At 51.5% G+C, this 56179-nt stretch overlaps 2 protein-coding genes and 3 long non-coding RNA genes across 5 annotated transcripts; 4 read left to right on the top strand and 1 right to left on the bottom strand.

Annotated features, from left to right (window-relative positions):
* Positions 1 to 567: 567 nt before the first annotated feature.
* CLEC2L (C-type lectin domain family 2 member L) lies at positions 568 to 13567 on the bottom strand. The gene is made up of 5 exons (XM_045495851.1): positions 13082 to 13567; positions 4599 to 4673; positions 4210 to 4376; positions 3165 to 3265; positions 568 to 1216 (listed from the first exon to the last, which is right to left on the bottom strand). Exons 1-5 carry the CDS (start codon positions 13269 to 13271, stop codon positions 1105 to 1107), a joined length of 645 nt encoding a protein of 214 aa, XP_045351807.1. The 5' UTR covers positions 13272 to 13567; the 3' UTR covers positions 568 to 1104.
* Positions 2938 to 4297, top strand: LOC123606948. Its single transcript, XR_006716578.1, has 2 exons — positions 2938 to 3050; positions 3781 to 4297. It is a non-coding gene; the product is annotated as an uncharacterized LOC123606948 (long non-coding RNA).
* Positions 7827 to 17948, top strand: LOC123606947. Its single transcript, XR_006716577.1, has 2 exons — positions 7827 to 7910; positions 17235 to 17948. It is a non-coding gene; the product is annotated as an uncharacterized LOC123606947 (long non-coding RNA).
* Positions 17949 to 21061: 3113 nt separating this feature from the next.
* On the top strand, positions 21062 to 30175 carry LOC123607690. The gene is made up of 3 exons (XR_006716853.1): positions 21062 to 21286; positions 23311 to 23379; positions 29666 to 30175. It is a non-coding gene; the product is annotated as an uncharacterized LOC123607690 (long non-coding RNA).
* Positions 30176 to 34589: 4414 nt separating this feature from the next.
* Positions 34590 to 46931, top strand: KLRG2 (killer cell lectin like receptor G2). The gene is made up of 5 exons (XM_045495849.1): positions 34590 to 35667; positions 41252 to 41353; positions 41790 to 41935; positions 45889 to 45992; positions 46488 to 46931. The coding sequence occupies exons 1-5, from the start codon at positions 34920 to 34922 to the stop codon at positions 46606 to 46608; spliced, it is 1221 nt and encodes a 406-aa protein (XP_045351805.1). The 5' UTR covers positions 34590 to 34919; the 3' UTR covers positions 46609 to 46931.
* Positions 46932 to 56179: the final 9248 nt, after the last annotated feature.

Here is a 56179-nt window from a genome sequence, read left to right as displayed (position 1 = left end):
ACTGCCAGGCCCCTGCTGCCTCCCCAGGCAGACCAAGGGGGACAGGAAGGGGCCTCGGGGCCTTCCCAAACTCTTACCCGCCCAACATGAACGTCATCTTTTCTGCACGGCTAATCCTCCCGCTCATGTCACCCCCCTCCTCCCCTAAGGCAGGATAAGCCATCCCTCAACTGTGTTCCAGAACGTTCTGGTGCTTCCCAAGCTGTTGCCTCTGCTCTCTGCGTGCTCCTTGGGGGATAAAGCTGTTGCTCCCCATGCCCGGCGTGGTGTCCGGCACGCAGTAGGTGTGATGTGAATAGAAGTTTGTCACACTGAGTGGAACAGTAATGAGGGAGCCAGATGGATACCCCCCTCCGACAGCTAAGAATAACTCGGTAGCTTAGCAAAATTAAAGGGTGCCCTGAGGCCACAGAATGTGCTTTTCGTCCTCAGTTCCCACACGCTGCCACCTGCCACACCAGATCAAGTGCATCTTGGTGGTGCCTTCCCGCAGACAGGAACCCAGAAACGTGTCCCTCTGCTCCTCCCCCAAGCCGTGACCCTGGAACAAACAGCGGCAGATTTCTCTGGACGCCAGTCATCTCTTTATTCCATCAGTGACCAACACCACAGCACCACAGACGCAGCAGGGGCCTGCCTGAGAGCCCCGGGCGAGGCAAACAGGGCGGATGGAGGGGGCCCGGTAAGGGGAAGGCCTCCCTCCCGGCCTCCCCAGCACCCCGGAGAAATGACTGTAATGCACTCTGTGACGGTGCCGGAGGAAGTATTCCAGGTCTGGGCCAGGGAGGGATTTGTTGGGGTGGCTAAGGGTGGACTCTGAACTTGAGAAGGGACCGTGTGCAGACGTGTGCGTGCATGCGTGCGTGTGCATGTGTGTGTGTGTGTGTGTGTGTGTTTGGGGGACGCCTACACTACTGAGCACGTGGGATTGGACGGCTGAACCACAGGACCTGCCTGGGGCCAAGGAAGCCAGGAACCAGGGCTGTGGGACCTGAATGGGGGCCAGAGCGCAGGCCACCCTCCTCACTGCTTCGCCTTGGAGAGCAGCCTGGGGCGGGCAGGTCTCGGCTCCTGGCTGGAGAGCTGCCTCTGGCCTGACCCACCTCATGTGTAGGCCATCTTGCTGCACACCCAGGGCCGGGTCATAAGACACTCCGTCGACACCAGCCTGGTGGGCTCCACGAAGACGCACTCTCCCAGGCCCGAGATCGGGAATCTGGGGCCAGAAGACAAGAGAGCAGGCAGTTAGAACCTGGCACGCACAGCCTGTCACTGCATGGCCCCGGAGGCCCTGTGACCTGTCCCTTCCCTCCGGAGCCACCTTCTAGTGCTTTGGGCCCCAAAAGAACTTTCTCGTGCAGCCTCTCATTGTTTCCCTACTGTGTCCACCACGGCTCCAGGCACGCTGGGGATGTCCGCAGACATCTGAACACAACTGCACTTTCCTGTCCTTCCAGAGTTAGCTCGCTCATCCGTCCCGTGAGCCAGTATCCGGTTCAGGACCACCCTCTGCCCCTGCTCCCCAAAGCACCTGCCTACACCATGGGCACCGCCTGTCACAGCTCGTGGGGCCTGTGTCTGTCCCCGCCAGCCCCCCAGGCAGTCAGCTCCTGAACAGCGGGCTCCATGCCTCCCTCATCTCGGCTCCCCTGCAGCACACGGTGTCCAGCACAGGAAGAGCTGAGCAGAGATGAGCTGAATTAAACTAGCTCACAGGGGTGGACCTGATTAACCCCAGCGTTTGATACCCAGGCTGTGTTGCCCACAAATTCACTGACATCATCGGTGGACGTGGGGGTTGGGGGTCCTTTCTACCTCAAATCATTCCTGTGAATTTCAGTATTGTTTCTTAACCTCATTGGTCACCCTGATCCGAGTTCCCTGCCAAGGCTGGAGCCAGGGTCTCACAAGAGAGGACACCAGAATGACCTCAAGAGAGAGTGCCAGGCAGGACCACCTCAGTGCCAGAGAAACGTGGCCTAACGGCCCTTTGGTTGACAGGTGGTCGGCACACTGGGAACCCCAGCCTCCGGGGCTCTCCCAGCTTCTGAGAACAGGAAGCTCCCAGATGAGGGGAGAAAGGGGCAGAAAATGCAAGACTTCTCAGCAGCTCTAAGGATAGGCCTGGGGTGAAGGCAGAAGACCTTCAGAAGAGAGAAATCTTCAGAAAGAGAGAAAAAGGAAGAGACAATGAGGACAAAAAGGGGTGCAGAATGAAGGGCAAGGGAGCCCCAGGGAACGGAGGGAAGGAGCTGATGAGCTGCTCGCCCCCTAGAGGCTACCAGCGACTGATGCAGCCCCCAGCCAGTTTCGAATGGGAAGGCCATGGTGGAGCGCTGGGGGTCAGTCCTCCCGCCTCTCCTGCCTTGGGGTCCCTCCTGCATCATCATCACCATCATCAGGTGAGCAGCCTGGTCTCTCGGGTCTGGGCTAGAAGCTGAGGTTCTTATTCCCCTGTACGCACTCCCCTGTGTTTCCCCAAGCCTGGACTGCCCCCCACCACTATCATCACCCCCCCACTGCCACAGACATACACCCCCCCACCGCCCACGACCACTGCCACCGGCACCCCACAAACCAGTCCCTGAGACGGCACACCTGCCACCCCATCACACACTCCCATCCACACCACTTGGGTCGCACAAGGGACACCACCACTGCACACGCCCCCAGTACCCTCACGAGATGTTTTCTCTAAGACCATGCGCACAGCGCCCAGGGCTCGGAGCCCCCCCTCTTCCATGATAACAATGTTTAAGCAGCACACAGCTGCCCGGAACGGAGGCCCCATCTCCGGCAGCTGTGGTCACGTGGCTAAGTTCTGGCCAATGCAGAGGAACATCCGGGGCCTGTCTTCCCCTTCCTCGGAGCCACCCTGAGCCACGCAGACCGGCCGCTACACGGACGGGGAGCCCCAAGATGGAAAAAGCCTGGCGGCGAAAAGCTACGATGGCTACATTACAGCAGAGCCGCCAAAGCAGGCTGCACAGGAGAGGACAGGGAAGTAAAGCCGTTATCGTTTTCTCTGTCACACGCCGCTGAACCTGGAGGTTAGTAGCTCTAGCCGGCCCAGACCCAGGGGTCTCTCTCTGGGGGGTTGTGTCCAGGGAGCTAGGCCTTCCCCAGTCCAAGCTCAGGGGCCAGAAGATGAAGCCTCAGCTCACGTGTCCGGGTCAAACGGGTCCCCGTTGACCCAGTGGAATTCGTCCCCCACTCTGCGCAGGCCAATCCAGGGCTCCCTCCGCGTGAACTTGAACATAAACTCCTGTACCAAGGAAAGAGGGAAACCTGAGTCATATGAGGTCTCCTGGCTGTTCAGACATGCCAAGACTAATCTCGGCTGAGAAGGCCGGCTCCCAGGACGCACAGACACTGAAAGGGGGTCCCTCACTGCATCCCGAAAGTAAGGAGCTGGGGTCACAGAGTGCCCTGCGCTCCCACTGACCTCCGTCCCAGCACTGGCCCGCACTAGCCTTGGGGCCCGGAGCGTGCCTGCTGAACCGGGAAGCCTGGAACAAAGTTCATCTGAGCTCAGATTCTTCGGGGCACCTGGGTGGCTCGGTTGGTTAAGTGTCAACTTTAGCTCAGGTCATAATTTCGCAGTTTGTGAGTTCGAGCCCTGCTTCAGGCTCTGTGCTGACAGCTCAGAGCCTGGAGGCTGCTTCAGATTCTGTCTCTCTCTCTCTCTCTCTGTCTCTGCCCCTCCCCTGCCTGTGCTCCCTCTCTCCCTTTCTCTGTCTCTCAAAAATAAACATTAAAAAATATATATTTATAAAAAAGAAGTGATTTTTAGATTATCCGCTATTTTGGATTGCCACACCACTGTTACCCTCAAAATGCAAAACGGACCACAGACTCACTAATTGCATTTCTGTCACATTTATACCGATAAAACTGTTGTGGGCGTTAAGTGAGAGCTCATGCCCTGATGTGGACTCGTAGATGCCAGCGTGTTCTTCATCCACAAGTGCCCTGGTAACTTGTAATTCTCACGCTTGGCAAAACTGAGTTGAGCTCGGCAAACCGGCCTTGGATTGAAACCATCGGCCTTCGCGACAGCCCCAGAAACGGGAGCCACTCGGGCTCCCGCCCCGTGGGGCCCACCAGCACACCCCAGGCTGGGTGCCTTCTGGAAACACGCCACGGGGGACGCCACATCCCAGGAGTGTGGTCCTCCCCGAAGGTCCCCCCCCCCGGCCCAGGGCTCACCAGCTCCTTCTGGCTCTGAATCACAGCCAGCACAGCATCGTGAGTATGGCAGTGCTGCCTGCCCGTGTTCCAGTCTCTCGGCTCCTCAGAAAAGAAGTAGCATTTCCTTCCGTAGAGCAGCCAGTCCTCTGGGCAGGGCGCTTCGCACTTGATACAGCCCTTGGAAGCTGCCGGAAGACCGAGAGGACTCAGTGTCCGCCAGCACGCCTGGCCCCTGCCTGGGCCTAAAGGATCCCCAAATCCCTCCCCCCCACCCCCCCCCGCCTGACTTGGGTGCCCTCCAGTGATGACTCAGGTGGCTCCCCACCTGACAAGGGGTGTATATAGATATATATAGATATAGGCATCTCTGTATACACTTGCATAAATGCTCTGACATGCATGCTCACCCAAGATGCTCATCACCACCAGGATAGCGAACAGAAGGACTGCGATGGCCCCCAGCAGGAGACGTGTGGTGGTGTCTGAGAAGAAAAGAAAGTGGTTCAATACCCAGCCGCCCACCCCACCGCCAATCCCCATCACCAGCCCCAAGTCCTCATAGTGAGAAAATCTGGCCTGAGCCCGGCAATCTGTGTTTTTTGTGTTTTTTTGTTTTTGAGAGAGAGAGAGAGAGAGAGCATGAGAGAGGGAGGGGCAGAGGGAGAGGGAGAGAGAGAATCCAAAGCAGGCTCGGCATGGAGCCCAATGCAGGGTTCGAACTCATGAACCAATGAGATCATGACCTGAGCTGAAATCAAGAGGCTGATGCTTGACTGACTGAGCCACCCAGGCACCCCCCCTCCGTGTGATTCAGATGCATGCTGAAGTCTGAGAGCCTGTGTTCTGGAACACAGTTCTGAATCTGTGACACTGCCCTCTCCCGGCTTAAAAGCCCTCCTTCCAAGGCTCTGCACTTGACCGTCTTCTGTGATTGTTAGGCTTTCCAGTCCTCACCTCCTGCTGCTTCTCTGCCTGGTCCCCGGTTTTGGCCACATGGACTCCTTGAAACAACCCAACCCGTCCTCACAGCCCTGGGGCTGGGTCTCTGCCCTCAGAGCTCTCCTCCTCCACTGCTACCTCTGGAAATCCTGCCCATGTCTATACCTGCCATCCTCTTCACAACACCTCTGCCTTCTCCCCTTTTAATTATTTTTTCTATCACTGAAAATTTTTATTTTATCTTTAAGGGAAGAACCCTTTGAGACTTTAGACAGCCTATTAAAGTTCTTCTTACTGTCAGAACATAGACATCACATAAAAGTTGCCATTTTAACCACTAAGTGTACAATGAATGGCGTTAATTACATCCATGATGTTGGGCAACAATCCCCACTGTCTTTTTAGTTTTACAAATAAACTTTCTCGTCACCCAAACAGAAACTCCATTCTGATTAAGCATCCATTCCCTGCTCCCACCTCCCCCTGCCAGCCCCTGATAATCTCGAAATCTACTTTCTGTCTCCACAAATTTGCCTAGTCTAGATACTTCATATAAGTGGAATCATACAATATTTGTCTTTTTGTGTCTGACTTATTTCACTTCAAGGTCCATCCACATTGCAGCATGTGCCAGAACGCCATTCCTTTTTATGGCTGCGTAATATCCCGTTGTGCAAATACATATATATGTTATATGTGTATATATGGTTGTTGTTATTTACCCATTCATCTGTTGATCGACACTTGGTGGGGGGGGGGGGGGACACGAACACCCAACCCATAACAATGTTCTTGAAGAAGCATCCCCCAAACCCTTCTGAGCTTCTCTAATCTAATTTTGCCTTCTAAGCCCCCCTGCCACCCTGGAATCTCCCTTTACCAGCAGCCTGAGGATCTCTCTGCCTCCCTCAGGTACTGGCTCTCCTGCACTTTCTGTCCCACACCTTCTTTTTTCTTGGTTTACTCCCTTGTTTGGGTGGAGCACATCTTCCAATAGAGAAAGGACAGAGCAGGACCACCACACCACACAACCACCAGCGGTAAACCATCACACCGTGTCCTATGGTGAATGCTCCCCCCTGGAGCTGTGAAGTCAGAGGCCTGAGTACTGCAGGTTGGACAGAATTCTCCTGCAGAATGTCGAAGGCATCAATTAACTGTCTTCTAGCTCCAGTGTTGCTCTCGAAGAGTCTAGAGCCATTCTCACCCATGATCCTCTTCATATCAGTTGCTTTCCAAGGGTGCTGCCTGGCTCAGTTGGAAGAGCCTGCCCCTCTTGATCTTGGGCTCGTGAGCTGGAGCCCTACGTTGGGTGTCGAGATCACTTCAATAAATAAATAAACTTAAAAAAAGAATAATATCAATTGTTATCCGCCCCCTGCCGGAAGCTTTTAGGATCTTTTCTTTATCCCTCGGTCTTCTAAAATTTCATCATGCATGCCATGCCCTAGTTTGGGTCCATTTGCGTCCACTAAAGTAGGCAATCAATGGGCCCTCTCCGTCTGGAAGCTCATGTCCTTTGGTTTCAGGAAATTTTCTTTAATTATATCATCAATGGTTTCCTCTTGTCCATTTTCTCTGTCCTCTTTCTGGAAGTCATATTCTGCAGATGTTGGACCACCTGAACTGGTCCTCTGAGTTTCTTTTTCTTTTTTCCCCCCTTATCAACTATCTTTTTGCCTTTTTTGCTCTATTTCCCAGGAGATTTTTCTCAACGTTATCTTCCTGCTCTCCTGACTTTTCCATTTCTGCAAGTATTTTTAATTTTCAGGGTGGTTTTTTTGTTTTGCTATGGTCTGCTCCTGTTCTCTGAAGACCCATTCTCAAAGCATCCTGTTTTTAATGGTGCCATATTTGCTCTGATCTCTTTGAGGATATTGCTAATAGTTTTTTGGAGGGGGAGAAAAAGAGGAGAGGTGGACAGAAAGCTTAGTTCTCCTTGGATTGTCTGGGTTTCTTCCAAATTGCTTTTTTTTTTTCCTGTTCATTTGTTTTGGTCTCTAGTTTCCAAGTCAGAGAGTTTCCTCGGATGTCTGGAATTCCTTGGTTATTTGTTCCTGATTAATGCAGGAGGAAAGAGTCCATTGGGGCCTCTGAAGCTGGGAAAAGGCTTATTAACTGTGGGGTCCCAGCGGAGTGACCAGGTGGGGCTCTCTGAATGCCCCAGGTTTTTCCTCTTGGGTGGGCCAGAATTCCCGGAGAAGTCTCTTCTGTTTCCCTCCCAGGCAGAGAGGCTGGGAGACCATGCTAAGTATTCAGTATGTAAATGTCCGCTTACCTGCTTGCTCCCAAATGTACTGCTGTCTCAAGACCCTCCCTAAGACAGCCTCAGACTCCTGCCAGCGCTGGGAAGATGCTGGACAGCTGGCAAAGAGGCTCTGGGGAACTAAATCATTTCTAAAATGTTCGACCGGCTCTCCCGTTTCAGCTCCATCTTCCCTCGCTGCCGTGATGACCGGTGTCCCCATCTCCATACTCTGGGGTTCCTGCATGTGACTCAGGCCATTCCTCTGTCCAGCCGGTGGAATCAGCTGGCATTCATCATTGACCCTTAGCTCCCAGTTGTGTTGCTATTGTCTTCTCTCCTTCTCTCATTGTCCTTCTGGCCTTTTAAAAATCCCTTTACCAATGTGTTAGTGGGCTTCTGGAAGGAAAGAGGATAACTGTGTGCATTGAGTTTGCCATCTTTACCTACGGGTGCAGCTGGCATTCTGGAATCCTCCCTATGAGCAAGTTCTCTGCTGGCAAGTGGCCAGGAGCCTAGGGGCAAGCGGCTGCAGGTGCGAGCAGAGACTCACGTGTGCCCTCCGGGGCTGGGCTCTTTCTGCACCTTCTCTGTTGTCCTCAACAGCAGCTTGTCATAGGGCTGATCCCCCCTGAGCTGCCTGGTAACTGCCTGTGGCAAGTGCCCTGTATGTATCCTTCCTCTCCCTTCTCTACTCGCCCGTCTAGGCCGATACACGCTGGCACCATAACGCTTTGTGCCCTGAAGATAAGAGCATAGCATCTTAAACCACTTTGGTAGGTTCAAATCCCAGCTCTGCCGCTTTCTAGATGATTTAGTAACTTCGCGGCAAAGTTACTTAGCTTCTATTTTTACTTCATTTTCTCCACCTTTAAAATGAGGTCATAGTAGTATCTGCCTCCTAAAATTTTGTGAGAAATCATTATTCAGTGCTTAGCAGGTGTCTGGCTTAGAAAGCTCTACTTCAATGTTAGCAATCACCATGGTGATGACGATGACGATGATGATGAGCCCACAGGCTCCTTTAGGGAAAAGCCCGTGCTTTACTCACCTTTGCATTCCCTACATAGGGTACAGAGCACCCGCCAGTACTCAAAAACCTGGGGGGGACTTAGCTACACTGAGTGACAATGTCCTTAGTCAGCCTTAAACTCTGCTGAGTTTGTAGGAAAGGCCACATGGATGTACAGCTGCTCTCTGGGGGTGGGGATGTGCACGTGCATCTCTGATGTCGCAGAACCAGGGAGCCTCTTGGGACTTTCACAGGGATAACTGCTCTGGACGTTGCACTGTGGACAGAAAAGACCCTCTAGGGAGTCCCGACTCCTTGCTCACTACTGCTGTCACAGAGGACGGCTGTGGGGCTGGACAATCCAAAACAACGCTGTATTCGTTTCCTAGGGTTGGGGTGACAAAACACCACAAACCACATGGCTTAAAACTCCGCAAATTTATTTGTCTCGCTTCTGCGGACGTGAAGTCCACGATCAAGGTGCCAGCAGGGACACACTTGCTCCGAAAGCTAGGGGAGTCCTTGCTCTCTTCGTCCTGGCTTCTGAGGGTTTGCTGGTGACCTTCCTCACCCCGGGTTTGCAGCCCTTCATTCCAGGCTCTGCCTTCTTCATCACATGAACTTTCTCCCTGTGTGTCTCTTGTCTTCCTGTGACCGTGGTCTTATAAGAACACCAGTCATATTGGATTAGAAACCCACCCACTCCAGAACGGGCAGCCTGGGGGGCTTAGTCAGTTGGGCGTCGAACTTCAGCTCAGGTCATGATCTCACATTTGTGGGTTCAAGCCCCGCATCGGGCTCTGTGCTGACAGCTCGGAGCCTGGAGCCTGCTTCGGATTCTGCGTCTCCCTCTCTCTCTGCCCCTCCCCTGCTTGTGCTCTCTCTCTGCCCCTCCTCTGCTCACACTGTCTCTCAAAAATAAATAGACGTTGAAAAAAATCTTTAAAAAATACAGTAAAAAAAAAAAACAACAATTCAAGCCATAACAAATGTCTAACTCAATCATTCCTTCTATGCAATACTCCACAACAGATGGAGTTTGAGGGTGCCGTTTATTTGTGTTTATAAATATATATGAATTAGCCTCATGTTAGAAGGAACCGCTGAAAATATGGCTCCAACCCAGAAGATGCCCCATCACCCTCACACCCACAGCCCAAGAGACTCACCGCTGACCTCTCTCTAAGTTGTCAGGGCCACAGTCTGGCAAGCATAGTCTTGACTGTTCAAAACTATCAAATGCAGAGTTTGGTAATTTTTAAAATTTTAAAAGGCTTGGCTAAATGCATGTGTGTGGTTTTGACCAAGAAGTTGTGGGTTTATGTCTAATCAAGAAACTTTCAACATTAAAAATTCAGAATCGGTGAGCTCTGAAAAATCTATAGCCTGTGATGTGCAGAATCGCCCGTCCCCTCCCGTACCCCCAGGCTACTCGCTCTTCCCCAATCCCACCCCCACGGCCAGAAATATCCCCATCTCCTGTCACCCCCAGTCTTTCTAGAACCCAGGCCTCGGCAGCACGCTGGGTCACCTTTCCTGGCTGCTCCCCGTGGCCAGGGCATGGACAGAAAGGTTAACAGCCACAGGGAGAGAAGGCTTGCTCAGGACAACTTCTGTCTGGCTTTCTATTTATAAAGCTAATTGTTCATCTAAGGAAAGTCGAGAAGTCGTGAGCTCTAATTCTGGTTTAAATTTAAGAAGTCCTCAATTTCACTTAACCTGTGAGGAGGAAAAAAAGGTCCGTGCGGGAGGTAGCAGCGTTGTCTGGAGAGTCTGGGCCAGAGAGCTACACGCATCACAAACACAACTCAGTTCTTCCCGATTAGCCTCATGAAGCCCGAGAACTCTCAGGTCCGAGGCCCTCCTGGCAAACACACGTTAGCAAACAATTAGCAAACAACTTGTGTTCTTGGGCAAGACGCTTAGCCTGTCCCAGTGGGCTTGCTCATCTGCAAAATAGGTAACAATACTCAGCAGCCCCTGAAGGGTGTGTGTGTGGGGGGGGGGGGGGGTATTAAATGGGACAGTGTCATGAAAGCCTCTGGCCCGGGGTGGGGCACACAGTAGGTGCTTGAGAAATGCCTGGCACTTGGTACCAAAGGAGCACAGCCCCGCCCCGACCGTTCGGCTTGGTCAAGTCAAAAAGTCTCTCACTTGTCTCAAGACAGGTACTGGGTGGGCAGACCCCTCATCCCATCACAGGCGTTTTCTCAGTGTCAGCTGACGGCTCATTCCATGGACTTCAGCGGGGGGCAGGGAGCAGACTCAAGGTAGGCAATTGCGCTCCCCCATCATGGGCGCAGGTTTGAAAGTTTGAAAACGGCCAGCCCATGGTGGTGGAAGGATCTGGCTTGGGTTTACCTGACTTTGAGTTCTTTGTACCTCACCAAGCTGCCTCAGCCCCCGTCCTGTGATTTCTGCCCGCACAGCAATACCCTGGAGAGACCAGGCCTGGTCCCTGAGTTCCCCTCTTCTGACAGGAGATGGGGGTGCCAAGGGAGCACCCAGCAGGCTCTCAGAGCACCGGGGGGCCCTGGACTCAGACCCCAGATACTACAATTCCTGCAGAAGAAGTCCATAGGCCACAGATGCTGGGCCTCCAAGGACATCACGGGTGGGGCTGCTTCTGGGGGGACCAGGGGGAGAACCAGAGGTGGCATGAGATGAGACTCAGAGCCAGGCAAGGACCGGCAAGACAAGGCTGGACTGCAAGAGACACTAAGTACAGATCAGCGAGCTTCTTCTCGGGTAGAAGAGTCCGTGTCCCAAGAGAGCAACCGGGCCTGGGCCTTATTCAGCCTAACCGCAGATGGTCAGCCCAGCCCCGGTTGGGAGCAGAAAGCAGGATGGTCAAAGTCAGGGCCGGGGGTAAAATAGGAACCAGCAAGCCAGAGGCATTGAATGCGGCCACATCACCCCTGAAGCGGCCCTGACCATCAGGGGGCTGGAGTTGGGCTAGGGCAGACCCTGCAGGAATGCCTATGAATGAATGAATGAAGACTCACAGGCAAAAGGAGTGAGCAACTTCCAGACATAACTTGGGCGGGAGGGATGCGGGGATCACAGGCAAATCTGACAATGCCCGACAGAGAAAGCGGTTTGCCCACCTTTTTTCAACTCTACTCTTCCCCGCCTGCGATGGCTCTTCTATTCTGTGACCCAACTTCTTTGCTTCCTTTGTCCCAAATCACCACCCAGGCATCTGACCGTCCCTCCCTCCAGAGTTTGCATAGCCCCTCCCCCACACAGGCAGCCCAGACCCCCAGCCCACCGGCCTCTGGGCCAAGAGCTGATACCGCAGCCCCCACCTCTCCCGCCTCGTCAAGGTACCTGCCCTGGCAAGCGCTGGCCAGGTCTCGCCCCCGACCACCACCCCACCTTCCTCACTGACCTGGTCTTGGCCTGACCCCTCTTGATCGCCACCACGTTTCCAAGGGCAAATCCACTGTCTCATTCTACGCTTAACTCTCCACAGTTTCTTCAGAACAAAGTCCAATGCCTGGGTGACCATTCACAGTCTGGACCCTCCAGATCCATCTCTTCCCATCCCTTCCCCTCCATTCTGTTACTCTGGAGTTCAGTTTGCCACAGGGACAAGCTGGTTCTGGCCACCTGGCCCCTGAACTGTCACTCCTCGAGCCTGGAGCACCCTGCCTTCTCTCCACTCCAAGAAGGCTTCCTTTTCTTTTTTTTCTTTTCATTTTTATGCTTATTTATTAATTTTTGAGAGGGAGAAAGAGAGAGAGGGAGAAGGGTAGACGGAGAGAGAGAGAGAGAGAGAGAGAGAGAGAGAGAGAGAATCCCAAGCAGGCTCCGCGCTGTCACTGCAGAGCTTGATGCTGGGCTCGAACCCACCAACTGTGAGATCATGATCTGAGTCCCTGACAAGAGCCCCCCAGGTGCCCCACAAGTCTTCCTTTAATATTCTGCCCCCAAGGGTTAGGTGACCCAGGTTCTGGGCTTCCCTAGTTAATGCTGCCCAGATTCTCAGCCTTTGGACTGGGGGCGTCAGGAATATCCAGAAGTCCAGAGGGCCAGCCCTCTCCCTTGACAAGTCTAGCATCTCCCACACCACACACCCCCTGGGGCCACAAAGTTTCCCCAATGAGCTCATGAACTTGAATTCTATTTTCCACTTGGTTACTGCCCCTTGGCTGACCAGGGTCACTCCCTGAGCCCATTTGACTGGAAGAGGAAGGTGGCACGCATGACCTTGCCAGGAAGAGCCTGAGGCGTATTCTCCACCTCTCTCCTTCCTATGTGGCCCCGTCACCGCCAGCGCCCCCTCCCTTTCCCACAGCGCAGGGGCACCTTCCCCGGCGTCTACAGCTTTTGTCACTTTGCCCAAAACATTTCCACCACTACAGATCGAAGCCACCCTCTCAACGTGCACATCAGGTGAGGGCCGGTCAGGAACCGTCCCCCTTCATTCTGGAGGAAATTGGGGCTCAGAGCATGAAACCCGCTCCCAAGGTCAAAGAGTGGGTCAGCTGCCTAGGTAGGGTCAACGCTGTAACTGTAGGTGGTCCTTAGCTACGGTCCTCCCCAACTCCGCCATGTGGCATCTGACTGCCCTGAAATCAATCCTCCCGGCGCTCCCGCCCTCCCTCCGGGAGCTCGGCCAAGGTGACTCTGATCCGCCTCCCGGGTCCCGGGTCCCGGGCCGGGGGGACGGAGGGCCGCTCGGCGCTTACCCTCCAAGGCCGCCTTCCAGCTGGTGCTGCCCTCATAGCCCGACCCCGATCGCCGCAGCAGCCCCTCGGGTCCGCGGCCCTCCGCCTCCGCCGGCGAGCGCGGCCTGGGCGCTGCGGGGGCGGGCGCGGGGCGGGCGGCGGGGGGCGGCGGCGGCCGGGTCCGCGCGGGGGGCTCCCGGGCCGGCTCCATGCCCGGCGCTCCGCCGCGCCGCGCCCGCGCTCCTGCGCCGGGGTGCGGGGCCCAGCCCGACGCGCACTCGGCGCTCCGCGCGCCTTGCGGGCCCCCCAGGCCGGCCTCGGGTGGACGAGGGCCGCGGTTGGCGCAGGCCGGGGCTCAGCCCGGCTCCCCGCGCCGGACCCCCGTGCCCGATCGCCGCCGCCTCCGCCAGCCGTGCGCGCCGCGCCTGCCCTGGCCGAGCCGCAGCCTCCGCGCACAGCCGGGGCACGGGGAGGAGCGGGTGGAGGCAGGCGGTAGCGGGGCTGGCGGGGTGGCGCCTGGGGGGTGGGGGTGGGGACGGGGAGGGGACGGGGAGGGAGGAGGCGCCGAGGAGCAGGGACAGCCCCACAGCCCCGGGCCCCGCCGGCCACCCGCTCCCGTGGCAGGATGCCAGATGCTGCAGAGAGAGGAGCGCGGATCCTGGAGCCGGGAGACCTGTCCTCTAATCCGGGGCATGCACCTCCCAGCCTCCCGCCTGTCCTCTGTGAAATGGGAATAAAGTTTACAGGGATGACGAGGTGAGATTCCAGGAAGATGAGGGGCTTTCCTCTGGGCTGTCGTGGAGTCAGGGCAGAGGGGTGAGGCCGCCACTTGGCCCAGACTCTTGACACTGGAGAGAGAGACGGGAGGACCAAGGTCTGAGGGGACAAGTGGAGGAACATTTCAGATTCAGGTCACACTGGTGAACCTCCACGAAGTGCTGGGGACTCTTACATATGTGCGCTGACAACATCCTCGGCTTCGGTTGCAAATCGCAAGTCAACAGCATTTCTGAAGGCTGCACCCTGCGAGCGCGGGCTGGGTGGGTTCTCTGACTCCCAGGCCGGGCCTTCCTCCATGGCCTTCACTCAGCCTGTACCCCCTACCTGGCTGCCCCAGGGTCACCTGAGCCTCTAGCTCTGAACCTCCCTCTCCAATCCCAGTCCCGCATCTGTTTCCTATCTCATTAATGGTCCCTCACTCTCATTTCCTCCTGTATTTCCATGGGGATGAGGGCTTACCCTACATATAAATTTGTAGGTTTCTCGGCTTATTCTTTTGGATTGGACTTCAGAAATCAGATTGCCTTCCCACCACACTACACCCAGAAGTCAACCAAATCACCTAAGATCTGCAATCAGAATGCACGTTACCATGAGACACCAGGGAGGTCTTCCCTCTCGGCAGAAAGAAGGCTAGGAACACATCACTTACAATCATTTCACTTTACACAAGTGAATAAAGTGAAAAATTGTAAAACCACCCAAAAAGAAGAAAAACTAAGTATTGGTAGCAGAACATATTTTATTTCGTGGTTGCATTTTGGCAGAATCCCCTTCACAGAGTCTATTCTTGGCTGTCAACAATCAAATTCTCATTGCCAAGTGCATGTGAGTGTTGCTGTATGATTCACAACTCCGATTGCAGCCAAGGGTCTGCAAGGTCCTTCTTCCTTGGGTTCAGGAAAGCGAGAGGGATGGGGGCGGGGCCAGGCATCTTTCTGTTAAAGAAATGCTTCTCGGGGCGCCTGGGTGGCGCAGTTGGGTAAGCGTCCGACTTCAGCCAGGTCACGATCTCGCGGTCCGGGAGTTCGAGCCCCGCGTCAGGCTCTGGGCTGATGGCTCAGAGCCTGGAGCCTGTTTCCGATTCTGTGTCTCCCTCTCTCTCTGCCCCTCCCCCGTTCATGCTCTGTCTCTCTCTGTCCCAAAAATAAATAAACGTTGAAAAAAAAATTAAAAAAAAAAAAAAGAAATGCTTCTCTGCTGGGGCAGAGCCTCCCCTCCATCAGGTGTTTCTCTCTGGACCATGGCTCATCTTGCTGGAACAAGTCTTCCCAGGAGGAAAGGACCACTCCTTCGTCCTGCCCTTTTTTTACCAACAGGTTCCCAGTGATGTGTGTGATTCATCTTCTATCAGCCCCTTCTCAGGCCAGGTGACAACCCGGAAACTTTTCCATCCTCAGCCTAGCCCGAATATGCAGCCCATGTTTGCACACCCAACTAGAGCACACAAATAGAACATTCGGAGTGGAAATAGGGGGGATCATCAAACGTCTTTGGCCAAGAGATGTTCCAGCCCCAGAGCCAGGTGTGAGACACGCTGTCAATGATACTGTGGCCCAGGAAATGAGCATGAGCTTGGTTAGTTCCCCGGCACACGCACTTCAAAAGATGATCGTGGTGAAGGAATCTTTGAAGGAGTGAATCATTTTGCACAGCCAGGGGGTTCCCTAAGCTGCTCCAAAGATTGTCCTCAGGAAGGGAGAGAGTCCATAAGAGTTAAAGAATGTGACAGTGACGATAAGGGTGGGCATGGCGGTAGCTTGTAAATCCCCACATTACCATTTCTGCACCTGGGATCAAGGCACAGCCTGCTTGTCATTGGTGCGGCAGGGCTGGAGATGTCCGTGTGGGTTAACCAACACCAGCCTTCGTGAGTCACACGCCAGTGTCTCTGATAACACAATTCCCTTAGGATTTCAGGGGCTTGTAGGCTGTTTGCTTCCCAGTGCACGGGAAGGGTCACAAAGCCATCTACTGCCCAAGTCACAGTCCTTTCCCTGTCCCTTACTGACTTCTCTTTCCTTAACGGTTTGAATAAAGTCCTGGCCATGACTGGCATTGCCCCGATGTGACATGTGACAAGTGGTATTGCCAGAGTCACATGTCCATCGCTGAATCAATCCTTGCAGTAGGGTCCAGGACATATGTCCAAGCCCGAAGATGGGGTCAGGGTCATCCCCCCACCCCCACCCCTCACCACCGCGCATCGCAGGATTGCCGTGAGGAAGAAATGATTCCCCAAAGCAAATGCAGGTTACTATTCCCGGAAGAAAGAGGAAAGGCTGCTGGCAAGAAAAGACAACAAATATATGCCATATATTTGGAATAATATGCAGCTGTTTAAAAAGAACAAGGTAAATCCGCATATACTGATTTGGAACAGTCTCCAAGATAAATCAAGCTAGAAGAAAGCAGGGTCACCTGGATGGCTCAGTCAAGCGTCCAGCTGTTGATTTCAGCTCAGGTCATAATCTCACGGTTTGTGGGACGGAGCCCCCAGTTGGGCTCTGAGCTGACAGTGCGGAGCCTGCTTGGGATTCTCTCTCTTCCTCTCTCTCTCTGCCCCTCCCCTGCTTGCAAACTCATGCTCTTTCTCTCTCTCTCTCCAAATAAATAAGCTTTTAAAAAAAGTTAGGAGAAAGCAATATGCAGAAGGGTTTGTATGGTGTGAACTCATGTGTGTCTACTAAGATGTGTGTGTGTGCTTCTATGAAGATTTTTGCAAGAATACCCAAGAAACCAAGTTCATGGGTGTTTATCTCCACATAGTGAAACTGGATATGGAGGGCAGAAGTAAGACTCTTTTTGTTTGTTTTCTATCCTTCTGAATGTTTAACTGAGTACCTGCGCATTTTCCTTAAACATCACCTTTAGGTTGTATTCAGAGCATCTATGTTAGAATTTTTGCCTCATAGCTACTGGGGAAGATTACTGGGTGCACATAATTGGTGACGTGGCTGAGATTTTGGTTGCGAGGCAATTGGCCTGGGATAGCAATCCTCAAGGCCACAGACCAGGGACTGGGCAAAACAGAGCTGTCATGTGCCTTGGTCAGGAGCAGAGGCTGGGGAGACCTTCAGGAGAGGGGGGCAGAGGGCTTGGCTCTCTGGGGCCTTGAGCCTTGGCTCAGGGCTGGGGACTTAACTCCTTTTCAGAAACAGAGTGGGCCTGCATTTGGGGTTCAAAGGGTCTTTGGGGGGATCCGAGGACTATTGGGGCCCTTTTTTGGTGCCCTGCCCCCAAGGATGCCCAGAAGTGCTTGATTTTGCTGTGGCCATTTACGCCACTCACCAGTATTAGGGTGATGAACGTTTACGTGTAGCTAATACTAGAAACATTCTGCAAATCACCAAGACATGTCAGATCAACTCCGTGGTATTGTTTCTGAGTCCAGGGACAGTGTCTGCCCCTGGGTTAAATCTTCTTCAGGTGCCACACGGGCGGTCAGGCCCCCCTGCTCACAACTGTGCCAAATGAGGGACCTAAGAGACAACGCTGACTCACCAGCCAGGAACTGCCGGCCATTTCACAGACACTCCTTTTCCCATGATACGTGAAAATCAAGTCGACAAGAATCAAAAAATTCCCCCTTTAACAAATTCATTCAACAATTATCGAGTACCAACTACGTGCTGGGTTCCATGCCGGGTGCTGGGAATACGGAAGTTGACGGTGTATCGGGTGGACAGCATACCCAGTCCTGCACCAGTGGGTGGAAGCCGAGCCTCTCCACGGTCTACCTTTCTCTTTAGAAGTTTCTGAGTGAGAGACCACCCGGCCTCATGCACCACAAGGGGGAGTGCCCCGGTACCCGCCCTGACGGCATGGAGACAGCTATGTTTAGCATTTCCTGATGGAACCGAAATCTGCAGTCAAGAAAAGCTGGTCCTGGCCAAAACATTGACTTTTGGATGAGAACGATGTCTTCAATAATAATCCTGCCAAAACCACTGCCTCATGCATTAGCCCTCTCCCTAGAGGGTGACAGGAACCAGTAAGTGACAGAAAACTCAACTTGTACAGACTGGGGGAAAAAAAATCAACTCTGATTTTGTTTTTGTTTTTGTTTTCTGTAAGGACAAAAATAAATGCATATTTTACTACCAAAGTAAGACCTAGGCTGTTCTCATGCAAACATATACATTTTTTTTTTAATTTTTTTTTTCAACGTTTATTTATTTTTGGGACAGAGAGAGACAGAGCATGAACGGGGGAGGGGCAGAGAGAGGGGGAAACACAGAATCGGAAACAGGCTCCAGGCTCTGAGCCATCAGCCCAGAGCCTGACGCAGGGCTCGAACTCACGGACTGTGAGATCGTGACCTGGCTGAAGTCGGACGCTTAACCGACTGCACCACCCAGGCGCCCCAACATATACATTTTTAAAATAACTCTTCTCCCAGGGGGCACCTGGGTGGCTCAGTCAGTTGAACATCCGACTCTCAATTTCAGCTCAGGTCGTGATCTCACCATTCCTGACTTTGAGCCTTGAGTCAGGCTCTGCACTGACAGCACGGAGCCTGCTTGGGATTTTCTCTCTCCCTATCTCTCTGCCCCTCCCCCACATGCACACACGTATTCCCCCGCCCCGCCCCCCACCTTTTTTAAATAAATAAATAAAGGGCGTTCTGTTGGTTAAGCGTCCAACTTTGGGCTCAGGTCATGATCTCACCATTGGTGAATTCAAGCCCCACACGGCTGACAGCTCAGAGCCTGGAGCCTGTTTGGGGTTCTGTGTCCCTCTCTCTGGCCCTCCCCCGCTCACACTCTGTCTCTCTCTCTCTCTCAAAAATAAATAAACATTAAAAATAAACAAACATTTGGGGCGCCTGGGTGGCTCAGTCGGTTAAGCGGCCGACTTCAGCTCAGGTCATGATCTCGCGGTCCGTGAGTTCGAGCCCCGCGGCGGGCTCTGTGCTGACAGCTCAGAGCCTGGAGCCTGTTTCAGATTCTGTGTCTCCCTCTCTCTGACCCTCCCCCGTTCATGCTCTGTCTCTTTCTTTCTCAAAAAAAAATAAATAAACGTTAAAATAAATAAATAAATAAATAAATAAATAAACAAACATTAAAAAAAAAGATATTAAAAAGGAAATGTTCCAGTTTCCTCATTAGGACAAGAAATGAGCAGGACACGGTTCCTGAGTCGGTGTCTCCCTGATGCCACTGACATGAAGGTGAGAAAAATTTCAATGTCAGCATCAGGATTAGTCATGAACTGCACACATCAGTAGATCCCACGTGAGGCTGGATCACACAGAGCGAGATAAACTAGTGCCCCCAAAACGAGTTTGGGTATCAGCCCCTGTGTTCACACAACGGGGACCGATCCCCTGCCTGTTTAGGCAATAAGCTGGGGGTCAGTTCCTCACTTATTCTTAAACTCACCCAGTAAATATTTGCTGTCTAAACTTCTTCTTAAATAAACGTAATACAATCTAACACAGTAAGACTCTGGGTAAGTCTTAGTGAGTCTGAGTAAGTCTTCGTGTTTGCATTTTGTGAATAACCAAAGGCCCACGGTAACCAGTCATGTGCGGTTTTTCAGACAATGGTGTGGAAGAATATTCAATCTAGTGGGCAGGCCTGGCCAGCTAGCCAGCTATCACTGCATTTTGCTGTTGTCCCTACATTGCTGAATATTCAGCAAAGTTCCAGAAGTGATAGGAAAGGAAAGAACACAACTGTTTGAAAGGGAAGAGCAGACAAGGAGGGGCGCCTGGGTGGCTCAGTCGGTTGAGTGTCTGACTTCAGCTCAGGTCATGATCTCATGGTTCATGGGTTCAAGCCCCATGTTGGGCTCTGTGCTGATAGCTCAGAACCTGGAGCCTGCTTCAGATTCTCTGCCCATGCTCTGTCTCTCTCTCCTTCGAAAATAAATAAACATTAAAAAAAAAAATTTAAAAAACAGACAAGGAAAGGGTAGTTAACTTATAGAATGAGAATAAGCACAGGACCAACTCTGTGTTCCTGGACTAAGATTTTTTTTTTTTTTAAGGGGCAACACAGAAGCTAAATAAACATTCCCATATTCCAGGGTTTCTCAACTTCTGCACTGTTGACCTTTTGATCTGGATGATTCTTTGTCCCGGCGGGCTGTCCTGTGCATTGTAGGATGTTCAGCACCATCCCTGGTGTCTATCCACTAGATGTCACGAGCAACCCCACGCAGTTATGACCATCGTTAATGTCTCTTGAACTATTGCCATTTTTTAAAAAAAAATTTTTTAACGTTTATTTATTTTTGAGAGACAGAGACAGAGTGCGAGTGGGGGAGGGGCAGAGAGAGAGGGAGACACAGAATCTGAATCAGGTTCCAGGCTCTGAGCTGTCAGCACAGAGCCCGACGCGGGGCTCGAACTCACAAACCGTGAGATCATGACCTGAGCCGAAGTCGGACACTTAACCGACTGAGCCACCCAGGCGCCCCGAACTATTGCCATTTTTGAACTTTGGGAGATTCAAGAAGCTCTTGGGAAGTATCTCTCCTGAAGACCAAGCAGCCGCCATGGGCTCTGACCCCAGTCACAGGAACCAATTAATTGGGACTTTTGGTGGTTATTATTTGTTGTTTTCTCTCATCCAGACCCGCAGCCTGAATTCAGCTACCATGGGGCAGAGTGAGTGGTTAATATGGAAGGGAAGCGGACCAGAGGTCCTCAGAGGACCAGAAGCCCCGCAAACAAGTAAACCTATAACTTGGTTTCTGGAGCAGAAGGTTGTGGTTTCAGGGAACCCTTCCAGAAAACTGGTAACTCTGGGGCTGTCCTGCCAGGAGGGAGATTAAGGGAGAAACCCCAGGTGAGGGGGCTAGTTTGGAGAATTGTAGGCAACGTCACGCACTGCCCAAGTGCACCTGCTCCTGGAGTGCATGCTACAGCGGCGGGAGAGGGAGAGAAGACAATAAGCTATCAAGGTGGGGAGCCACTCTGGTTTTTCGAGGAAACTGTTCTTGCAGTTGACGCTCAACTCCCACCCTGGGTGGTCTTGAGTCCCGGGTCGACGCCTCAAGGGCCCCTGCTCGGCCGGGTGCGGCTCTCTCCCCCTCTGGGGCTCACGTCCCAGCCCCAGAGCCACTGCCTCACCAAAATCCCGCAGGGGTCGCTGAACGGGAGGGGAGGGGCAGGGGCAGGGGGCGGAGCACATAGGGGGCGCTGCGGGGGCAGGAGGCGGAGCAGCGCTCCAGAGCCCCGCCTCCGAGCACGGGGCACTGGCGGCCGGCCACGCCCGCGCACTCCCCTGCAGCCTCGCGCGGGCTCAGTCCCACCGCGGACCCCGCCTCCGGGAAGGCGCCCCGCGTTCCCCCTTCCGCCTCGGGCAGCGGGGCGGGGTACGCGAAGTAGCGACTTTCTGCGGTACCTTTACGCAGGGTCGCCATCTAGTGACGGCAGGATATACTGCTGCGTTCGGCCGCGAAGCCGGCCGACGCTACAAGTTGGGAACGTTTCTGGTTAGTGCGGGAACGCTTTAGGGTGGGGAGTAGATCCAATCCTAGCCCCCGTTGCGGGGCTGGGGTGCGCAGATTGGTGGCCCTTCGCTCACACCCCGCGGCCCGGGCCCACCTCCTAGAGGAAGGTGGGCCTTGGCCACATATGAGTAAGGCCTCGTGTTAACAGTGCCCTGGTCTTTGAAAGGGCAGGCCCGTGGCCCCAGTAAGGTTGGCTCTGAGAGCATTCTGCAGAACACCTGTCTGCAAGGGTGGCTGGCTTAGGAAAGCCCATTCTTTGTCGGGGTGGGGGGGAGGGAGCGGGGAAAGGCGTTCGGGGAGACAGGGGTCCCGGAGAGAGCTCCACCAGTGACTAAGAGCTCAGAACAGGCCTGTCCTCCCTGAATGCCACCTCCGGAAGAGAGGGCAGGGGAAGACAGAACTCTCGGGTTCCTGAAACAGCCTCTGGGAGAGCCACCTCAGCCCCACCCCCACCCCCACTCCTTGGGTCTGCAGGCACAGACCCAGGGAACAAGAGCCTTCGGCAGCACACATTCAGGTGGGGACAGGACTCCAGTCTCATATTTTTAGACACCCCTCCCCACACACACACAGTAAAGTTTACTAGGGGTTTTCTTGCATCCCCCAGCTTGGCTACATGGGGGGAACGTGTTACTGGACAGAAAACCGGTTCCTAGTTGGGGTTGGGGTTCTCATTGCTGGAAAAATCACTCCTCGGACAAAAGATCAGTACTCAGAGACAAGTTATGCTGGGAAACGAAAGTGATGCTGGGAAAGGAAAGGTTGCTTTTTTCAGCAAGCCCGCAACTGGGATGATGGTGGACTAATGTGTCAAAGACCATCTTCTCCGTCCTGGCGAAGCCCGAGGGTTTTAGAGAGGAAAAGAGAGGAGGGGAGAGAAGGGGGCGCTGGATGCAGGAGAAGCAGGTGCCCAGGTGGTTAGTCCTATGTTGTCGGCATGATCCTGAACAGACTTGCTGGCGTCTGAGGCCCCTGTTTTTAAATGTAGTCAGGCCTTCTCTCCTGGAAAAGTCTGGCCCTTCACTCCTCAAGGCCAGGGGTCTGCAAATCTCAAAGTTAGTTCTGCTACAGACGAAGGGACTTAGGTCAGCTAGCGAGGAGTGCATAAGCTTGAAGCAAGGTAACTCTTAAGACCGGTTACAAAAGCTGTCACAAAAGCACCACCCCCTTCAAGGGAATAGTTTCTCTCTATAGGCACTATACTCCCCACGGTTGATGACCTCTTTCCCTCTGTGATCTTATATTGGGAGGGAAAGAAAGTTCTCAGGACACCACTCAATAACCCTGCAGATAGGCTTAATCTGACTGCAAGGGTTCCTTGGATTTAGAATATAGGGTATTTAGTACCTCTTATCTACAACTTTGGACCTTCGCTGCCATTCTTGGGCAACAGGACAAAAGCCTCATCCATATGGGATGCAGTCATTAATAGAAGCAGATGCAGACTGGGGACGGAGAGAGCCGTCAGAACTGCCATGTATGTTTGTGCAGGTAGCTCACTGCACAAGGCCACCTAGTTGAGGGTGGGACCCTGGGATCTGGAATTCAGCCCTTGCTCGAGCACAAAGCCATGCAACCTGGCGAGGGCTGTGTCTGCCAAGAGGAAGGGGAACAGTCTTCAAATTTACCTGCTCTCCATGAGCCTGCCCACAGGGGCCCCCTTTTCCTTCTCAGGCACAGATAGGAGCAGGCTGTAGCCCTTAGGGATTTAGGTGACTGTCTTTGGAGAAAAGGCTCCTGCATGAAGCCCCAGCCCGGGATTCTTTGGCTTGTGTGGGCCACAACTCCACTCTATTCTCCCACAAGTAGAAACTCCCCTGGAGGCACACAGTGTATTAGCCGGAGGGGCAAACCTCTTCTGGTGTTTGTGGTCTCCATGGGGGCACTGCTGGGGAATAACGTCCGTGCCTGGTGTTTGATAAGGTCTTTCAGGCAGAAGACACGTATTTGCCCTCTTCTGTTCATTCTGGTTTCTTAAGCCCAGGCTTCCTCTCTCTTGTTCCCAGAATACTTCATGTGCAAAGACACATCTCCAGACTGAAAGGTCATTACAGTCCCAGTGGACAAAGATTAAGGTGAGTCCAAAGACAGATTTATGTTTCATCCATCTGGTCTATAAAATCTGAGCAGTTAAGCACTTTTTGGTGTTTGAGATGGGTGAGCTGTTTCCTCATAGCCTACCGGAGAAGCAGGCAAATGTATTCATTTGCTGTAAGAAAGTACTACAAAATATGTGGGGTAGACAACGGAGTTCAGAGTTGAAAAATCCAAGAACAGTGAGTCAGCAGGATTGACCCCTTCCGAGGCCATCAGGGAGAACCTGCTCCCATCTCACAGCTTCCAGGGGTTCGCCGGTGATCTTTGGTGGGTTTTGGCTTGTGGACACATCACCGCAGTCTTTGTGTTCACACGGTATTCTCCCTGGATGCATGTCTGTGTCCAGATCTCCTCTTGTGAAATTACACAGTTATACTCTATCAGGGCCACCCTAATGACCTTATCTTAACTAACTACATCTGCGGTGACCCTGTCTCCAAATAAGGTCACGTTCTGAGGTGCTGGGGGTTGGGGTTTCAACATAGGAACTTGGGAGGACACTATTCAACTGATAACATTAAGAACCGCAAACAAGATGGCACTAAAACCCTCATCTTCTACCCACTGCCACGGTGACAGGAAACGAGATGTTGGAGGGAAGAGGAGACTCACCTCATGAAAGCTACAAGAAAGGGGCGCCGGGGTGGCTCAGTCAGTTCAGCGTCTGACTTCAGCTTAGGTCATGATTCACGGCTCGTGAGTTCAAGCCCCATGTTGGGCTCTGTGCTGACGGCTCAGAGCCTGGAGCCTGCTTCGGATTCTGTGTCTTCCTTTCTCTCTGCCCCTTCCCTGCTTGCTCTCTCTCTCTCTCTCTCTCTCTCTCTCAAAAATAAATATTTAAAAATTTTTTTTTAAAAAGCCACAAGAAAGTTTTTCTTTCTGCATCAGGTTTGTATCAGGATTGTATCTTATCCCCAGGTAACCAATGAAATCTCTAAGACAGACAAACGAGCCAGAGGGTCTCTTATGTGTTCCCAGACCACAAAGGAGAGGGAGGTTTCAGTAGCCGGAACAGACCATGAGCTGCCTCAGTAGCCAGAGAAATGTGGGCCTGTACAAGGCCTGGCAGACCTGGTCTGTGTGAGTGTCACAGACCTTGCAGGACTTGCCCCCCTCCTTTTTAAATGTTTTTATATACTTTGGAGAGAGAGAAAGAGGGAGGCAGAGGATCCAAAGGGGGCTTTAGGCTGACAGTAGAGAGCCTGACGTGGGGCTCAAACTCATAAACCGTGAGATCACGACCTGAGCCAAAGTTGGACACTTAACCGACTGAGCCACCCAGGTGCCCCAAAGCATAAGTTTTCTTTTCTTTTCTTCTCTTCTCTTTTCTATTTATTTATTTATTTATTTATCTTTGAGAGAGAGCACAAGTGAGTGAGGGGCAGAGAGAGAGGGAGAGAGAGCACAGAGCCTGAAGCGGAGCTCGAGCTCATGAACCTCGAGATCATGACCTGAGCCGAAGTTGGATGCTTAACCTACTGACCCACCAGGCGACCCTCATAACTTCTCTTAATCATCGTTGTGAAGGTCTCCTTAAGATTCATAGTAACTGAAATGCCTGTTTTATTTATTTATTTTTTTTAATTTTTTTTTTCAACGTTTATTTATTTTTGGGACAGAGAGAGACAGAGCATGAACGGGGGAGGGGCAGAGAGAGAGGGAGACACAGAATCGGAAACAGGCTCCAGGCTCTGAGCCGTCAGCCCAGAGCCCGACGCGGGGCTCAAACTCACGGACCGCGAGATCGTGACCTGGCTGAAGTCGGACGCTTAACCGACTGCGCCACCCAGGCGCCCCAGAAATGCCTGTTTTAGTTGATGTGTTTTGCTTGCAGAAATGTCATAATTCTGGTTGAAAATCAGTGTTTAATTCTCAAGCCGTGTGGCCAGAGTGGCTCCCATGTTATCTGAGTCATGGTACTTGAGTTATTTAAATCTGTTGGCATCTGAAGTCATCCATAATCCCAGTTTGGGGCTCTGATGAGGCGGGTGGAGAACAGCACCCCCGGTGGCCTGTGAAAACTTCATGGGCAAAGATGTGGTAGAATCAATAAGCCACTGGTTAGAGCTTCATCCTGTAGAGCATTGCTGCTCATGGGTGGCCTTCAGGGAATCTGTGACCCTCCTAAAACTGAAAACTGCAAAATGTGTGTATTTTACTACATAGGGGAGAAGGTTCCCAGCTTTCGTTAGACTCTCAAAGGAATCTACGTACAAACCAAGTAAACCTCGCACATCTTTATGGTAAAATAGTAAATTCAATTTTCTTCTAAAGTGTAGAAGTTCATCATGAAATTTAGAATTGTTAGCAAAGGGAGCAAGACCTTTAAACTTGACGATGGTCGATCTCCCAGTTTGGGCCTTGAACGTCCTGTTAGGATTATATATGTGAATTTATAATTTGGAATGTGCAGGGTCGGTTCCTGTGGCCATGAATTGGCATATGATGTGGCCCCTGTGGCCTGGCGTCTCTGATGGGTCCCCACTAAGGAGGGGACCTTGATGGGGCCCATGGACTTGGCTTTAAGATCGTTAGGGATGTAAGGCCCTTCCCCCAGAAGTTTGCTTCTGTGGAGGGTTTTTGTTCATATCAGCTGGAGTTGAGTGGCAGACAACTTCTACTTGGCCAAAGGATTCACATGTTTAGAATTAGGACAGAAACTGGTCCAATACTCTCTCTCTTTCTCAATCATACTCCCATTTGTCTGACCCTCCTCCACCACTCTACCCTATTACATATATAGAGATTTGATATGTATTATATATATGTAATGGATAATTTTCACGGTACCCGGTAGGGAAAGTTCTGCCTGCGTTATAAAAAGGACGACCAGATATCCAGTTTTACAGAAATAAAATAGGAAATTTTAGCAAACCGTTTTTTTTTTCTTTAATAGAGTTCCTTCACAGCCGGAGATCTTCAGTAACCTCCCCGTCAAGACATCACTTCTTCATAACTGATGAATTTGGCCTTTAGTTTGGGGAGAGAAGCTTCGTTTCCTCTACCTGCTTGCATTGTCACTGCAGTGTCATCTAGAAAGCTTGGGTCACTTTGACGCACATGTCCGGCACCCCAGGAGGACCTCTACCTTGCTGTGTGCCATTACTATCTCTCTCTGGCCTTCCCTCTCCTTATATTTGACAGGCTGGCAATCATCTTATGCTCATAACCGGGCAGGACCGAACAGTGTCTGCCCACATAGTCTTGCTTTTCGGAAAGCATTTGCGCCGTCCGCCAAGAGTATGGCCTAGTGACATCCCCTTCCCCAGCCAAACCTTAGGCAGCAGTGTTAGCATCGATGTGTCATACTGGTCGAGTGCTCCTGGTCTCCATTAAAGGACATGGGAATTACCTGCATTGTTAACCTGGGCCATGGAAGGTGCCTAAAACTCCCACTTTGGGGGAAGGAAGGGGATTTCGGGCTCTTTCTGAGCCAGACTTGTTCAGACATGGAGAGTCTCTACTTTGAGGGTGGTCCCAACAGGTCGGGAGAGGTTGGCACAAATGTCTGTGGTCAAGCAACGTCCAGGGTCTGGGGCCTCCCCTGCCACTCAAGTGTTGGGTCACTGGGGACACTGAGGCATGGCTGGATCTGTGGGTGAGAGTGGGGGATCAGACCCCTGAGCCTCTAGAGAGAAGGGACGCGGGGTTTGGTTTCAGGAAGCAGGCCCACCTACCTTGAGGTAAGCAGAGGGGACCAAGGGGAGAGTTGGAGGCAGGTGAGAGGGAGCCATCACAGAAACAGGACAGGATTGAGAAGGACCGGGGCCTAGGAGGGCAGGGAACTCCAAGCTTCAGATAGCAACCCACGCCTCAGACAGGTGACCCCATGCCTCGGACGGGCAAGCGCATACCTTGGACAGGCGACCTCGTGTCTTGCACAGGCAGGGGCAGCCGGGTCAGTTCCCAAAAGACCCAATTTCAGAGCCCAAGGCAGTCAGGGGAGACCGACCCCCAAGCTGGCTATGGGGTCGCTGAGGCCTGGTGTCTGATCTTTTATCCTGAGCAGCCCAGAGCTGCCTGTTGGCTCCCACCCGCTGTCTAGTCTGGCATCCAGCCACGCTGGAGCAGCCCAACTTCCCTGGGACCCTTCGTTTAGATCCAGCTGGAAACAGAATCATGTAGGATTGAAATGAACTCTGGTTCTCTGTCCTCACTGAGCTCTGCACAGTCCAGCCTGGAGTGGGAAGTGGGATCTTGCAGGAAGACCCCCCCCCCCATCTTCTCTGTAGTGAGTCACCCCCTGGGGCCCCGGGCACAGGGTCCAGAAGAGGGACTCTTGAGCAGGCTGTACACCAGCAGCACAGGCTGTGAACCGCTTTAGCCTAGGGTTGCCGCTCACCTAGACTCTAACGGACAGACCGAGCCCCCTGGAGCGGAGCACCTCGTCCCGTCTGCTCCTGACGGCAGAAAAGAAACAAAGCCGATGGGTAGGAAGAGCCTGATTCAGAGTTAGCCATCTTATTTTCCTCCTGACTCGTTACCAAAAAACAGAGGGATTTTCTGCTTCTTCCTCTTCACAGGGCAATTGGACTTTTTGTCCTGAAAATGGACGTGTTCCTAGCCCCAGGGGAGAGCTGAGTGTTTTATTTTTAAAAGCTTAGACTTATAAAATAATCATAACACGGGAGATTTGGGATAGAGGACTCTGGATTGAGTCCAAAGAACAGCCCAGGGCTGGAGGATACGGGGTGGAGACAGGTGTTCCCACAGTGCCAGAGACCTGCTCTCAAAGGGCGGGGAGGGGATGGTTGTGTGTGGAGGCCAGCTCTGGGCGGTGCGGTTGTGTAAGGACAGCCAGGAAGAGGAGTCTGTGACACTCACACAAGGGTCGTGTTAGTCAGGGTTCTTTAGAGAAACAGAACCAGCAGGGCCTCTCCTGGGATTTCTCAGCCTCTATAATTGGGTGAGCCAATTCCTTCCATATATGATAAGGAAATACATATGTTATGCAATATTATAAGGAGGTAACTCACCCAATTATAGAGGCTAAGAAATCCCAAGATCCATAGTTGGAAGGCTGGAGACCCACTAGGCCAAATTTGGGGCCTCCTCACCAAGGTGCTCGAGGGCATTTGCTGCTCTCTCCCAGCCTGGTGGAGTCTTTTACACACATGTGAGGTGAGGCGTCTCATGTCCCCTTGCCTTGTCCATTCTGTCTCCTGGGGCTCACACCTGCTCCATCCAGATTGTTTCAAGTGCTGAGCCCCAGACACGGATCAGCTAAGGTGGGGGCCGTTATCCACAAGAGAGCTAGGTCTGCCCCAGATGTGATGAACGTCAGGGCTGTTTACACACACGCGTGCGTGCACACACACACACACACACACACACTAGCTCCTCACCACCCAGCATGCATGTGCTGCTGTCTACAGGAACAGATTCCAGGGGTGGAGCTCCCAGCAAGAGAGGGCCTCTGTTTGGACTTGCAGAGAGCAAGCAGCTGATGACTCAGGGAGATGTTTTCCTGCTCTCCTGTGAGTCTCCTTCGACGAGCTTGCATGCGCCCAGGTGGACTGTTTTCTCATCCCTGTTGCAGCTGTACCCACACGCCTGACTGGAGGCCACCTTATGTCCCCCGCCCCTCCCCCCAGAGCCGGGTTTGTCTCTCCTCGGCCCAGGTTAGCTGCAGGTGGATCCTCCACTAAATGAGGCAGAAACAGGACTGCCTGTCACTCCCAGCTGACGGCTAAGGTCTCAGGAACAGAGACAAAGCCAGGGGTGCAGAGTGAATGTGTGGCTGGAGGAGCTTGCCTGCTTCAGATTCTGTGTCTCCCTCTCTGTCCGCCCCTCCCTCGCTCATGCTCTCTCTCTCTCTCTCTCTCTCTCTCTCTCTCAAAAATAAATAAAACATTCAAACAAATTTATAATATACCCTAAGCCACTGGGGGTGACATCAGCCAAGAACCAGAGACGAACATGCCAGATACTCTTCTGGGGATATGGCAATGATTTCTAGAAGGCCAGAGACAAACATCGAATGACAAAACAAATACGTGAACTTGTTAACCAGAGATAGCCCCGAAGTGCTGGGAAGACAGTTCCCAAGTGAGGGACAGGAGTGCCACTCACTGGCTTGGGTGCCCCTGAGCCTCTGAGCAGGTGGGATGTGGGCTGAAGGGGGACTGTGCCAGGGAGCCGGCCGTGCAGAAACCACCCCTCCTGCTTTCATCTGGGTGTCCACACGCCCTGGAAGGGCTCAAGAAGCCAGAGGAGAGGACATCAGCCAAGAACCTGGTGTGGCCATGTTTGCTTCCTCCCCAGGAGAAGCCAGCCGTGCTTTGGTTTATGCTTTTAGAACTCTTGGGCCTGTTCACGTGGGTCAGATACCATCACTCTTCCCGGGCCAGTGAACGCCATGGTGTGGGGGCAGGAAGGAGTGACAAGGGTGCCTGCTGAGCCACTCCCTGGAACCAGCCCCTGACCTGGAACTGGACTTAGAGGCCCTGTGCCCAGCCCCTGAGACTGGTAAAGACACTGCTCAGTAACGCAGTTAACAAACGAAGAGATGGTCAAGTTCACCCATAACTAAAGAAATGCAAGTTGATGTTTCACATTTTTGCCCATCAGATTGATAAAGAATAAGAAAATTGATCATATCAAGTGCTGGGGAGGCTGTGGGGAACAACCCCTCATCCACTGTTTGTTCAGCTTCTTATGAAGAATTTGGGGACTTTCGACACTGTCCATCAAATACAAAACTGTGACCACCCTTTGGCTCAGCAGTTTCATTTTAACGAAGCTATCTGAAGATAACATCGGTTTGATTTTTAAAAACAGGGGCGCCTGGGTGGCGCAGTCGGTTAAGCGTCCGACTTCAGCCAGGTCACGATCTCGCGGTCTGTGAGTTCGAGCCCCGCATCAGGCTCTGGGCTGATGGCTCAGAGCCTGGAGCCTGTTTCCGATTCTGTGTCTCCCTCTCTCTCTGCCCCTCCCCCGTTCATGCTCTGTCTCTCTCTGTCCCAAAAATGAATAAACGTTGAAAAAAAAACAAAACAAAACAAAACAAAACAGTGCACGAGGATGTCACTGACTTATAACTGTAGCTTTTGCATTGATTTCGCTCAAACAGGACTGCCTGTCCACGTGGAAACAACTCGAATGTCCACCAGCAGGAGACTCCTTAAATAAATTATGTATGGGTATGTATTTAATAGCAATGTCTTGGAAATACAATATATGCACATATAATAACAACGTAGGTAAGACAGGCATGGAAAAAAATCCAGAAGACAAGATATTGAAATGTTAATAACTGAGATGTCTTCTGGGGGGCATGAAATTTCTTTCTATAGCATGTATTTCTGCAATATTTAAATTTCTGTAAAATTTAAATTTACATCACAAGCATGTATTGCTGTTATAAGCAGAAAAAGATTTTATTTATTTTTAAATGTTTATTTATTTTGAGAGAGAGAGAGCGTGAGGAGAGGCCAAGAGAGAGGGAGAGAGAGAATCCCAAGCAGGCTCCTCTCTGTCAGCGCAGAACCTGACACAGGGCTCAGTCTCGTGAACCGTGAGATCATGACCTGAGCTGAAATCAAGAGTTGGACGACGCTTAACCCATGGGTCACCCAGGCGGCCCGTAAATGACCTCCTGATGACAAAGCCCCCATGGCTCTACATTGAAGGCACAACGGAGACTGCTCCAAAGCCTGGGCCTCACCCTAAGGGAGCCCACAGGGCCTAACACAGCTGGTGGCTGAATTGGGGTTTTCTGCTAATTACAGTTAGAGTGGTGAATGCTACATGCTAACTCGAGATTTAAAAAAGGGAGGTAAGGGAAAGATACTCCAGGGTCATATGACATCCACAGATACGGACAAGCAAGCTTTAGGAAGGGCTGGGACCAGAGAAATTCCAGGGACCTGAAGAGGAGTTTGTGGGTCTTCCCTCCAGGGAGCTGCCCTCCTGGAGCTCTGATACCTCCCAGCCCTGGCTCTCTCAGATCCGTGCCAAATTCCTGCGAGGGAGAATCCGATTGGCCCAACTGTTAGCTGTGACGAAGGGTGAGGCACAGAGACCACCTGCATCCTGGAGAGCCATTGCCACGGGGCGGGCAGCCGCCTGGACGGTGACTTGTTTGCAGTGGCTGCCTGCGGTAAGAAAGTAATAAACTGAGAAGCTCGAAGGACAGAAACGTATTCTCTCATAGTCGTGGAGGCAAGAAGTTCAAGGTCGAGGCTTTGGCAGGGCTGGTTCCTTCTGAGGTCTGTGGGAAGAGAATCTGTTGTAGGCCAATCTTCTAGCTTTCGTGGTTTGCCAACAATCTTTGGCCTTCCCTGGCTGGTAGACACCCTGATCCCTGCTTCATGTTCACACGCTGTTCTCCCTGTGTGTGTGTTTGTGTCCAAATCTCCCCTTTTTTATAGAAGGATACCAGTCATATGGGATTAGGGAACCAGCCTGATCCAGAATGACCTCATCACAGTAACCACCCTAATCCCAAATGAGGTCACGTTATGGGGCTCTGGGGACTAAGACTTTAACAAATGAATTTGGGGCGGGACATGCTGGAGAGACCAAATTCAACCCATAGCTTACCTGTGTGGTCAAGGTCCGGAGAAAGATCTGGGCTGGAGGGAGAGCTGGAGAGTCAGTGACCTAATGGAGTGTGAGGAGTCTCTGGAAGCAGATGGAAAACCAGCAGAGTGCAGTGTTAGGAAACCCACAGATGTGCGGCTTCTGAGAGAGAAAGCGAGCACTGAAGAAACCTGCAGGAGCTGGTGATGTATGGTGCCCTTGGCAAGGAGAAATTTGGCAGACTCGTGGGAGAAGAAACACTGCAGTGGCTTAGGGAGGGCTTGGGATGTGATGGAATGAGAAAGTGAGTGATAAGGAAAGTTGGTCGTGCAAGGAGGAAATAAAGAGTGTTAGCTGGAGGAAGAGACAGGGTCCCAGGAGGCATTTACAACCTGCTCATGTTTACCGATGAGGGAAAGAACCAGTAGAAAGGAAGAGATTAAAGGGGAAGAGATCATCTCGGCACCAGCTCCCCTGAATGCGCCAAAGCCGTATATCCGCAGGCTAGGGACCCTGCTTGGCGAGTGTTTGTGAAATGAAAGTGTGACTGCAGACAGAATCCAGAAAACAGGTGGGAGGGACTGGCCACGGCCACATCTTCAGTCCCTGCAGCTTCCTGCTCATACTTCCTGCGGCCGGTGGTGGCTCCACCTGTGGCACTGTTGATGCCAGTGCCAACCCCCGTTCAAATTCAAGATGGAATTTAGATGCCCCTGGGTGCCTCTGAGTCAGGAGCCTAGCCCAGTTTAGTGGGCTGTGGCCAGAGGAGCCAGGTCTTGGGGTATCCCCGACAAGGTCACGGGAGCATGGCTAAATGGTAAGCACATTGTGTTTTCCTCACTGACATTGACTCTGAGCCCAAACACCTGGGACATTAGAGATGCTTGATGTTATAAACTATTTGATAATCATCATCCCAGGAAAAGATATGTAAACAGAAAAGCAAAGTCAGGTTGCTCCTCTCTTACCCCAGGTCACTCCAAAAATGGATAAGCAACTAATGTCAGCAGGGACAGTGGCTACCTCTGAGAGGGGAAAAAGAGGGGAGAGACCTTTCCTTTATATTTTATATACTTCTGGGGTGCCTGGGTGGCTCAGTCAGTTGAACACTGACTTCGGCTCAGGTCATGATCTCGCAGTTCACGAGTTCGAGCCCCGCATCGGGCTCCGAGCTCTGTGCTGACAGCTCAGAGCCTGGAGCCTTCTTCAGATTCTGTGTCTCCCTCTCTCTCCGTCTGTCCCCTGCTGGTACTCTGTCTGTCTTTCTCTCAAAAATAATAAAAAACATTTACAAAAATAAAATAATATTTTACATACATCTGCATTATTTTAATTTTTATAGTAATCTCCATCAGCTTTAAAAGAACCTTACAATATGCCATCTTTGTAAAAATGGATTTTTATTTAATATGCATACATTCTCTTTCTAGAAAGTAGAAACATTACAGATAAGATTAAAGTCTCTTAGACTGTCTCCCCAAACTATCTACAGCAGCATCTACTATTATCACTTTGGTGCGTATCATTTCACATCTTTTAAAATGTATTTTCATGCATGGATAGGTCCCCACATTACATATATGGTCTGGATTTTTTAAGGGATTAAACATAACATGTATTCTTTTTTTTTAAAGTTAATTTATTTTGAGAGATTGAGGTCGTGAGTGGGGGAGAGGCAGAGAGAGAGATAGAAAGAGAAAGAGAGAGAGAATCCCAAGCAGGCTCTGTGCTGGGCCAAATCTCATGAACCATGAAATCATGACCTGAGCTAACATCAAGAGTTAGACACTTAACCTTCTGAGCCACCCAGGAGCCCCTAAACATAACTTTTTCATCTAGCACTTTCTTTCCACTGGACTTTTTCTCTCCATTACTTGTCTTCTGGTGGGGGGGGGGGTGGTGGACATCTGTTCCTAGAATCCCTCTTCCACATTCTCCTTCCTTCCCTCTCCCCTAGGAGTAACAAGTATCTGGTCTTTCCAAATGTTGCTCCTAAAACCAATCCAGTAGAAGCCCTTGGGGTAAGGTTGCCGGATTTAACAAATAAAAATATAGGAGGCAGATTAAATTTTAATTTCAGATAATGAATAATTTTTAAATGGAAGGACACACAGTGCTTGGGGTGCACTTATACTAAAAACCTAACTCTTATTTTTCTGAAATTCAGATTTAACAGAGTGGCTTCTATTTTACCTGTCATTGCTACCTTGGGGCACTTGTTAAAAGTGGCCTCATCACCTTAGGAGATTCAGTAAGTGTGGGTGGAGCCCAGCCCGGAATATGTGTATTTTTAAATGGTATTCAGATCACTAGCCAGGTTTGGGCACCCCATATTGCACCACACCAGGCTGACTGGGGACCAGGATTCTCTCCCCGTGGAAAATACACATCCATGCTTATACACCCCTCAGTTTTCAACGAGTTAAGCTAGTAGGAGTCAGGCCTTCAGAGTAGCTGTCCCGGGGACTTTTGCTGTGGCGGAGTCCTCTCAGGTGTGGTGCCCCTTCCCCCACTACACTGTCAGGACAACCAGCTCTGCTCCTTTTCCTCAGGCCGCCCAATTTCCTTTGCACCTGCTGACCTGAGTCCCGGGCTCTCTCACGGGTTTGGCCAACCGCTCTCAGCCCAAAGCTGTAACCCTCGAAATCAGCGCAATGGCAGAGGGCCGTGGGACTGGGTGCAAAGAAGAGGGAGGAGTCAGGCGTGGCTCTGGGTTCTTCCTTATGTCTCTGTTCCCAGCTCTGCTTTCTGGGTTACCCCTCCGCTAGGTCCACTGCCCCTCTCCATTCCTGGTGCCAGGTGAAGGAGGCTCTGGTAGCCTAAGGGGGCGTGGCCAATAGAATCCTAGCCACAGCCAATCCCAGCAGGGGCCCTTGGGGTGGGCGGGGGCACGGGTGAGGGGCGTGGCCTGAAAACAATTGTCCAGGCTGGACCAATCCATACCGGGGAGGTGCCTACCTGGGCCCAGGTGCGCCCCGCTCTTCGTCTGTCGGTGATGAAGCGGGCCCAGGCGGCATCGGAAGGAGACCAGGCCGAGTTCCCAATGGAGCCCCTGGGGAACCAGGTCGCGGAGCTGGAGCAGCTGCAGGTCCCCGCCGACGAACTACGGCTTGAGGGTCTCGAGAGCAGCCCGAATCTGGTCCGAGCCGTAAAGAAGGCGGCGGGCGCGGGCCAGGACCTCGCCGGCGGGAAGCAGCAGCCCCCGGCCCGCCCGGCGCTCACGCGGCTGCCGCCATCCAGCCTGGGCTACGGCGCCTTCCGCCGCCAGACGTCCGCGGACTCCGAGCCGCCGTCGCCGGGCCCTTCCGTGGCCGAGCGGCCCCACGCCGGCGAGGCGCCGGGGGCCGAGCTGGTGTCGGGGGAGCAGCTGCCTGGCGCCTGGGCCCCGGTGGAACTGCAGGTGGACGTGCGCGTGAAGTCCGTGGGCGCGGCCGGGAGCAGCCGCGCGCCCTCGCCGGCGCCCTCCACGCGCTTCCTCACCGTGCCGGTGCCCGAGTCCCCGGCCTCCTCCCGCCACGCCTTCCCCACCCACCCGCTCCTGCCGCGGACCCCAGCGCGGCCGGAGCGCGGCCTCGACGCCGAGGGCCGGGCCAGCCCCGCCGACGGGCGCGCGGAGCCCGCGGGCTCCCCCACCACGTGCGGCGGCCGCTGCAGGGAGCTGGGGCTGGAGAAGGAGGACGCGCTGCTGCCCCGCGCCGAGACGGACAGCGACGAGAAGCTGCCCCGGGCCATAGAGATCATGGGTAAGCGCGCGCCCGCCCCGGGGGCCCGCGCGGCCGGGGAGGGGGCGACGCAGCCGGAGCGCTCCCCTTTCCCGGCGCCCCGCCGACCACCCCGCTGCCCCGGCCCTGCCTGGCCTGTCCCGCCGAGCTGGGATCGGTAACGTTCGGGGCTAGTGGTTGTACTTGAGCTGTCTGCGATGAAAGCGTAAAACCACTATTTCCACCACCACTCCGCCGTCCCACCGCAAGAACCTTCTCACTCCCTCTTAGTGTGGAGAAGTAGAGGAGGGAGGAATTCCGGGACAGGGGAGGTCTTCCAGGATCACGTGACGGTGGTGGCAACCCGGATGGGAACACAGGTCCCCGGACTCCCGACTCCTGGCTCCTCTCTCAGGCCCAGCCTCCCTTCTCTTGTCAGGGAACCAGAAGGAGCCTGGAAAAGATATAAACAACCCTGAACTGGGAACTGGGAGGGAGTGGTTGGTGAACCCTGGGGGCATGGGAAAGCTTCCTGGAACTAAGCGTTGAAAGGTGAGTAGGGTTTAGGGGTGGCAGAGGCAACCTTCTAGCTGGAAAGCTCAGGAACAGAGGCCAGGAGGGCTAGCCACCTGCCCAGCAGGCAAAATGCCAAAACCTTAGCCAGGTGAGAGGAAGACCAGGCCAGCTAGACAGGCCGCAAAGCCCGAAGGTCTCTGCCATGTCTCAGTCGTGGGTAGACTTCAGGGACGCACATCGTTCCTGGCTTTTGCAGTTTGGTGTGAGCACATTGTCTGCCTGATGATGTGTTTTCTATCGCTGCTGTAACAAATTGCCACAAACTTAGTGGTTTGAAACAATACACATTTATTATCTTACAGTTCTGTAGGTCAGAAGTCTGATGTGGGCTCACTGGTCTAAAGCCAAGGTGTCAGCAGCACCGTGTTCCTTCCTGGAGACTCCAGGGGAGATTCCGTTGCCTTGCCTTTTTGTAGCTAGAAGACTCTGCATTCTTTAGTTCATACCCCTCAGAATATTCAAAGCCAGCAATTTGTGGCTGATTCCTTCTCCTGCCGCCCTCTCGGACTCTCCTGCCCTTCTGCCTCCCTCTTCTGTTTCTAAGGATCCTTGTGATTACGTTGGGCCTACCAAGAAAATCCAGGAGAGTCTCCTCATCTTAAAGGCAAAGGATGATCAGCCTTAATTCCTTCTAAAGCCTTAATTCCCCTTTGCCATGTAACCTAACATACTCACAGGTTCTAGGGATTAAGAAGTGGGCATCTTTGGCGGGGAATATTATTCTATCTACCACAATGAGTCTTTTAAAGTCAATAGCTTTTGATCAGATTAATAAGAGTCTAGGACTAAAGTTTAAGTGCAGGTCAGCCTGGGACGGAGCCAGGAGGGGTCTGGGCAGGAGCCTTCTGGAACGGAGAACGGGAGCAGAGGCTGGGGTAGAAGGTGTCTTTTGGAGATGGTGGGGCAGCCTAGGAACTCCAGAGGTGGTTATAATTTTGGTGGGACGGGCAGGAAGAATGTACTCACCAGTGCTGGGGGCATGGAGGAAATGGGGCCCAGAGAGGATGATGCCCCAGCATGGTCCTGCCCAGCGGGAGGAGCAGGGCCATTGTGATAGATTTTACCTGAAGGCGATGACACAAAAGCAGAGCCTCACTGGCAGGAGCCCTCTGAGTCCTATGCCAAACTTTGTATTTGGAGGTTTTTATTATATTTTTTAAGACCCCTTCCCTCACCCACCAAATTGAATAAATTTTTTTAATGTTTATATTTGAGAGGGAGAGAGAGAGAGAGAGACAGTGTGGGAGCAGGGGAGGGGCAGAGAGAGACGGAGACAGAATCCGAAGCAGGCTCCAAGCTCTGAGCTGTCAGCACAGAGCCTGACATGGGGCTGGAGCCCATGAACCGCAAGATCATGACCTGAGCTGAAGTCGACGCTAACCAACTGAAGCACCCAGACGCCCCTCTAAAAAAAAAATTTTTTTTTAATGTTTATCTATAGTTGAGAGAGAGAGAAACAGTGTGCAAGCAGGGGAGAGCAAACTGAATAAACTTGAAGCCCCACAAAACCTGGTTCCACCCCCTGGTGCCCGGATTTGGCTAGGAGGGAGGAAGCAGACAGTGTTTCAGTTGCCTGTAGGAAATATGGCAAGTTAAGATGGGGTTCGAAGTGAGAGAGTAAACAGAGGGTGTAACATCAGAGATGGTCAGCCCAAGATTTGGAAACAGAATTGGGTGGAAGCTAGAGAATGGGGCCAGAGGGAAGGACTGTGTGTAATTACCATGTGGGACTGGGTAGGTTTGCAGACCCTGAGCAAATTCCATTTAAGCAGGTCCAGAATTGGAAATAGGGAGAAGACGAGTTTAGAGGGGACTTTAGCAGGCTGCCTGGGTGGCTCAGTCTGTTAAGTGTCAGGCTCTTGATTTCAGCTTAGGTCATGATCTCATGGTTCATGAGTTTGAGCCCCGCCTGGAGCTCTAGTTTGGCTGAGTGCTGACGGTGTGGAACCTGCTTGGGATTCTCTCTCACTGTTTCTCTGCCCCTTCCTCCCTCCATCTCTCTCTCTCTCTCTCAAAAATAAATAAATTAAAAAATAATTTTTTTTTAACATTTATTTATTTTTGAGACAGAGAGAGACAGAGCATGAATGGGGGGGAGGGTCAGAGAGAGAGGGAGACACAGAATCAGAAGCAGGTTCCAGGTTCTGAGCTGTCAGCACAGAGCCTGACACGGGGCTCGAACCTACAGACTGCGAGATCACGACCTGAGCCGCAGTCGGACGCTTAACTGACTGAGCCACCCAGGCACCCCAAATAATTGTTTTTGAAAGGGGGTAGGTGGGACTCCTGCCTGGAAATTTGGGGAGGACCCTGGCTCTGTGGGAGGCCATCCCCAAGGTCAGCACTGCAGCCCAGAGTGGAAGGTGTGTGAGACTATGTAACCTGCTGTATTTCTTTTCTGAAAGGTCAGAGCTGAATTTAGTGTTCAGTCACAAGAGTTACATTGACAGAGGTGATTGGTAGATTTGTTCTCCTTTTCTTCTGCAGGCTTTTCTGCTTTTAAGACTATCAATGTGTATGTATTTTTTATTCCAAGCATTTTCAAATCACTTTTTTTGGTAACAGCTTCATTGAGTCATAATTCATATACCATAAAACCCATCCATGTAAAGTGTACAATCCAGTGGTCTTCAGTATATTCACAGAGGTGCACAACCATTACAGTTGGTTTTAGAATATTTTCGGGATGCCTGGGTGACTCCGTCAGGTAAGCGTCCGACTCTTGATTTTGGCTTAGGTCATATCTTGCTGTTTGTGAGTTCGAGCCCCACATCTGGCTCCACACTGGCAGTGCAGAGCCTGCTTGGGATTCTCTCTCTCTCTCTCTCTCTCTCTCTCTCTCTCTCTTTCTCTCTCTCTGCCCCTCCCCCGCTCACTTGTTCTCTCTGTCCCTCTCTCAAAGTAAATAAATAACCTTAAAAAATGTATTTTTTCAATACCCTAAAAGGAAACGCTGTATCTTTTAGCCATCACCCCCAGCCTCTCCCCAGCAACCACTGATCTACTTTCTGTCCCTGTGGGTTTTGCCTGTTCTGGACATTTCATAAATGGACTCGTAATATGTGCCCTTATGCGACAAGCTTCTTTCACTGAGCATAAACTTTTCAGTGCTCAGCCACGTTGCAGCCTACATCAGCACTTCCTACCTTTTCATGGCTGAATATTGCGCTGTATGGATATACCGCATTTTGTTTATCCACTTATCAGTTGATGAAAATTTGGATCAAATCCCTTTAAGAAGCGGATTATGTGTTAAAAAAAAAAAAAAAAAAAGAACAAATTCCTAAAAGGTCATAGATGGAATGTGACTCTTCACAGATCACCGTAACATACTTCCCTTTCCAGTCTTTGAAGCAAGCGTTTTTCCTAATGGAAAAGGGAAGTCAAAGATTTCAAAAGTGCCTTTGCTTTTAAAGTTGAATTATGATTGCAAACATGTTTTCTTAAAAACCTTGGAAGTGTGTCCCAACTTTCTTTGTGTATAAGTTGTGTGTACCATACACACATGTGTACATTCATATGGGGGGTGTGTCCTGTGCATATGGTTTTAAAAATGGCGTTAGTCTTTTCAAAATAGTAAAATATTTGCTGGAGAATTACCTTTGCTGTTTCAGGCTTTGACAAATACGATGACTTGCGTTCTTGGGACCCTTACACTGAATATGTAGCTTCCCCAACCCTCATCCCCGAGATGTGGCTGGGTCCCATGGCCCCTTGCAGCCAAGTGCCTGGGAGAGGAGAGGCCTCTTCTTACATTAATTGATTTCATGCTTCTGTGTCCTGGCAGAGGTCAAATTCAAATTCAGGAGTACTCAGTTACTCGTTTATTTATTTATTTTAAAGTTTATTTGTTTATTTTGGTGGGAGAGGGGCAGAGAGAGAGAGGGAGAGAGAGAATCCCAAGCAGGCCACACTGTCAGCACAGAACCCAACGCGGGGCTTGAACTCACGAACCTTGAGATCATGACCTGAGCCGAAGTCAGACACTTAACCAACTGAGCCACCCAGGTGCCCCAGGAGTGCTCAGTTACTTTAGATGTTTCTGGGTAGAAAGCCGCCGTGAGCTGTCTGAGGCCGCGATTAACCATTTACTGTGTTTTATTCCCCATGTTTCCCCCCTGGCCTCCCTGATTACTCCATCACCGGGGCGGGATGATTCAAATATGTTCTCTCTCTTCTGCCTGCCTATCTCTGAAGTTCCTTTCCCCTCTGCAGCCTCGTTCTAGTTATCTGGTCCCCTGGGTCCAGCTCACAGGAGCTGCTGACAACTCACGTCTGTCTCCTGCTCTATGGCCTGCAAAGCACACTCTGCACGATGCCTCACCAGTGGCCTCCAGTGGTCTGGAGAGATCGGAGAGGCAGGTGGGAAAACACACCAAAAACACTTGGGGGACCCACAGAGCCAAGGCTGGAAGCCAGGTCTGCCAACATTTAAACTGAACCCCCATCCCTCCCGTTTGGAGCTTTATCTCCTGGTACCTTGAGCCCCATGAGTGCAGGGGTCTTGCCCTGTCCCTGGTGGTATTTGTGCCCTGTGTCTAATGCACGGTTTGTGCTCAGCAGATGGTTGTCAGCCAATCGTTTGTTCTCCTTCAATGGATTCTTATGTCTTCTATTTTTTAATTTAATTTAATTTTTTATTTTATTTATTTATTTTTTTTTAGCATTTATTTATTTTTGAGACAGGGAGAGACAGAGCATGAACAGGGGAGGGTCAGAGAGAGGGAGACACAGAATCTGAAACAGGCTCCAGGCTCTGAGCTGTCAGCACAGAGCCCGACGCGGGGCTTGAACTCACAGACCGCGAGATCATGACCTGAGCCAAAGTCGGCCACTTAACCGACTGAGCCACCCAGGCTCCCCTGTCTTCTATTTTTTAAAGAAGCAGAACATCTTCTAGTGATTTCTCCTCAATAATAATTTTCTAACCTAGATTGAGTGGGTTTCTGTGGTGTCTTGGGCCAAGGTGAGGGGGGTGCTAAGGCAGGCGTGATGCTGGTGTACGAGTCTTGGGTTCTAACCTGTCTCTCCTGGTTGTCCCCTCCCCCAGGGCTGCCTCTGTACATGAAGTCCCTGCGCTGGGCCCTAGTGGTCATGGCTGTGTTTCTGGCAGTGTCCACGGTCACCATTGTGGCCCTGGCTTCTAGAGTAGGTATGGTGCCTCCTCCTGGTCCCCTCTCCTCCTCTGGCCACCACCAGGGTGTGTAGTCCTGACAGCAGCTTTGTGAGAATTAGAAACACACACACACACACACACACACACACACACACACACACACCCCTGCCCCGGGCAGGTGCAGCATGAAGACATGGGGCTTGTTGAGCACAGAGAGGGGAAAAGAGCTCCTTCCTCCCACTGGACACAGCCTGTGCTCTGACGAGCAGTGGGTTGACGGCCCCCGCCTCGGGCGGCTTTGGCCATTGCACAAACTCTACAGCCTGCCCGGGTCCTTGCCCATCCCGCTTGCCCTTCCCAAGGCTTACCACTTCCATGCTCCGGATCTGTCCCATCAGTCAAGGCCATGGCCAGACTTTCATTTTTTACCGCGCATCCGTTTAGCTCTTTACAGTGGTCTCTGTGCTTGCAGGGGCCACTTGCCAGCCGTGCCCCCCGGGCTGGATGTGGTGTGAGGAGCATTGCTACTACATCTCTGCCGAGGCTCGGGCCTGGGAGGCCAGCCAGGCCTTCTGCTCGTCTCACCATGCCACCCTCCCCCTGCTGGGCCACATCCAGGTGAGAAGGGGGCGGGTGGCGGAAAGATGGACGTATCGTTACGGATCACCCATTCCTAGCGCTGGAAGGAATCTCAAAGATCTAGTCCAATTCTGCATTGCAGAAAAAGTCACCTAGGCCTGGGGAAATAAAGTTACATGCGGGAGGACCAGACATCAGGGCTCCCAAGGTCGTCAACCTACTCTTCATTCTAAGACGCAGAGGTGGAGCTGGGAACACGGGCGCAGGCGTGCTCCCGTCCAGCCTGTGCCAAGCCCTTCACAGTGAGGGTTCCTTCGGTCAGTGATTTGATAAGTACCTATTGACCACCTACGCTGTGTTTGGCCCTGGGGAGTCAATGATGAGCCAGAACAGCCCATTCCTTAAATGTTAGCATTCAAGGAAGTTCCTTTCTAGTCCCATTTTTTGAAGAGTTCTAAACATGAATGAGTTTCATTTCATGGGATGCTTCTTTGTGTGTGTTTCGAGATGATACCGTTGTTTCCTCTTTAATCTCTGTGGTGAATTACGTTGGTCTGTTTTTATTTATTTATTTTACTTTTTGTTTTTTATTTTTTATTTTATTATTTATTTAGAGAGAATCCCAAGCAGGCTCTTCACTTCAGTACAGGCCTCTTGTGCTAGTTGACTTAGCCGTGATGTTTTCTTCCTCAAATACTTCTGGATTTGACTTGTTAATATTTTACTTAAGATTCCACATACATAACATTCTGTTTTCTTGGACTGTTTCTGCCCAGTCTTGACACAGAGCTGTTCTGTGCTGCACAACAGGGAAGGTGGTTCCTGCCTTCTTTCTCTCAGAGAGTTCCCTGGAGATGGACAGAAAACCATGCTGGAGAAAATGTTTTACAGTGAACATGAGTTGTTGCATTACCAGGAATAGCACTGATGTTTCAGAAAACATGGAGAAATGAGAAAGATACAATGTAGATTGAAAACCATCGAATCTCAGTATGGTAAAAATAAATATACAAAGGAAAAACAGAAAGGAAATATGTATAGTAATATCCTAATTGTGGTTACCGCTGGGGGCAAGATTACGAGTGATTTTTTTTTCTTCTTTGAAGTTTTAATTTTTTCTAATCTTCTAAATGTTCTGTGAATAATGTGTGCTACGTAATTAGGAGGAAATGCTAGAGGGACAGTAGCCCTGTAAGCAGGAGGTCAGTATTTAAGCATTTTTGTCGGGGGCCTGCGTCAGACCTGAGTTCTTATATTTGTCAGATAAGAACATTCTCAGGCCCCTGGTTGCGTCTGCAAAATGGAGGCCAGTGGGAATGGAGGTGGGTCCCTAGAGAGTGGCTGGAGCTGGGGAGGGGACCCAGCTGGGCAGTGACCCACTGAGCACAGCAAGCGTCCTCGGAAAGCCTGTCCCTGCCCTCCAGCCTCTAAGCAGACGGGTTGAGTTCAGAATGACCTCAGCCTTCTGAGCAAAAACTTCCCTGTGGCTGGTGGGTCTTCCAAGGGGGAGATGAACTTCACCAAATTGCAAGCTTCAGATAAAGAATTCTTTTAACTTTTTTTTAACATTTTTTTTAAATTATTTTTTTTAATGTTTATTTCTGAGACAGAGAGAGACAGAGCATGAGTGGGGGAGGGGCAGGGAGAGAGGGAGACACAGAATCCGAAGCAGGCTCCAGGCTCTGAGCTGCCAGCACAGAGCCCGACACGGGGCTCAAACTCATGGACCACGAGATCATGACCTGAGATGAAGTTGGACACTCAACTGACTGCGCCACCCAGGCACCCCAAGAATTCTTTTAAAACTAAGCATACAAGATCAATTATTTGAAACATAAGTATATAGGAAACATATCATGAAATCTGGATAAGCTCCTTGCAAGAAGACAAGGGTGAAGATTTGGGTCCCGGGCTGTTCAAATCTGGAACGTGATGACTGTGGAGCTCTCCACGAGGACAGAAGCTTCAGGAGGCACCGGGCGAGGAGGAGCAGCTGAGGGTTGGCAGGCAGAGGGAGCTGGCAAAGGCCAGGCTCCAGGAGCTGGGACACACACACCCGGGGACATTCCAAGGTGCCAGTGACACACACAGCCCTGGATCAGCAGGTCTCAGCCTCCCCAAGAGCTGATTTTGCTCGCAGTTAGAGAAAAGGAGAAAGTTTAAGTGTCATCGGTCAGCAGACTCACTCGCCATTGGTTTAAGAACGGCTGTGTTTGTGGGGTGGAGGGAGGAAGAAGCCACAGTTGACTACAGAAAGGTGAAAAAAAAACCATGAAAAAATCTCCATCGTAAGATTACGAAGATTAACTAATTGGAGCATTTGAATATGAAAGCTGAAATGTATGCAGGCAGGAAGTAGAGTGGTGCTCCTCAAGCAGGTGGGGGGATAGGAGGGTGTTTAATGGGCCTGGAGTTTCCGTGCAGGAAGATGAGAAGGTTCTGGGGATGGACGGTGGTTGCACAACAGTGTGAATGGACATGATGCCAGCAGCTTGTACACTTAAAAATAGTTAAAATGCTAAATTTCTTGGTATGTATTTTATTCACAATTTTTTAAAAAGATGTTTGAAGGCTAATTTAGTGGATAATTCAGCTCACTTTTAAGATGGAAAATATGGGATTTCAAGGAAATTCTGCTGAGGGTCATATTCCCACATGTTCCCACATTGGTGGCAAAGTTGGAGAAGCACCAGCTGAAGGCCGTGGAGGCCCTGGGATTTCGGCGGCCTCATACACAGCAATTCTTTGGACCATAAGTGACTCAGAAGTTTCTGGAACTTAATCTATGGATGATGCTTTCCCCAGGCCATATTTTTGCTCTTCTGCTCTTCTTTGCTTTGCGTGTTTTCATATTTACATTTTCTGGCATTACATTTTCTACGTACTTGTCACTGTTACCAGCATTGTAATTTTCCATCGTGTTGATGTCCCATAACGTGCCTAGTTATTTCCTTATTACTAAGCAATTGGGTGGTTTCCATTTTTTCTCTACAAATAACACTGTGTTATCTTTGGAGAAGTTCATTTCCTCCCCCTTTATGTTCTTGGATTTTTCCTCCAAAGTGGAATCACTCACTCAAGTGGTCAGGATGTCACTGCTCCTGTTAAGGTGGCACCGAAGTATGTTTTGGAAGATGCACCAGCATCGCTGCCCCACACCGGGACTTACAGCACTGAAACATCTTTTTCCAAGTTAAAAAAATTTTAATGCAATGTTTTCGTTCACTCTGTTGCCAAAAACAACATGACCTCAAGGACAAATACTGAAAAGAAAAAGAAAAACGGTGTCTAATAGCTCTCCAACGCACTCCCGGCTTTTATCGTTCCTTGCGTGTCTGTGTTTGTGTGCGTACGTGTTTTGTCATGACGGTGATAATGGCGCAGCTGATTGACGTTCTGATTCACACTGTAACCCTGCCTGATGACTTTCCTCATACCGCTCCGTGGCCTTCGTTCTTGTCTTCTTTTTGTAAATGGTCGTGACATCGCGCCCAACTGGTGCAGGGTACATTACGCTCTCGCTGACAGGTGCGCTCTTGCTGGCCATCTGCTCCCGGGCCCCCTCCGCGGCCGCCTCAGCCCTGTCATCGCCTCCTGCACAGTCAGGCTGTTTGCTCCCCGGATGTACTCTGGAGTCTCCCAGCTTTCTCCCCGCCTCTCTGGCCGCTCAGTATCCATCTCGCGTTGCTGGGTGGGGACTGGCATTCGCATCCTCTCTCCCCGGGAAGCGGAGATGGGATCACCCCCATTTCTGGTCCCCAGTCCTGAGCACAGTGTCTGCCAACCCACGAGCATCCAATACAGCTTTCCACCTCCTGATGTTCTGGGAGAGCCGGGTTGAGCCGAGTCACTTCTCTGGTCACTTCTCTGGCTCAGTAAGTTGGGAATCTGCAGGAGGTGGGGCAGGGGTGGGGCAGGGTGGGGCACAGAATTCCCCGGGGAGGAGCCTTACTAGTGTCGGAGAAGGGTGACCAGCTGCTTTTCTCCTTCAGGACTTCCTGAGCAGATACCCAGTCACCAAGTACTCCTGGGTGGGGGCCCAGCGAGGCCCCCAGGGCTGGCACTGGATTGATGGGGCTCCACTACCACCCCATTTGTAAGTGACCGTGGGCCTGGGTGGGTGGCCTCTCTGTCCCCAGTGTGACCAGAATGACATCACGGCAGGCACCGAAGAGGGGTCGAGGCCTTCCTTTCTGCTGACACCTCCCCCACTGTTGATCTGGATCCTCCTTCCGTTCCCAGTTTCAGCCCCCTGCTCCACCACCAGCCTGGGGTAGCTCTTGGGAGACACCCCTCCCCCACTGCCCCACTCAGGGCCTGGTTTCATTTAGCCCCAGTCACCCCATCGGGCCCCCTAGCGCACCCACCCGAGCAGGAGCGTCACCCTGTTCGGTAGATAAGGGGCACTGCACGGAGGGGGTGGGTGGTTCTCTCAAGCTATGGGGCATCCTCATTCCAACCCCAGAGCCCTTTGCAGACTCTCCTGGCTCTGTGCAGTGGTCACACAGTCCCCACGCCAGCCCTGGCATCAGGCGCAACGGCCGGCAGAGCCCGTCATCCTGAGCCCGGCCCCTCTTCTCACCCTCCCCAGACTCCCGGAGGAAGATGAGGACCAGCCGGATCTCAAGTGCGGGGGCCTGGAGGAAGGCAAGATTGTGGCTTGGGACTGTGCCTCTCCAAGATCCTGGGTCTGTGCCAAGGGGACCAAGTGATTTGGGTTCTGCCCATCCAGAGACATCAGGGCCTGTGGCCCTTCAGTGGAGGCCAGGGTGCCGGCTGGGGTAGCCGCTCCCCTGGACCCAGGTTTCCAGGTGTCCCTGCCCTGTGCTCGAGGGGCCCTCCCTGAGCGAACCCGGGACTGGACTTCTGGTGCAAGCAGATCACGTCCAAGGGAAAGGAGGTTTCCTGTGGCCCCGGGCAGAGTGTATTTTAGTCTCCGGCTCCCGAAGCGGACTTGTTCGGTGACCTTGGGATGGCTTCTTAGCATCTTGGAGCCTGGGTTTCTCCCTCATTAAAATGGCCATTTCCCATCCTATCCCTGTACCTGTTTGGTCACACGTGCACACCCTTTCGGTCTTAAGGACCAGGAGGACTTCACGATCACAGGTGCTGCCTGTCGGTTCTCGCCCGGGCCCACAGAGCCGGGGGACTTGGCAGCCGCCGGAAGCGCCATCCCCGGGCACTTGGGGGCACACCACCCCCCAGCAGTGTCTGCAGGACAGGACATGCGAACTGCACCTCCCGCCCCGCCCTGGAGGCGGGAAGAGGGTTTCCTCCCGGGCTGGCGGGGCTCCCGAGGCAGGGAGGGTGCAGCTCTCCCGCCCGGGGCCGGAGATGCCACGCGAGCCTCAGAGCGTGGGGTCCCAGTGAGAAAGGAAATCAGAATTGTGGGGACACCGGCCTGAAGAGGTCTGTGTTGGGGTTCAGTGAGGGGCCTTTGGGCCGAGGGAATGGCCACAGGGTGAGCCGGAAGGACTGGTTCAGTGTCTCCAGCCTGCATAGACCTCTCTCCAAGTGACAGGAGGCTGTACCTGCGTCGCATCTTGGCGCTGAACATCCGACGCGACTGTCCCGTGCGGACCGGCCTTACTCTCTGGAGGTAGGCCATGCATTCGGGTTCCTGTCAGACAGAAGCCTTGAGGGGTCCGTTCAGACCAGAGGTTTGCGCGGCACGGATGGGCCGACCGGCGGAAAGTGGGGGGGGGGGTCCTTAGGAATACTGGGGTTTCTCTTGGCTTGCTTATTCCAACTCCAGTTGAACCCCGCAGCCTGGTAACAGGTTCCGCTTTCACACCGCAGACGTCCTGAGTCCGGCGTGTCGGGCCGGCTTAAGGCGGAGGGCCCGGCTCGCAGCTACCTCGGGCCTGCAGCTGCTGCGGGGGCACAGGTGCCCAGGGCGTGGCGGTTTGGTGGCGGGGCCTGGAAATTGGCAAGTGTTGTAGCTTCCCTTGGTGAGGCAGGGCAAGAAGAGTGAACATGGGATCTAGCATCCTAAAAAGCTGCTAGTTCTTGCCCAAAGCAGGCAGACCTGGAAATAGCAGTGTTAGTATATCATTTAGAAATACAGAAACAAATGCTAGAAGAAAGGACAAAAACAATTTTTTTAAAGTTCGTTCACTTACAGAACCAGTGGGGAAGGCGGGCAGAGAGAGACGGGGACAGAGGATCCAAAGCAGGCTCAGTGCTGACAGCACAGAGCCGAATGTGGGGCTCAAACCCATGAACCGTGAGATGGTGACCTGAGCTGAAGCCTGACGCTTAACTGAGCCACGCAGGCGCCCCATGACAAAAATAATTTAGAGTGGTTGCCTTGAAACTTACCAGTGGTGACAGAAGTCAGAATAGTGGTTGTCTGGGGAAATATGAACCGAGAAGGGGCACCTAGCAAACATTCTAGGGTGCTGGAAACGGTCTGGGTCTTCGTCTAGGCGGGCTCGGGGGGGCACACATGTAAATATTCATCAAGCTGCACACTTAAGAGTGAAAAGCTTCTCAGTGTCTCCAAGGAGCAGAAATAAGGTCACAGAGGGACCAATCTCTTTTGATTTTTGGTGTTACTAAAGCCATATTCACATGTTTGTTTTTTTAAGACCCTGTATTTATGTACTACTATGATTAAAAGAGGAGTTGGACGGGGCCCCCCGGGTGGCTCAGTCGGTTAAGCGGGTCACGATCTCATGGTTCGTGGGTTCGGGCCCCACGTCAGGCTCTGGGCTGACCACGTGGAGCCTTCTTGGGATTCTCTCTCTCCCCGTCTCTCTGCCCCTCCCCGGCAGTCTCTTTCTCTCAACAAATTAAAAAAAAAAAAAAAAAAAAAGGAATTAGACTTTTTGAAAATGTCCCCAAGATTCCGAGGCACAGCCTGGCTGGAGAGCGGCGGGCTTCGGAAGGGAGCCCCGTGGCCCCCCTTTCTCACAGCCCATAATTCCTTCCTTCGCCGGGGGCCCTTCTCACAAGTTCCAGCCTGGCCTTCAGAGCCTGTCTTTCCCTTTGTACAGAACAGAAGCTGGCAAATTAGGCGGCAGATTGGTCGGCCTGGGATTCCTCTCGAGTCATTTCTCTAGTCTCTTTCCCCACCGGGCACCACCAGCTGCTATTGCGTGAAATCCAGACGTGGCTTGTGTCCCCGAGCTGTGACACCGGCCTCTGGCACGGGCGGCTCCAGCAGCCTCTGGGGTGCCCGTGACTCCTCCCCGCCCAGTCCTGAGATTCTGACTCAGTGGGTCAGATTTCCTGGTGAGGCTGATGCACAAAGCCCAGAAATCATATTTTGGGAAACCCTGTCTGAAAGAGCCCATCTCACCACCGGAGCGGGGAAAAAAAGATGTGTAAATGTGTTTTAAGTCAGCGTTATGGACACAGAATTTGCCCAAAAGAAAATGCACCTGTTTCGAGAGTGCTTTCGGACGAACGCAGGTTCCCACGTGACCACTGCCAGACAAGATGCGGAATTTGTTCCACAGGCCCCAGAAAGTTCTCTCGTGTCCCTTTGCCGCCAATCCTTCCTGACCTCCAGTCCCAGGCACATCTGTTCCGTCTCTATAGGTAGGTCCAGCTGGTTCTAGGAATTCATATAAAAAGAAGCGTGTAGCGCGTCCTCTCGTGGTTGCTTTCAAACACTTGTGTTCCTGCACGTGTCCACGCGGGGCTGCCTCAGGGTTTATCTGCACTCGGGTTGGTGACACCCTGCACGGCTGTCTCCAGGGTCTGCCCATTGTCCATACAGCTGCCGTGAACACTGGGATACGAGTCTTTGGACGTAGGTTTTCATTCCTCTGGGGACCTGAGAGGAAGGTTGTGTGGGCAGGATACGCTGAATTTATTTATTTTTTTAATATCTATTAATTTTGAGAGAGAAAGAGAGAGCGTGCACGTGAGCGGGAGAGAGGCAGAGAGAGAATCCCAAGCAGGCTCTGTGCTGCCAGCGCACAGCCCCACGTGGGGCCCGAACCCATGAACCGTGAGCTCCTGACCTGAGCCGAAATCGGGTCGGATGTTTAACCAAGTATATGCTGAATTATAACAAACTGCCACATCGTTCTCCCGAGTAGCTGTACCATTTTACAACCCCCCGTACCACAAAATACAGGCGTTCCTGACACTCCGTACCTTCACCGACACTGATGTTGCCGGCCTTTCTCTGTGCAGCCATTCTGGTGGGCGTGTGGTGCTTTCTCAGCGTGGTTTCCCTTCGCATTTTTTTCCCATTGACATATAGTCGACACACAATGTTACATTAGTTTCAGGCGTATGGCACTATAATTGCATTTGCATCTTCTTGACGACTGATGCAGAGTTTCTTTTCATGTGCTCGTTGACCATTCCTGTATTTTCTCTTGCGGTTCTCATACTGATGGTGAGAGACCATACTTGGAGAAACCCTACCTGAAAGACCTACGTGCCTGCCAGGACAGAGCATTTTGAAAGTGATGATTTTTTTTTAAGTGCATTTATTTATTTTGAGAGAGAGAGAGAGCACGCGCTGTCAGCACAGAGCCCGACGCGGGGCTCTATCTCACAAACTGTGAGATCGTGACTGAGCCAAAAGCAAGAGGCAGACCCTTAACCAACTGAGCCACCCAAGCACCCTAAATGGAAAATCTAGGATATCCCTCCACTTTGTGAAATATTTCAAAATGGAGATTTGGGGAAAAAAGATATGATAAACACCCGTATGCCCTCTCCCTAGATCTGATAACATTTTGCCACATTTACTCTCTACTTATGTGTGTGTATGTGTTTGTATATAAATTGGTTGAACCATCTAAAAATAAATTGTAGACTTCGACGCTTTGACACTTCACCCCTAAATACGTTGGCATGCATCCACTAAAAATAAGCATATTTTTTTGTGTAATGGCAATTCCACCATTACTATACTTAATAAAATTAACGTTAAGTTCACATTCAATCCATGTTCCAATATTTCTGGTTCTTCCACTAATGTATTTTATTTTATTTCATTATTATTACTTTTTTAATGTATTTTAAACAAAGATCTAATTAGGGTCTAAGCACCGTTATTGGTCCCTTTAATCTCTTTAAACCTAGAACTTTTTTTTCTTTTTTTCTTTTTTAGTAGGCTTTTTTCTTCCTTTCTTTCTTCTTCCTTCCTTCCTCTTTCTTTCTTTCTTTCTTTCTTTCTTTCTTTCTTTCTTTCTTTCTTTCTCTTTCTTTCTTTCTTTTTCTTTTTTGTAGGCTTCACAGCCAGTGTGGACTTTGAACTCACAACCCTGAGATCAAGACCTGAGCTGAGATCAAAAGTCAGATGTCTAACTGATTGAGCCACCCAGATGCCCCAACACTGACTCTTTGAATAGACAAGGCCAGCTGTCTCATAAAGTGACAAATATTCTGGGTTTGACTTGTTTCCCGTTGACTGTGGGAGTTAGGCTGAGATTCGGTTATAAACATTTTTGACAGGAATACGTCGTGACACTGGGTACTTCATGATTTATCACTGGAGAGATATATATATATCACTCGATAGATTTTTAACACTGATTTCAAGTAATTTGTACCAAAACCTTCTCAAAAAATTCAGGGGACTAAAACAATTCATATATCCCAGTTTGGATACATACAGGCTTTTCGCCTGTTATTCTCAGCTTTAGGGTCAGTGTCAAAGTAAAATGAGACTAAAAGGTTTCAGAAATAATACTGTACTATACATAGGTTTTATTCTACTTTCATTTGTTTGGGCCTTTTTTGTTCCCTCTTGGGATGTTACTTGGTCCCTTCTTGCTTTTCCCAGCCCAGGACATACCTGTCTTAATGTTAGGATGTGTCTTGGGGTCACCGACAAAAAGGTGTCCACTTTGTTGTGACTTTGGTCACTTGGCGTGGCTGAGTTTCCTACCCTGTAAAGTGAGTGTGGTGATGTGATACAGTGACCTATGGATCCGTTGAGATCATGTTGGTAATGAGACATTCCATTCATTCCACATTCATTTGAACACTGGCTGGGGCTCTGTACCAGGCTCACGAGAGGATGCAGAAAACAAGGTCCATTCTGTGCCCCAGCACTTGGTCTGACTGCCAACACCACGCCGTGTGTTCAAGCGAAGGAATCACCGGGAACGTTGGGGTTTTCTCCGCCTCTTCGGCTCCACCCTTCCACCCCCTCCACTGTGGAGCGCCCGTGTGGTCTGGCAGTGACCCCAGTTTGGGAGTGGGGAGGGGTGGGGTAGTTTGGGAGGCACTTGACACACCTGAGTCAATCCTGCCAACCTTGCAATCCCAGCCCCCCGGCTAACGTTTGGCTCAAGAGCCCAGGCCTAAGCCGGCCGGAGAGGTCATTGCTCTGCTCACTTTGGTTAGTTTCCAGAGGGGAACACAACCCAATCTGGGCCCCAGAGATAGGAGGAAGTTTTCCAAAGGCTTCTGGGAAAAGATGCCTTGGTCTTTGGGACACAAAACTGGAATGTTTTCTCGTCATGTGGATAGAAGGCTCAAGTGTTAAACCTACAGACGGAGCTGTTAACGTGGAACTCAATCACGTGAGCCAATAAGATCCCTGTTTAAGCCCATTTGAGTTTAATCTTCTGTTACAGGCAGTCAATAGCGTCCAGATTTGGGGGTACGCACATTTGGCACCTGGGGGCCACTCTTCCAAAGCAGCATTCGAGCAGATTCTGGTGCTGGTGCCAGCTTTTGTCTCCTCCTATGTGGCCTTGTCTTGCTGGGTCCTTGACTGCGAGCCCAGTTCTGTGAGGCTGAGGGCCTTGCTTTCAGCCTAACCCCTGTTACACTGGTCATGAGTTTGGTCTGGTCTCCATAAGTACTTGCACACCAAGAACATCTGACTTCCTGGGTTTTGTGGGTGCCAGTACCCCCCGCCCCCAAGCCCTGCTGCACCACCCTACTGGTAGGCCCCGTCTGGTTGTTTCCCCCAGGGGGAGCCTCTGCTGTGAAAACCCTGTTCCCTCGGCTCTCTCCTGCCTTTCCTAACTCCCCTGAAGCTGGGATTTTTTTATTGAAAACATTTTTTTTTTTTCCAAATTAGAAAAAGCAATGGAGAAGAAAACAGGCCTTACTTATACTCTGGGAAAATTTAAATCTCCACAGTCAAGGTGTAATAAAATCATGATGTAAGCAGCTTTGTGTTTGTTTTTGTTTTTGTTTTTTTTCCAGATGGGAAGAACAGACAAGAATGTTTTTCAAAATACTTGAGTCAGGATATAGCATGTTGTAGTGGACCAGTATGCCAGACATCAACCTTGAGAGATGTGGCATGGACTTGGGTGGGGGTAGGCATCGGGGAGGAAGGAGTTCAAGGCCAGGGCAGCAGCTGATTACCGGTTGGAAGGGCACGTTTGAGTGGTTTAACAGTCCTTACCAGTAAATTCCAGCTGAGTATCCATCTTGGATATGTATACATTTGTTAAACTCTATAACATTTACTTGGATTTTTTTAAATGTTTATTTTTGAGAGAGAGGCAGAGCGTGAAGTGGGGAGGGCAGAGAGAGAGGGAGACACAGAATCCGAAGCAGGCTCCAGGCTCTGAGCGGTCAGCACAGAGCCCGACGCGGGGCTCGAACCCACGAACTGGTAGATCATGACCTGAGCCGAAGTGGGATGCTTAACCGACTGAGGCTCCCAGGCGCCCCTTACTTGGGTTTTTAATGTGGAAAATCCTATAAAGGTTTTTGATTTTTAAAACTGTCACCAACATTTATAACAACTTATGAAAAAGTAACTTTTGAAAAGTAAGTAGCTTATGAAATGGGCCATTGCCTAAAACTATCATTTTACTAGGTACCACACGGAATGACAAACTATCACACTAATTGTCAGAAGTATTCACGCTGCGTCGCAGCCTTGGCTGTGACTCGATGGGATAATGGGATCATGCAGAAAGCTACTGTTAGTTTCTATAAAAGCAGACTCTTAAAATCAGACTTGGCGGGGGAAAAAACAGGAAGTTGGAAATGATCAAGAAAAGTCCACCTTAGCTTTAGGGTTATCGGAGGAGCGAGCAAGTCTTTCTTGAAAATAAAAACAAGTCTACTTAGAAATGGAGGGTTTTTTTCCCTTGAGTTTCAGCTTTGGGGGAAATGCCTGGTTACAGCAAAACCCAGGCCCCCACGAAGGAAACGCGAAGCATGATGTCCCCGGAGGACCAAATAAATGTTTTAGCAGCTGTGACTAAACTTCTCTCTGCTACGGTCCCCAGATAACACAACAGGGCTGAGAACTGTGCGGGAGAAAGGTCGTGTAGGAGTGCGGACAGCCTGACTCCGCCTTGGGCCCTCCCACCTTGTTCTCCGCTCTGCCACACAGGTGGGACCACGTTAGAGCCTCTGGCGCACAGGTGACACCACTCGAGGTAACTACCCTGGGTCCTCGCCAGCTTGCTTCTCGTTCCGTAAAAGCTAGGGATTAAGGTCTGGGTGGCTTCGGGGGATATGGCTCAGAGAGCAGCAGTGGAGGATCCCTGCACGGCGCCCTGGACCACCGCCCGTGTCAGTAAGTGGCCGTGAGGAAGACAGTGGAGTGGCCTGTTTCGGTTTTCGCTCTAAAAAGGCCATCTAAGGCTGGAGGATAGTGACCCTCCTCTACCTTTTAACAGTCGGTGTAGTCAACAGGATGCCCAAGACAAAACGAGCTTGGGTAAGGGGTCCATGCCGGGAGGGGGGAGAATGGGTTGTCTGGAGGAGGGGGGGGAAACACAGGGGGGTGGGGGGAGGAGCCAGACGCTGGGGTTCAAGCCCAAGCTGACCAGCCCTGGCCGCAGGGGGAGACTTGGCTCTTTGGAGCGTTTCAGACCAGTGCGTGAGTACGGGGACGCCTCAAAGCGGCCCCAAGAGTTGTTAGGTATTCTGCCTGACGTGGCGGGGAAGCAAAAGGGCTGAGAAGGGGTGGCAGCTTGGGTGTTACAACTGTGGGATACTGGGGGAGATGGTGGTGGGTTAAATGGGTTAAGTGCGATATAAAAAATAGCCTCAGTCACTGCAACAAAGGTTACGTGCCTCAAGTATGGGTGAGAAATGCAGGCACTTAGCTCGGTTGATTGACTGGATAACTTAGAGCATTAAGATAACCTGGCCACTATGGAAGGACTACAAGAAATTATACGTGAACTGGGAACGAAACATGCCATTTACATGCAGCGTAAATGAGAGGCCCAGATGAAGAATTCTTTTGCTCTGGTATGAAGAACTGTGGCCTACAGTCAGCCCCAAGGGCGTGGTATAGGACTTCGGCATCTGTCCTGGACCCTGTGGTAAATCAGCCCCTTTCTCCAGTAGCTTCATGTTGACTGACATAAGTGAAACTGAAAGGATCCCTCAGAAGGGAAGTAGGTTGAAAATCAAAGGACCCTGACTACGGCAAAATGGCAGAGAGGGGGGTCCATCAAGGTTGCTTATGAACAACTGTGGCAAGATCTAATATTATCTGGGACCACAAGAGAAAATACATACAGCCCAGTTCAGACTTGCTGGACCTACTGAAGGCATCACCTAAGGGAAAGTAGCTTATTGCCTTGAAGCCACTGCCCTACTGTCACTGACTGCCCCTCTGAGAACTGGGGGGTTAGGTTAACGTTGTCCTCTAGTGCTTTGCTCTCTAGTTCCTGCAATAGGTGGCGACCAGAGGATCCAGGTTGAATTCACTATTTGTTGGTGTCCCACTAACAGACTGTACTAGCTCTAACAGACAATGGGGCTGAATGTACACTGATCTATGGAAACCCCTGAAAATGTGGGGGAGAAATAAAGGCTACTGATGGCCATGAGGGACAAATTATCAAGGTTAGACCAACTAGTCTCTATCTACAGATCAGCAGGCTTCCTCCCTGATGTTTTCTAGTGCATAGTTCCCCGCCCCCCCCCCCCCTCCTTTTCTGGAGTGTATTTTGGGTATAGAGATCTACAGGATCTGGATCTAACTACAACAGGTGAATTCAGGTTGTGTAGCTGAGTTGCGAAACCTATCCTCGTGGGTCATGCAAAATGGGAACCTATACAATACAGCTGCTGGTCCCTGGAGAGCAATAAATAGGACGATTGCCTGAGGCTATGGTGCTCTCTCATTATGGAGATGATGTTAACCTGTGATGATTTATCCTCCGACTCAAGCAGCTGTGTACTTAGTCCTGAAGATGGGAGGGAAATAGCTACAAGATGCAAGGGCCAGGTTAACTAGTCAAGTTCCTGGGCATCATCTGGTTGTGTAAGACAAAAGGTGGTTACTGATAAAAAAACAAACCTTCCCAATCTCTAAAACGGGAAAGGGATTACAGGCTTGTTGGTTTTTTACTGAGTTACTGGAGACCTTTT

This window comes from Leopardus geoffroyi, chromosome A2 (genome assembly GCF_018350155.1).
Source record: "Leopardus geoffroyi isolate Oge1 chromosome A2, O.geoffroyi_Oge1_pat1.0, whole genome shotgun sequence".
Classification (NCBI taxonomy): domain Eukaryota; kingdom Metazoa; phylum Chordata; class Mammalia; order Carnivora; family Felidae; genus Leopardus; species Leopardus geoffroyi.
The sequence above is the reverse complement of the archived record's forward strand: the minus strand, read 5'-3'. Positions and strand labels throughout refer to the sequence as shown.

Coding starts and splice junctions, on each gene's coding strand:
- KLRG2 (XM_045495849.1), top strand. CDS start 34,920: ATGAAGCGGGCCCAGGCGGCATCGGAAGGAGACCAGGCCGAGTTCCCA. Junction 41,354..41,789: donor GGCCCTGGCTTCTAGAGTAG/GTATGGTGCCTC, acceptor CTGTGCTTGCAG/GGGCCACTTGCCAGCCGTGC. Junction 45,993..46,487: donor GCTCCACTACCACCCCATTT/GTAAGTGACCGT, acceptor CACCCTCCCCAG/ACTCCCGGAGGAAGATGAGG.
- CLEC2L (XM_045495851.1), bottom strand. CDS start 13,271: ATGGAGCCGGCCCGGGAGCCCCCCGCGCGGACCCGGCCGCCGCCGCCC. Junction 4,377..4,598: donor GGTGGTGATGAGCATCTTGG/GTGAGCATGCAT, acceptor GTCTTCCGGCAG/CTTCCAAGGGCTGTATCAAG. Junction 1,217..3,164: donor GACCCGTTTGACCCGGACAC/GTGAGCTGAGGC, acceptor TTCTGGCCCCAG/ATTCCCGATCTCGGGCCTGG.